At 37.6% G+C, this 72,089-nt stretch overlaps 1 protein-coding gene across 2 annotated transcripts; it reads right to left on the minus strand.

The window, feature by feature from the left end:
* Positions 1 to 583: 583 nt before the first annotated feature.
* ITM2B (integral membrane protein 2B) lies at positions 584 to 37,183 on the minus strand. Of its 2 annotated transcripts, none has more exons than XM_001368796.5 (6): positions 36,704 to 37,183; positions 9,196 to 9,324; positions 4,312 to 4,518; positions 3,525 to 3,635; positions 3,092 to 3,242; positions 584 to 1,346 (listed from the first exon to the last, which is right to left on the minus strand). In XM_001368796.5, exons 1-6 carry the CDS (start codon positions 36,818 to 36,820, stop codon positions 1,261 to 1,263), a joined length of 801 nt encoding a protein of 266 aa, XP_001368833.1. In that variant the 5' UTR covers positions 36,821 to 37,183; the 3' UTR covers positions 584 to 1,260. The 2 variants fall into 2 exon arrangements, with proteins under 2 accessions (XP_001368833.1, XP_007495487.1); XM_007495425.2 differs by having other exon boundaries at positions 4,312 to 4,515; positions 36,704 to 37,159.
* Between the last annotated feature and the right edge of the window lie 34,906 nt (positions 37,184 to 72,089).

Here is a 72,089-nt window from a genome sequence, read left to right on the forward strand (position 1 = left end):
GTGATTTGGGGTTTAGACTTTAAAAGATTGCTCTGTAGTGAAAATGAGTAATATGGAAATAGGTATCAAGTGATAACATTTGCACATCCCAGTGGAATTGCTTGTTGGCTCTGGGAGGAGGGAGGGAAAGAAAATGGAATCATGTAAACATGGAAGATATTTTAAGATAAAAAATTTTTGAAAAGTTACTAAAAAGCTCCCATTTCATAACACTTTTTAAGGTTGTCTGGAAAATATTCTAACTACTCAGTGAAAAATACTGCTTTAACATGTGTAACCTATATCAAATTGCCTACCATCCCAAGGAGGGGAGGATGAGAAGGAGTAAAGGGGGAATTTGGACTCAAAATTTTAAAAAGGGATGTCAAAAATTATTTTTACATGCAATTGGGAAAAGATCATTTTGAAGAAAAAAAATGCTTCAGATATAGAAACATCTTGTATTTGCTGTGGTCAAAGCCACTGTACATCAAAGAATGCAAATTTTGTTTTCAAACTATGCTTATTCCTTTCCGTGGCAGGCTTCTGCCACCGAATGTTGCTAATTATTTTTTAGTGTGGGGGAAGAAAAAACCACAAGTCCTTTAGACAAACAATTTTGTAAGATTTATATTCCTTCCATTGCACATACATGGGTTATATACAAATTAGTAACACAAGTTACTGCTTAAATTCCATACATTTTCTGAATTATTCTTACAGCAGGTGCTTAGTATACTAAAACATCAAGTTGGAAATCATAACCTAGAGTTAAATATGACACTGAAAATACTGCACATTTTAATTGGAGGAAATTTCAAACGCATGTTTAAATGCTGTAACAAACTAGGTAGCAGAGTAAGTAACAATGACAAAAGGCTACTACAGCTCACCTTGGATGTATGCAGTTAGATGTCCCACTCCCCTTCCCTTAAAGGAGCAAAGTAAAAACATAAAAATCCTGACAAATGTCTTAAAGAAATTTTATTTTCCTTAATACTTAAGGCCTGTCACATGAAATGTACTAATATCTATGACTTTATACAATTACTAAGTCAAATATAAAAGAAACCACACTTATGGGGCAGGCGGGGGGAAAGGCAAGAATGATTCTTTGAATTTACTGCTTTTAATTGTATCATGAGATGAAAAGACAATAGAGCCCTGCTTGCTACTTAGATGAAAAAAGATTTTTAAAAAGAATCACTGCACAAAATACAAAGGGTGGGATTATACTGCTGTATTAAAATTCTTCACCAGAATTGTGTTTTTCATTTCTGTTCATGCACAAATGCGTGTCTCCACAGCAAAACTGTTTTCAAAGTGCCGGATCTTGATGCAATTGTCAGCTTCCCGTTTTTGAATACCTAACGTGGGGAAGAAAAAATGATTAAAGCCCTTCTGACCTTATATATCTACATTTAATTTTACAAGCGTTTACCAAGTCCCTGCCATGTGCCATTGCTGTTCTGGGTGATGGGGACACCCAGACAAAAATGAAACCAGCTCTGCCCTCAATGATCTCTCTGCACACATCTTTGGTCAGTGACTAAGCACCACATTTTAGAACAGAGAAGAATGAGAGCGGCTTGGTGAGGAGGACGGTGGTTAGAAAACCATCTACCGTCAAAGACCCGGCGTTCCTGAAACCAAACGCTACTTCCCCTTTTTGCACTTTCGATTTTCACTAGACTGAATAAGTTTCTAAAGATGACATTAAAACGCCAATCTGGAAAGTTTTTCCCCAATAAAATGGAACATTTTGTATTTGTATTTTATTTTTGAAGTTCATCTTTTCTGTTTGGCTGTCAGGTATATTCCTGAACAAGAACTGCTTTTACCCTCTTCCCAGATGAAATGTAGAGTGGCAACATAAGCTGCCTTATATTTATTTAATTATAGATATTTATTGAATGAAAACTCTCTGTAAAAAAATGAATTATAATGGCTATTTGCCATGCGACTATTTTAATACAAGTACCCAAAGAAGCAGATCACTTGTTAACAGCAAAAGAATTTTCCCACCATTTCAACAGATGGACAGTTGGGCAAAGTCTCCCATTTTAGCCTAGTGGATAAGAAGGAGGCTGCATGATGATGCAATTAGAGGAATTTAGAACTTGTTGAATGACTAGAGTGGCCATAATTATGTTGCTGTCACTTGCCTAAAGGCCTTGGGCTGCCCTAGGGCCCTGTCCTTGGCCCTGATTCTGCTTTAACATTTGTATTAAAGAACTGAATGAAACCACAGATGGGTATGCTCATCCAATCTGAAGACGCCTCAAAGCTGGGAATATTACATAGTATGTGTATATATATATATATATATATATATATATATATATATATATATATATGTCAAGAGACAAGACTCCAAAAAATCTTGATTGGCCAGGACAATAAATCCATAAAAGACAGGGAAGTGATTTTTATTTCCCATTTTATAGATGGGTAAAGTGAGGCAGCAGGGGGATTTAATAAACTTGTCCCATGCTACAATGCATTGGTAGAAGATAGGTATCCAAAAATGAACTTTGGGTTAAGGAAACCAAAACACTTCAAGAGTGTTCTCACCATGGGAAATATTGAGAAATAAAATTAGCTCTATATGCAAAGAATTCTCAATTCCAAATGCTTAAGCATCCACTTGAGAAGGTGTTCATATATGGCTTTGTAAGGATGGCAAGAACCTTTGAAATGGAGCCACACCAAAACTGGCTGGAATGGGCAACCAAGGGAGCACAGACTAGGAAGAGGGAAAGAAACACAGGTGGCGCCACTTCATGTAGGCATCTTCTGGCTCAAGGTGGCTAGGTGGCTTAGTGGATTTAAAGGCAAGCCTGGAGAGGGGGGTCCTGAATTCAAATCTGGGCTCAGACACTTCCTAGCTGTATGACCCTGGACAAGTCACTTATACCATTCTTCTGTCTTGGAACTGATACTTAGTAGTATTGATTCTAGGGCAGAAGGTTATGGATTTACACAATAAAATAATTAAATTTAATTTTTAAAAGCCTTTAAGTTTTTAATGCAAATATAATTCAATTACACATGAAGTTCCAACATGTGACTTTTCTACCAATGCCAAAGGCGTCAAAAAAGTATTCATCACCTTTAATGGTTTCTCTGCGCTGCAGTTTGTAAGTTTCCTTGCCATGGCACAGACGATAAATAAAGAAACCCAACTGATCGACGTTTTCAATGCGGTCAGTGATGATCATATGCTCATGAATCAGATAGGATTGAGGCAAATAGGTTCCAGCCTACATTTAAAAAAAAGAATAGAAATCAGCACAACCTCTGGGGAAATATAAACAACGATCAGAATTCTCAGTCTATAGGTTAGCTGACTAAAGAAAACATTAAGTTTCTCAACAAACACATCAGAAATGACAAAACCATGGAACTAGAATAAGCTCTCGGCTGTTAAAGCATTCTTTCCTTTGCAAAATTCAGAACTGTTTAAATGGAAAGATGGTTTCCTGAAGAGAATCTCTTACCTTTCCATTCCCTAAATCCATGGTAGAATTAAGAATGTTCTTTACCTTGATGTTGATGAGCAACTCCAGTAAGTTTTTGGGAGGCATCACAATGGAAGTATTCAGAGGAATCACATAGCATTTATCCAAATTAAGGTCGAGATAGGCTGTAAGTTTCTGCAAGGGAAAAAAAAGGAGTATTTTAGTCCCATCATTTAAATATTTATAATATTAATAGAAATTACATTTTAATATTTTACACTAAGCTGGCTTTAGAAAATGTAAAAGAGGTTCTCACTCATAATAAACCACTCTGCTTAAATTTGGAATTTAGTAGGATAAGAAGAGAGGAAGAAGTATAAAAAGAACAAAATTTATTTTTATGCAACAGCAATCAATACTCTGTATCTACTAGTCAGGTTTCATTCAACAATAGTTGACACTAAGGCCTCTCATTTTCCTTTTTTTAAACACTAGATGAGTGTTTGCCACAAACTCTAAATTTTTCTGTAAATAATACACTGGCCTGGGGAGAAGAACCAAGTAGTAGAAACATGGTAGGCAATAAAGAAGGTATTTTCTGGCTGGCATTTAAGAGGAAATCCAGGCCCCACTAAAAAGGTACAAACACCCTCAGGTTACAAGGTTAATTAATTCATACATAATGAATCAAAACTTTCCCCCTGTATCTTTTGGAGGCAGAATAAATGTAGTTCATTAAGAAAAATACTGAGGCTCTAAGTAATATGGCACTATATTATCAAATAAGTGAACCATTTTAATTAGAGACTGTAGAGGTATAAGTTAATGAAATAAATGATAGGCCTTTTCCAACTCAGAATGGGTGGCTCACCTTGTGAAAGTCATGAACAATGTTGGCGGGATCACTATCAGCAAACTCTGGGACAGGCACGCTGATGAATTCCACATTATCTTCCTCGAGGATCTTAATATTTTCTTCAATTGTCTGGAAGCGAGCAGCTGGAGCATTTGCAGAGGGCTCGTTTAGGATCAAGTCATCTTTGATGTATTTTATGCCACAGTAGTAGACATCATCCTGCTGCAAGGAGTTTAAAATCACTTCAGTGATCCACTGGGAGACTCAGCTTTAAAACCTAAGCATTACTTAAGCTAGCCCTTCTAACTAAATAGTATCTTTGCTTGCAAACTCTTATTTCAAGATGTCAAATAGGACAGATTAATTATAGATCTCCAGCACGTTTTCTTTAATATCAGATTTTTAAGTAGACATCCAGTTTAGAATTGTTTCTGAGAAAGACAAAAGTAGGAGTAGGGTTTGGGTTCTGTTTTTTTTCCTCCTCAAACTTGATGGAAAAAGAATTAAAAAAGCAATTATTCATCTGATGAAAGGTAAATTTAAAGGGAACACACATAAAAGCATTGCACTGCCTGAATAATTCATAATGCATTTTTGTAAAGATGTGTTCCAAAACGATGGATACTTTCTGGAAAGGAAAAAAGACTTTCTCAAGTATTTAGTATTTGTATGGGCTCAAAGCCTGCTGTTTCTTCTCTTGGCCTACTACCAAAAGATATTTTTTTGATGCTATCTGTGAAATGATGTATGTGTGTGGAATACTTTTTATATGGCTTGTTCTTACTAAATTACTTTGAATCTAAAATGAAAGAATAAAGAAGGTTCTTCATAAAGTAAAAATGTTTTTCACATGTCTGATGCTATAACTGTTTGGAAATTAAGTAAATCTTTATTTTTATTTTCTATTTAATTAAAAAATTTTTTTGAAAAACTAAGTGAATACTGAACATTCTATTAAGCTGCTCTGTATTTAATGTATTTTTATTGGAGATGGAGAAAAGAAATGGGACAGAAGAAAATGACCAGAGACCCTGCTGCTTAAGAAGCTCACAATCTATTACACTGAGAGAATTCAGAAGCAGCAGCTGGTTAAAGGTGCTGAGCCCATAGTGAAGACTTGTGTTCAAATTTTGCCTCACACCTATGAGCCAAAGTAAATCATTTAACCCATTTGCCTCAATTTCCTCATCTGTAAAATGGGGATAATTATGGTACCTACTTCCCAGAGTGGTTGTGATTATCAAATGAGGTAATAATTGTAAAATGCTATATGAATATTATGTTTTTTTAAAAAAAACTTTCAAATCCTATTTTTAAAGTATTGAAGTTAGGAAGCAGTACTTTTTTTTTTCCTTGGAAATAAAAGGATATTCTACTTAAAGTTTCTGAAAACAAATTACTTAAATTTTAGTAAAAAAGAGTCATACAGCTTACCATCCACCCAGTTATTTGAGGTGAATTCTGAGTTCTCCTAGGTGAAACCTTGAGAATCCCTAATAGCAAATGCTCATTTTATGCCTGAGGAGAGCAAGGCCAGGGAGGTTCTGATTTGATCAAATGAACAATTACTTTATGAAAGAAGTGGGGATAGATTACAGGTCTCCTGACTCACCATCCATCAGCTTTTGTATTTCACTGAGATACATCTCCATAGTTACTGGTGCTCCAGGGCTGTTTGCAATCTTAGGGCTCCTCTTCATTAAAGGATATTTTATACATAGAGTCATTATTAAACTATTAGAACCCAGGCAACCGGAGCAAGAATTTCCCAGGACTGGGAAAGCAGGGCTCTTCTTTGTGGAACCATAAAGGTTTCAGAAAGAAAGTCTGGTAAGGTTCATTTAAGATATCATGCCTGAATTGATGGGTCTATTACTGATGAATGATGATTTTTTTTCATAAACTATTTTCTCTGAAGTTATGAAGATTAAAAGAGCCTGAAAACCATTAAGAGTCAGCCTAAGGCAAGGGTTCTTCATCTGAAATCTGTGAAATTGCTTTAAAAATATTTTGAAAATATAAAATATTTTCATATTTTTATAATTGTTTTGTTTCCTTGGAAATCCTATTTCCTTGGTATATACAGTTATTTTCCTTGGTAACCCTATAATTTTATTTAACCTTTACATTCCATCTTAAAATCAGTATTGATTCTAAGGCAGAAGAGTTGTAAGGGCTAAACAACAAAAGTTAAGTGACTCGGCCAGTGTTCCACAAGCAGGAAGTGTCTGAGGCCATATTTGAACCCAGGACCTCCCATCTCTCGGCCTGTTTCTCAATCCACTGAGCCACCCAGCTGCCCCTCAATCCTATTTTATTTAAAGGTATAATTCTGACAAAGGGTCATAAACTGTAGCAGTCCACCCCTAGCTATGGGCAAGGGGAACGGTTGGTATGTGCAGATTGCCTTAAAAGAGAGCATGCTCAGTCTTGAGCATGCTCAGTCTTGCTCATGGCTGGGAAGGCCTCTGACCCTTGACCCCAGCTTCCCCCAGGTTAGGTGGGAAAACAGGTTTCTTTGTTCTCGCCTGGTTAAGAGAAACCACACCTATGCCTTGTCATTAACCAATGGGGATCATCCCTATGTACTGTGTAGCAAAGTGTATAAGTAGCCCAGCAAGCTCCGCCTCTCTCTCTCTTTCTCTTTCAGGCTAGCTGATGGCTGTCCTTGCAGGAGCTTGGCCTCTGGCCAAGCTCCATCTTTAATCTTTCTCTATTCACCTCTCTGACCTGTGTGGTATTAAATGTGGATCTCTGGACTGGTAAAAGCCTTCGGAAGGGTCCTTTGATCAGAGCTTAGCTGTGGCTCATTGATAATTAATAAAGACTCATTCTGGCCACCTCATATCTCTAATTTGACTCCATCATCCCCCTCGTGGTATCTAAAATTTCTATCCTGTCTCTATCTTCCTACCTTGAGGCTTCTCTCCCCTCTGAGAGAGCTTCATAAACTTTACTAGATTTCCAAAGGAGTCTTTGGATCAAAAAAATCTTAAAGCTCTGGCCTAGGGAAGAGTAGGGTAAACACACAAATAAAACCTGCCTTTCTGCAGGCATCCACCTTGTGGTGTTACATACTGACAATCTAAGAGCCCTAGAATCAGACAAACTCCCGAGTTGAAAACTGGAGACGAACACAGGTAAAATCACACTTGGCCCTGGATGGAGCTCAGAGAACATCTGAGCCCTTCATTTCAAGGCTGAAGACCCAAGGAAGAGCCAACGTCATTCAAGTGTGAAGGAACAGATTTGAATCTCGGTCCTCGGCCTCCAAATCCACCATTCCTTCCCCTCATCACTGTATCAGTAAATAAGGCCTAACCTCCCTCATTCCCATTCCCTAGCTGACAAACAGAGTGCACTTTAGGAAACCTAGACCTATCCAGTAGCTGAATTACACACACACACCCATTTTCTTTAAATTGCATGTATTTCTCTGTTCAAAGTAAATCTACTTTGGTCATAGGGGCATAGCTTTAAGGCTGGAAGGAATCTCAGAGACCATCTAGTCCAACTTTCTCATTTCACAGATGGGAAAACTAAGACCGAGGGAGGTTAAGGGATGGTCCAAGGTCATAAATATCAGTCAGGATTTGAACCCATTTCCTCTAATGAAGAGTCAATGTTTTATATGCGAGTTACTCATACTTCCTGTTAAGAGAATCATAGTGTGTTCTATTTGTTTTAAATAAATGCCTATAGAAATACTCATTATAAACATGTTAATATTTTATGATGCAGTTTCACTTAAGGATAATATAACAAACATGAGTTCATTTTTCTTTATAACACAATATTAGGAAATCGCTTTCCTACTTTAGCACTAATTAGTTTACTAAATAAATAAATAAAATATCTTATGTGACCGTTCAGCCAAAAAAGAGTCAATGTTTAATCCATTGTATTTTAAAATATATGTCTCTGGGGGCAGTTGGGTAGCTCAATTGATTGAGAGCCAGGCATAGAGATGGGAAGCCCTGCATTCAAACCTGGCCTTACACACTTCCTGGTTGTGTGAGCCTGGGCAAGTCACTTAACCCCCATTGTCTAGCCCTTATGATTCTTCTGCCTTAGAAACAATACATAGTGTTGTTGATTCTAAGGTGAAAGGTAAGGGTTATAAAAAAAATGTCTCTGAGTTTAATAATGTAAAAATATGAATTCTATTATAATTTTACTCACCCTTACTCAAAATTTATTTTTTTCCTCAAAAATTCCCTAAATGAGAAAGAATCTAGCTCTAAAGAACTGCTATCAAGAGAAGTACAAAATGGATAGAAAATTTGAAAATTATAGAAATTATTACAATTCTGATCTTAAATTGTCATTGCCATTGAAAACTGTTTACAATAAACTTTTAAAAACTACTTTATTCCAGGAACACTACTAGCACAGTAAATGCTTTAGAGAAATAATAAACCAATCCTGGAGGAGAAAAAAGTACAGGATGCCAAGATACTCTGAACCTAAGAAAATCTGACTGCTGAGAGGAAGCCTACTCTGGGAGCCTACCCAACATCTCCCAAGTCACAGGCTGTCAATACTACAAAGACTTGGACTGATTTGTTCAGCTGGCAGTTGAAAAAGCTTCTCCCACTCCCCATAAACTACCAAATACTGTAGAAATAGGAAGGATATTCTAATTGGAAAAAAAAAAATATTCCAAGAATTTCTGCTCTCCAGTCAGTGCATTTCAAAAATACACAGTATAGTTTTTGCTTTCAGGGTCTGCTTTGTGAATTTAGTCAGATTGTTGTTGGGGGATCAAAGAGAGTCTTAAAATAGCCACCAGGAGTATGGTGAAAGGCCACACAGCCACAGGGGAGAATGATACCCCAGGGAATCAATAATCACTTTCCCCAAAAGAGAGAGCACCCCAGGGATTCTATCCCTACTTACCTGAAATGCAAAGTATTTGTACAGGTATGCCCCTCCGAGGATTACTCCAGCGAGCATGAATGCAAGCCCAAAGCACATGCACCAACACCAGGCTCTTCTCTGGCGAACTGGTATCACTTCATCTGTGTCCTGATCATGAAACAAGGGCAAGGGGACATTGTTACATCTCTACGTAGAAACACAATCTTAGTACTGGAAGGAAGATCCCTTAAGACACTTGGACCAACCTCCCATTTTAATGAGAGAAGTGAACCTGAGAACCAAATGACGTGTTGTCTATAAGACTAGCTGTAACCATGAGTTATACGACGGGAGCTGCTGTTATTATTGGCCAAACACATCTTGGCTCCAGAAATGCGTCTCCTGACCCTTGTTAATCTATCCCCCCTGCCCCCCATTCTATAATGCTGCCTCCTTCATGAGACATGTATTTATGGAAAGAAAGTAGCACCTGCCCTGTGCCTGGCTTATTGCAGCTGATCTGCAGAAGCAATACATTTCCCTAGATGACTTTTAATAATATGTACACTGTCTTTTAATACTTATAAGGTCAAAAAAACCTAAAAGGCCAATAGGGAAAAGGCTTTGATAGTTCTTTTGCCAAGTATTGAAATTAAGGGTAAATCTATCATTGCCTTCTCAATGAGTAGAGGAGGATGAGGAGGGAGGGAGATAATTTGAAACTTGAAATTTTAAAAAATGACCATTAAAACTGTTTTTATAGGTAATTGGGAAATATTTGGCAAAATAAAAATATAATCAAGAGGGAAAAGGGCAAACATCTCAAAATGAAAATATGAGGAACTGAAAATTATTGATTCAACTGATGCATCATACCCCATTGCTAGAAATACAGCTTCTTTTTTGTTAATTTACATAAGGACAAGAGAAAGAACAGGATTCACAAGGAGGGAATGTAACAATTTCAGTGTCAAAAACATGTTAAACTCACTTGGCTAGAATTGGTTGTGCAATATCACCACACCACTCAAAAAATCCTAAGAACATTAAGTTGGCTTTGATGATGCATTTATATTTGTCTGTGGATTGAAAAAACAACAAGACAAAGACAAGGGAAAAGGGGAAATCAGGTAGAAGAAAGGTTCAATAAATGGAGAATGGGAGGAAATAAATTTACTGTATCTCCAGATCAAAGCCAGAGAATCATTTCACCCTAATTACTAAGCTCAAAAATATTATGAGAATGAACTTCCCTGGTGCTTATGAAAATTCATGTAAGCCAGTTGGCTTATAGAATTGTGAAATTATATTTCCATTAAGCAAATTAGTAACCCAGCATAATGATTTAGAAATGGGGTCGATGAAATGATATGGGAGGTGGTCTCCCTCCCAACTACTTTCCAGTCACTCTTGATCAATACCCAATTACAACAGCTCGCATTTCATCAATCAATTAATAAGTAAACATACATTAAATGCTTGTCAGGCACTGCACTGCACTCCATGCTGGGGTCACAAAAACAAGAGCCTACCCTCAAAGAGTAAACAGTTTAGTTGGAAGAGAAAACATATGTCTATATGGGTATATGTAAAACAGATACAAAGCGGTTTAGGGGTAGAGGGAAGGCACTAGAAGCTGGAGGGATCAAAGACTTCATGAAGGAGGTGGTTCTTGAGCTAAAGAATGAAGAAGTTGTAGATTCTGAGAAATTCAAGCAAGGACAGACTGCATACCAGGGCACAGAAGTACAAAACAACACAAGAAGGAGAGGACAGAGACGGGGTTTTCACAACAGCAAGAATGATGGTAGTGATTAGAGGTAGAAGGAGGTATAAATGTAAGAGATGTTGTTAAGATCAAATGAGATTTGGCAACCAACTGGTTAAGTGAAATGAGGGAGGGTAAGGAGTTCATGTTTATTCTGTTGGTGAATCTAGGTAATTTATTTTATTCTTATTTTTTTTTAAACCCTTACTTTCCGTCTTGGAGTCAATACTGTGTATTGGCTCCAAGGCAGAAGAGTGGTAAGGGCTAGGCAATGGGGGTCAAGTGACTTGCCCAGGGTCACACAGCTGGGAAGTGTCTGAGGCCAGATTTGAACCTAGGACCCCCGTCTCTAGGCCTGGCTCTCAATCCACTGAGCCACCCAGCTGCCCCCGAATCTAGGTAATTTAAAAGAAATAAGTGCTAGCTGTGCGACCCTGGGTAAGTCACTTAATCCCCACTACCTAGCCCTTACCCTCCTCTGCCTTGGAACCAATACAGAAAGAGTATTGATTCTAAGATGGAAGGCAGGGAGAGTGGAAGGGAGGGAAGGAAGGAGGCAAGGAGAAAGGAAGGAAGGAAGGAGAGAGAGAGAGAGGCAGAGCTAGAGCCAGGCAGAGACAGAGACAGAAAAAGGAGGGGAGGAAGGGAGGAAGGAAGAAGTGCCCTTGAAACAGGGAATTTGGGGGGGAAAGGATGGATTTGGGGGGAATTACACAATTTTGTTTTAGATACATTCAGTTTGAGACAGCTAATCTACAGGACATCTGGTTTAAAAGGTCCAACAGAAAAATGGTGATGTGGAACTGGAACAAAAAGATTAGGATATATAGTTTTGTGAGTCATTGGTATGATCATTAAACCAAGAGCTAATGAGGCAATAAAGGAGAGAGTATAATAATAATAATAATAATAATAATAATAATTAACAGTTAACATTTTATAGTATTTTAATGTTTGGGAAACACTTTGCATGCCATTTCACTTTCTCTTAGAATTAATGTGTAAAGCAGATGACAGTATTACCTCCATTTTACAGTTAGGAACACTGAGGCCAAGGGTAATTAAGTGATCCAAGATCACATAGCTTAATGAGCATTAGAAGGGAAGGAGAGAGGCAGAGGGAGAAGGAGATGGGGGGGAAGAGGGAGAGAGAGGGAGGGAGAGAGAGAGGGAGAGAGAGAGAGGGAGAGAGAGAGAGAGGGAGAAGGAGAGAGAGAGGGAGGGAGAGAGAGAGAGAGAGAGAGAGAGAGAGAGAGGGAGGGAGAGAGAGAGAGAGAGGGAGAGAGACAGACAGACAGAGAGAGAGAGAGAGAGAGAAAGAGAGAGAGAGAGAGAGAGAGAGAGAGAGAGAGAGAGAGAGAGAGAGAGAGAGAGAGAGAGAGAGAGAGGACAGAAAGATGGAAAAAATGAGAATCAGAGAAACTGTCCCTTCACCTAGAGGCACTTGCAATGTGATTGAGAACATAACAGTTACATACATAAAACAACTGAATACAACCTATTATATACAATACTAATATGAGATTTCTTGGCGCTAAATAAAAGAATTCTATAGGAGTTCATAAGCTAGAGGTATTAGTGTAGACTAGAGGACTTTCAGCTGGGCCTTGATGGATAGGTAGGAATCAGGTTCTTGGAGCAGAAAAAACACTTAGGAAGGGAGGAAGAGTGACCAGAAGCCTTTGAGAGCTAAGGATGGGCAGGGGTAGGTCAGGTTCTGAAGAACCTGGAATTCCACCAAGAAGAATGTGTACTCATTCAAACAATAAGCATTCAGTAAGAGACTACTATGTGCTATGCACCATGCTAGATGATGGAGATATACAAGGCATAAATGACAGTCCATGTCCACAAAGAGTTTTTGGCCTAATGGAGGGCATGGTAGGAAAGGGGGGGTGGCAGTTATATAAATAATGACAGCTTCAAGGCAGAAGAATACAGAGGCAAAGGAGAAAAATGTCAGTGGGATATAAAAACGGTATAAAAAAAAGAATTAACCATGTCAGAAAAAAAAGAATTCCTATATCTAAGGGAAAATATAAGGCTTCCATAGAGCCATTAGGATTTACTTAAAACTTAATTACATCTATTTTTCTGAGGAAGTATACGAGAGGGAAAAGACCATTTTAGGACATTTAACTTTTATAGAATGGCTCATACCACAAGGAAGGCAGAAGGCATGAATACTAGACATTGTCAAAGCTGAGCAACCTTAATGATCCAGGGCAACAGCTATTAAAAAAAAAAATCTATCCATCTCACCTTTAAACTGACCAAAACATATAATTGCCTAGATTTTGACTAGATTTTTCATGCCTCTAATATAGCAATTTTTATTTTTCTCAGTAATGCCAATATCACTCTTTAGCCAAATAATGCCAATCATACATTTTAAAATACATTTTTGGAAGACAATTTACTTTATAGGTTAGTAGCTTATTTATGAAGATCACTCATCTAGCCGCCTTTATAATCTGCAAGAATCAAGGACCAAATTCTGTTTTTTAAAAAAGAAGGAAGGAGAAGGAAATTGCATTTATACAGTACTTACTATGTACTAGCACTGTGTTGTGTTTTTTACAAATATAATCTCATTTAATCCTCCCAACAACCCTATAAAATAGATGCTTTTCCCATTTTACAACCGAAGAAACTGAGGCAAATAGTTATTAAGTGATTTACCATGGGTCATGGGGCTAGTATGTCATGTCAGATTTGAACTCAGATCTTCTAGACTCCAGGTCTGAGACCCTGCTGTATAAGAGCCTCTAACAATCTAAATAAATGTCACAAATGTTACCCACTAAAGTTCTTACTTTATTCAAAGGGGGCCATCTCCAATGCTATTTCCCCACATCACTTTGACAATTTTATGTTTAATGATCTCCTTTCCCAGGGTGTTTGTGCCAAATTAAAAACAAGATGTGCTGCCATGGTAAGGAATTTTAAAAAGCAAATGCAAATCAAAATACATACAAGTTTAGGATCATTTAAAGATAGGGCAAAAAGGCCTGCCCACCCACTTCTATAATTTCTAAAGGCACCTCTAAAATTATAGCTCAGTAATTGGTAATCATAATGATGACCTTTAATTATGAAGAAAACACTAAATTAGGTTCAGTATTTTACTAAAATACACCATCCATTTTTGAAAAATTTCCCCCCATAACTAGAGGTTAAACATAATAGCAAGGCAGCCAGGACAATTAGAGTGTTAGCCTCGAGATTGATAAGACTTGGGTTCAAATCCTTCCTTTGATATACACTAAATGTACGACCATGGGCAAAATCAAGTATTTTCTCTTAAAGCAAATCCTGAAGACTCTTAAGTTATAGAGATGAGATGCTAATTTGGAAGGAGGCTCCATTTTCTAGTTTCCTAAATCCATACATATAATCTAAGCAGAGGTTTCTGCCTTCTCCCCACTAATTACACCCCCCCCAAAAGGGGCTTGGTACAAAAAGCTGGTAAGCTTCAGTTATCTGGGAGAGCTATTACAAAATAAGATTTATTAAGAACAAAAGTCATCTACACATCACCATCCCTTACATTTACAGGTAACTTTTGCAAATATATAAGGTAGGTCCAGCAGGTGCAGATCTGCTCTGGGGGAGGAAGTTTCCTGACTAGGGAGTTCCCTACCAGATCACAAATCAGGTCCAGGTTTACAATATATGCTTGTAATAAAAACTGACACATCTTAGATAAATAAAATAGCTGCTAGGTGCTTTCCAACTGTTTTGATAATCTTCCTTTGCAAGTCATTCAGATGTCATTAATAGGGTCACAGAAATAGAAGAACTTAGAGAATGTGCTATCTTTACAAGAGAAAGGAGTGCTAGGAATAGACTCCACAGTTTTTAAAAATTCAGAGGAAAGAGAACCAGCTCAGAGTCCCAGAACACCTAAGTTCAGTACTGGTCTCAGACACTAGTAAGCTGTGTGACCCAGAGTAAGTCACTTCAACTCTATTTGCCTCAGATTCTTTATCAGTAGCATGGGGATAACCATAGCATCTACCTCTCAAGCTGTTGTAAGGATCAAATGAGATGGTAACTGTAAAGTACTTAACATAGTATCTGGTTCATAGTAAGCACTGTTAGGTAGTATTGCCATTAAACACTTATTAAAGCACCTTCTATGTGCCAGGCATTGTGCTAAGAGCTAGGCAAATTCTCTTGCATACAATGCCATCATCTGACAAGATACCATTCTTAGCCAAGGAAAACATAAGTGAAATAAAGGATAAATTCAATTACAGCATTTCTGTTAGTTCATATTTAGGTCACCTCAACCATTTCCCTAAAGGTCTTCAGGAATGTGTCATCAATTATAAATCTAACCCAGGTTAAAAAGGAAAAAAAAAACTAGCCTTTTCATATTTTTTTTCCTCTGTTCTCAAACTAACAGGTAACTTCATATCTCCAGACATTTCTATTTAGGTCTCCTTTATAGGTTGAATTTTTAGAGGAAATTTTTTACCTAAATTCTCAGGAAACCTACTTTATAATATTATGGCAGATTAAACCAACATTTCAGGATGCAGAACATCTGAGGTCAAATATATTTCTAGGGTTGAAAAGAAAAGAGCAGGTTTCTCTTATTAAACCAACCAGAATGAGACTATTTGACTGGGGGGGGGGGCGGAATGAAGATAATAATGTGGTCAGACTATAGAGTATAATTAATATTTAATTAAAATTGTTTAGTAATTAATAATGGCTGGCAAGTACATAGTAGTTTAAGATTTGTGAAACACTTCCCAAATATCATCTCATTTGAGTCTCAAAACAACCCATGGAAGGAGGTACTCTTTATTTGTATCATTTTACAGATAGGAATACTGAGGCAGACAGTAATTAAGTGACTTGCCCAAGCTCACTTAGCTAGGAAAGGTCTGAAACTGTGTTTGTATTTAAGATGTTCTTGACCAAAGTGTAGCACTCTATCCACTATAACTAAATCACAATGTAAGGCCCTGAACTAATAATGTGCTTTTAATATAATTTTTTTTTATTTTTTTGCATGGTTACATGATTCATGTTCTCTTCTTCCCCAACCCTGGAGCTAACAAACAATTCCACTGGGTTACACATGTATTATTATCCAGAACCTATTTCCATATTATTCATTTTTGTAAACCCCAAACCCCAAATCATATACCCATATTAACAAGTAATAAATAATGTTTTCTTCTGCATTTCTTCTCTATATGTGGATAGCATTCTTTCTCATAAGTCCCTTGGCATTGTCCTGGATCATTGCAATATAATGGACCTTTTAAAGAGAGTCAAATTCCTTAAAAAGATCTGGAAATTTAAAAATATAGTCAAGTGAGAACCAAAACATCCTCCCGAGTATACTTTAGGCTCACCACAGTAGACTTCTTTGAATCCCTGATCTTCTTCTAACCATGGCTGGTCAAAGTCAATCTTATCTCTTCTCATCTTTGTTCAATAGGATCGTTTTTCCAGGGCCAGATCTTGCCTCTGTCTTTGCTCTTTTGGTTTCTTTTGCCTGAAATAATTTCCTATTTCTCCATGTTCACAATTAAAACTGAACTTTCTCACCCTCCTTCTGTGGCATCCCCTTTGCACATATTTAAACTCTACTATTGCCATCACGCCTCTATTCTGGGTCACGTGACACCATGGAGAAGACACTGGCCAAGTTTCAGGAAACCTACTTTATGCTATTATGATATATTGCACCAATATCTCAGGATACAGAACACTAGCAGGTAATGGCTGTCTGACCTCAAACTTTATGGTTCTACCTAAGCCGCAAAGTTTTAGGGCAGGGTTGGCAATGAACTGTCATCTGATGACCACTAATAATAACTGGTATTTGTTGCATTTGTACTTTCACAAAGAAAGACCAAGCAAAAGTCCTTGCCTTCAAGGATTCTTGGGAACAAGTAAATAAGTAGGTACCTAGAAGAAACAGACAGAGCACACTGAACCAGATCTCCGAGGGGGAAAGGCGCTGGGAGATGCAGAGGGCTTCCTGCAGAAGGTGGGCTTTAAGCTGAATCTTGAAAGGAGGTAGGAAAACTAAGATGTAAGGATAGAGTATTCTAGACATTGGGTACGTGGGGGAAGGTTGGGGACAACAGCCATATAAAGGCATCTTCAGGGAACGATAAGATAAGCCAGTCAGCATTTGCTGGACCTTAACAGTGTGTGTTTAGGGGACTAAAGAGGTGTGAAGGAGGCCAGTAGAAAATGTTAACTGGAAAAGACACTGAACTATTAGTCAGAAAAATCACTCTTTAATTAAGGAAAGGACTTTAGCACTAAAATTTAGACCTCCTCGAAGAGTTGCAGGCTATTAACCCATGCAGAGTCCCCCGACTCTGGCAGATCCGGTCACTAAAGTCCTGGGAGTGCCATAGCACTAGATGACAGCTCCCAGGAATAAAAGAATTTGGGGGATCAGGGGCAGGGAAAGATGGCAGATTGACTTTACCATAGCTACAAGGAAATAGGAGTGTTCAAACTATACAGACAGGATACAATTAAGCTTGGGAAAGCAATCAGAGCCAGAGGCGAGGGTCTAAGGGAAGGGGTGGCTTATAGTGGATGCTAGGTCCCTGCCCAAGTGTGGATCTTCTAGGGAATGGGGGAGACAACTTAAGACAAAAAGAGTACTTAGCATCTGCTTAGCCCCACTTGATTGTCATTTATCTTAGGGTCCATTATTCAGTCTGACACTGCAAGTCTGAGATTCCCTTCAGGGTGGATTCTCAGAGGAACAAGGACAAGCTTTGGGGTCTCTAATTTACAAGCTAGTCCTGAACTTGGGGTTCATCAGATTTTACTAAGCTACAAGTTTGGATTTTCTAGATTCCGCATCAACAAAAACAATTTAAAATTATAAAACTAAGTACTTTGTATTCGTTCCTGAAAGAAACAGGGAGCTACTAGAATTTAATGAATAATGGGGGGAAGATTTACTATGGGGCACATAGATAGCAATACACCTGAAATTAGAACCTAGACTACCTTGCACACAATAAAAAAAAGAATGCTTTCTGAACTAAACATCCTAATTTCCAAAGCATATCAGTTTTCTAGGACAGCTAGGTGGCACTCTATCAAGTGCTGATCCTGGAGTCAGACTTACCTTCCTGGGTTCAAATCTGACCTCAAATACTTGCTAGATATGTGACCCTGTGACTTAACCCTGTCTGCCTCTGTTTACTTATCTGTAAAATGAGCTGGAGAAGAAGATGGCAAACCACTCCAATATTTCTGCCAAGAAAAGCCCAAATGGGGCTATGAAGAGTAGAACAGGATTGAACAAACATTTTCCTAAAGACTTCCTATCTTATACTGTATCCATCTCAAAGACTGCAATGTGTCTTACTGTAGATAAAAAAACAATACAATCTTTCTGGGCTTTGTTTTCCTCAGTTTGTAAAATAGAAGAGTAGAGCCAGAGGATTTCTGATTTCCTTATTTCCAAAAAATATTTTAAGGTAAAATTTAATAATCAACAAAAACAAGACTAAACGAATGAAGAATGAAATTACACATAAGCCCCTCACTGTTCTGTGCCTACATTTTAACAAAGTAGAATCAAAAAAGTACTGAGTCATTCCCCTGGTTAAGCTTTAGGAAAAAAATAATTTTAGTCCATATGTATATACTTCTACTCCACTTTCATTACTTCATAAAGGTTTTTTTTTTTTTTATTTAAACCCTTACCTTCTGTCTTGGAGTCAATACTGTGTATTGGCTCCAAGGCAGAAGAGTGGTAAGGGCTAGGCAATGGGGGTCAAGTGACTTGCCCAGGGTCACACAGCTGGGAAGTGTCTGAGGCCAGATTTGAACCTAGGACCTCCCGTCTCTAGGGCTAGCTCTCAATCCACTGAGCTACCCAGCTGCCCCCTTCATAAAGGTTTTTGCATAATTCCTGGTATTCTTCATATTTCTCACTTTTTATAGCAACTTAATATTCTAACTTATGTTACAAATAAAGTAACTATGAATACTTTGTACAAATATTCTTCCCCCTTTCCTGATACATTCAGGTTAAAGCCCTAGCAATAAAATTGATGTGTAAAACGATTTTTCCTCTTTGTACCTATCATATCAGGGTCACCTAAACACTCATATAGTTATCTTCCGGTTGAACAGTTCTCTAGCGGGCGGACAGTCAATGTAGATTAGTGAAATCACTATTCATGAATTGAGTTCATGTTTGGTTAAGTGGTTTTCCACTCTCTCAAATTGTACACTCCTACTGTTGAGAGAGTGAGTGAGAGTGAGGGGAAGGGGGGAGGGAGAGAGAGAGAGTGTGAGAGAGACAGACAGACAGACAGACAGAGAGAGACTTCAGATTAACTAGCTCAACACCTCCTCGACACATACTTTTTTCATCCTGGCATCAGCATGGCGTCATGCTTCAAGGTCAGGGTACCTGGGCTCTAGTTGCAGTTAACTATGGAGTTAAGATAAATCACTTAAGCGCTCAGTGTCTCATCTTCCTTATCTGTGAAAAAGGTGAGGAGCTAGGGAAGGACACTGGGCTAGGTAATCTGAAGTTCCTTCCAGATCTGAAAGTTCTAATTCTATGGAAGCCATCTATCCAGTTCAGCTGAAAGGAATACCAATGGTATTTGACTGAGACACCAACTCTGTTTACTTGACTTCTTTTAAAGTCAAGGTGAAATGAATGAAATTAAAAACATAGTACTTGTATTATTCATTTAAAAACTTTAAAAATTTAAAATTTTTTAATTTTAAAAAATTTTAAAAATTAAAAAAAATTGTCTTAGAAATCAATACTAAGTATTAGTTCCAAGACACAAGAGCAGAAAGGGCTACGCAATGGGGGTTAAGTGACTTGCCTAAGTGTCTGAGGACAAATTTGAACCCAGGACCTCCCATGTTTAGGCCTGGCTCTCAATCCACTGAGCCACCTAGCTGCCCCTGGGACTTGTGTTACTAATAGCATACATGCTAGTGTTGAATTTGGTTGAATGTAAAATTTTGGCACACAGACCACATGGAAGATACAACCTCATCATTCTGCAAGACCCAATCAGCCTTGGTACTCACACTTCATCACTGTCTTCTCTGTTGCTATGATTGGAGGACAGAGCCATAAACTCCAAAACCTCCTTTTTAAGGACAGGGCTCAGAATAGATATTTCATTTTCCCCTGTTGTACTACTTTGAGATTTCTCAAACTTCTCTACTATTCTTATTCCTGCCTTCTCCACCGTTTCAGGTTACTTTTGTTTTCTATCTTCACCTGTGAAATTGTAAATTCCTTGAGGGCAGGGGCTATCTTTCTTTTTTTCTCCTTGTATCCCCACAGCATATTATTATATTAACACAGCATGTGGGAAATAGGTGTTTAATAAATGTTCATTCCCTATTGATGACATACAGTCAAAAGAATGCAAAGAGATGTGAAAATATCTTAATATTCTTGAGCTTATATATGGATTTAAAATGTCTTTATTTGATCTTTCTGGGGAAGATTGCTACAATCTCAATTACAATGACAAAATAAATGTGGGGGATAGTTAATAGCAAGGCAGCTATATAGTGTGGTAGATGGAAATTCAGGCCTGAAGTCAGGAAGTCTTGAGTTCAAATCCAACCTAAAACACTTACTAGGCTGGGTGACTGGGCAACTCATTTAATCCTGTTTGCCTTAGTTTTCCCGTCTGTCAAATGAGCTGGAGAAGAAAATGGCAAATCATTCTAGTATCTTTGCCAAGAAAACCCCAAATGGGTTCACAGAAGGACATAACTGAAACAAAATAACTAATAGCCAATAATCCCACTTTTCCTTTCTCCTATAAAATAAAGCCCATATTCAGAGACCCTTGACTTTCTGTCCTTACTAGCTTTCAGACAACACTGACCTTTAATAGTTACATCAGGGCTTGTTATCACAACATTGTGAATATTAGAAAATGTTAACTTAATTCCAAATTTATTTAATTTATTTAATAAGATAATCAATCAGAAATAATTAATCACCATTTAAGGGGGGAAAAAAGGTTTTAGGGACCATAGCAATGATTATTAGTTAAGGGAATTCCCAAGTTAGGAAACTCCTTGTACCAATGCACCTTCTTTGTAATTTATAATCTCCCCAAAATATAGTCTGGGAATGATCCCTTGAGGTCAAAACTATTTTCTAATACTAAAAGATTTTCATTTCTACCAATAAATATAACTCACATCCACAAATTAGGGATTCTTAACAATTTTTAATAGTGTAAAGGATTTCTAAGACCATTAAGTTTGTGCACTGCTGTCCTATAGTACTTGTTCAGGGACAAACTGCTAGTATATGCCAAAGATGAAACTCAAATGCTGATCGATCCTCCGGGCTTCAGTGCCAACTCTATTCATTATACCAAATTACCTTTATAGAAAAAAAGCAAACAAGGTTAAAATGTTACCTGAAGGTTTATATTCTCAAGGTAAAGAGATCTACAATAAAAATTATCTTTTAAATTACCTTTCCAAAGAAAAACAGTAGAATAAAAGAAAACTCAACTTTATTATAAAAATATCATACAGAAAAACCAGTGATTTTAAAACATTTTAAAACTAAATCAAGAAAGTCTATGAATCCCAACACATTATTATGCATCATTCAAATTAGCACAAGTGTTTAGGTTTCTAGTTCTGGACAGTGTTTCTAGCATAGGAAATTAGGTCAGGACTCAAAGAAATTAGGCTATAAATCTTTTTCTGATACTGCACGTTCCTAAGGCTAACAGCCATGGCCACTTTTGTCACTACTACTATTTTTTTTATGAGAGTATATAAGGGGTATACTACCTTGGAGGTAGTGGAATTTAAATTTATTTCTGTCTGTATTTGAAGATTTAAAGGTGATAGCTATATTGAAGACCTACTCTTAGTTTTTGATGGCAAATTTCCAAATGCTGGGAGATAAGCACTGAAAGAATTTCCCAATTGGCAGTTATAAAGACCTTATGTTACATTATACCAGTACATCGCTTTTCTCTTCTTGGAGATCTTAGTAACAGGAAGGCTAGATTTTCTAAGAAATTAGTTTCAACATTAAAAGCTTTTCTCCGCCTTCACTCTCAGCAATGTACATTGCATTTCCTATTGTTACCAAATCTTAAGTTTATAAGAAATTTCTCCAAGGCAAGTCTCCAAAACATATCCTTTTCAAGAATGGTACAAAAGAAATGACAATCTTGGAAGACCATCTCCCAAATATTTTTACATTGTTGGCAAAAAGATAAACATTAGTACTGTTTGAGAGTACCCAAGCCAGTCACCTTTTAATTTCCCACCCAGTTTCACTCTCCTTTGGATTCTATTATGCCAAAAGGAACTTTGGTAATCACACCTCCTCAAGTTACTTTCTTTACCTCAGGGTCCTCTGAAAAAGATGGTGGAAAATTTCTCCCAAACCTCCTAAATGGCAGAGACTATCTTTTATTTGTATCCTGAGGGCTTAGCACAGTGCCTGGCACATAGTTAAAACTTAATAAATGCTTACTCACTATTTTGGATGAAAATCAAACCAGTCTATACTGTTAATCAAATATCACAAGCCTAATAATGACTTTCAGAGACAGACAGTCTGACAGAATAATTTAGTTTACAATTATGTTCCTTGATATTAACATTACTGGATACCTATGAATTTAGGTTATTTAAAGAAATTAATGAAAAAATATCATCTCTCCTTATATAACAAAGAAAATTATTATATAGTATCTGTAATTCCTTATGTAAGTCATTAAGCCATAGGAACAATCTTATGAAAATTGTATTTGAGAAGGAGGCCAAGTTAAAAGGTAACTGATTCTTACCTAAGTATGCATTTTATAAAGCAGCCATTAACCAAGAACAGGCACTCATTTAATTAAAGCTTTTCAACAAACTCTCCATATGTGAAAAGCTGAAACAGATGAATCCCACCTAGAACCACCTGCTTCGCTTCTGAATTAAGGATTTTACATGTTTGTATAGAAATAGTACTGCCATTACAAATGCCATCTATTCACATCAGACTTGCAAGAGCTTTGCATGTAGTTAAGAATCATGAAATTTCATTTCTTCAAAAATATTATAAAGTTTAAGTCAAGACCATTCCTGGAGCTTCTGGGATATAATATAGTCTTCTACAAATCATAGGTATTTTAGATTCCTTGAAGTTTGTTTATATTTCCTTAGCTTATCTTTTGGGAAGAAAATAAGTAATTTGCTCATGGTAGAGGGCAAGTGATCAGTAGGCAATGGAGAGAACTGCCTCAGTTTTGTGACAGCACCCTTAACTTTGGGATACTGCTTTACTACATATTAACTCGGAAGCATTAAAGTTATTTGTCCTCAAAAAAATTAACTTAAAAAGAAAATCTGGATTAAGTGATGAAGGCCAAAAAAAAGGAGGGGAGGGGAGGAGATAAGGGTACCGAAGACAGAAATTGCATTCAATTAGGCACCTGCCAGACAAGGCACAAGCTGGGTTTGAGGGTACAAAAAACCAAACAAACCTAAATCAAATAAAAATGATGCTTGCCCTCAAGTGGCAGCCATTCCTTTAAAAAGAAATCTAGAGGCAATTATGTGTATTGATTCTAAAATGGGAGGTAAGATTTCTAAATAAATAAAAGGCCCAAATGGATATAGCTTAAAATGCCATTATAACAAACAGGCCAACACTGGAATCAGGAAGACCTGAATTCAATTCTTCTTCAGATACTTACTACTTATGTGACCTTGGACCAGTCATTTAATCTTTTTTTTTTTTTAACCCCTACCTTCTGTCTTAGAATCAATACAAGTGGAGAGGGTAGGTCACAGAAAGTAAGGAAGGTAAAGAAATGGGTATTGGGGGAAGTATCAGATGTAGTAAGTGGAAGTCCCCTAGTAGGAGGGCAAGATTAGGGGAGAATAGATTGTGCTCTAGGCACTATTCTTTTGAAAATGGAAGGAGAATGTATCAGGGAAGTCAGCAGACAACAGGTACCAGAATCATGTTGTTCAATTATTTTAGTCATGTCTAACTTTCCATGACTCCATTTGGTGTGTTTTTTGGGCAGAGATACTGGAGCAGTGTGCCATTTCCTTCTCCACCTCCCTTTACAGATAAAGAAACTGAGGTGTAACCAGAGGTCAAGTGACTTGCCCAGGGCCACACAGCTAATAAGAGTCTGAAACCAGATTAGGGCTCTTTCAGATTCTAGCACTCTAGCCAATACAAATGTATTAAATGAATCTGAGAGAAGTTCCTGAGTTATGACATGGGGAGCAAGAAATAATCTTAACTTCTCCCTGACAATCCCAGAGAGTCTGGCAAAATGAGTTAAAGTACAACCAATGATAGAAAGGGAGGGGAAGCTGTGTTAACAAGAAAGAGACAAGATTCAAAAGCTTCAAAACGTAATCTGGTTAGTTAGCTATGGAGCAGGAATTCCTGTGAATGTGGGGATAGGGTTGGGTAGCTTCAGAGCAGAGGTTCGCTTGGATTAAATAATGAGTGGTCAGAGGATGGAGAAAAGCAGCAGGACATTCAGAATCACTAGAATGGAGTGGGTAGTTGGGTGGAAAAGTGTTAATTATTGAGTCAGGAGTTGGGGGAAATTCTTATTTGATCATATGATAATAACCTTACCAGTAGTATAGGCATTATGATGATCATATCACAAGTAGGGAACTTCCTGAAGCTTAAGGTTGCTCAGCTAGAAAGTAAAAGAAGTGGTTGATATTCAAATCTAGGCCATCTAGGATATAAAGGAAATTAGAGGCAGAATGGACCTCAGAGATCCAAGCCCCAGAGTGCACAGCATTCATTTCTCAAAGTCAGTCAGTCACTAGACTGACCAGTGGCCATAAAACTGTTAAAATCAGATATAATTTATTTCTAGGCTTTGGAATCCAGAATCAAAACAGGACAGCTGCTGTCTAGTGAAAATAGATGCTTTGAACTGAAGAAAATAAAGACTACATTCTTGACCCATAGTCAAAGGTCAATAAACAAACAAACCAAAAAAAAAAAAAACCACACCCTTATTCTACCCTCCTCTTTCCTAACTTCTGGGTTCTTTTGGTATTTTTTGTTACAAAAGATAGGAAGACTTGGAGAATTTAGGTGGGAAGGCTTGGAGAAACTGCTACTGGAATGGAAAGCAAAACCTTGGCTCATCTGTTTCATGGACGGGGCCCAAAGAAAACACTTGTACAGAATTATTCATTGTATAAAATTTGTTATAAACAGATCAACAAAGAACTGTTTCGATGGGCCATCTGCTGGGATAAAGGAGCAATGCTTCTCCTTTTACACAATGGATCTGTTTCTAAGAAGTCAAACTAATTCTTTGGTGAATTCTCTTGCAAAGAACTCCTTAATTTATTCTTTTTGGGGGATAAATCTGAAATTACACACATAAACTTAGATAAAGTTTGATCAGAAAGGGAATGGTAAATAGTATACTAGGGCTTACCTATGTTATATTAGTATTCAGATTATATGACAAGATAAGTAAAAAAGTATTCATTAAGTTTCTACTTATATACCAGGCAGCTATGCCAAGTGCTAGATATATACAAACACAATTTTGCATATAATTATAAAATACATATTCTATATAATTTGAATCATTATGTATGAATTATATATGAATAAATGTGTATTGTCAACATGGAATCTAGAAGTCCCCAGTTTCTTTAGTTGGGAGGTAGACACCCCAGGTTTTGACCTACTCACTGAAGAGTTTTCCCACTGAGGGAAAGTCCTACTTCACAGGTCTCAGGCTAACAATAGACATCCCGGTAGTTTGGTGGAAATAGTTAATCCCATCAGATGTTAAGTATCCCTTTTGTTCCAATGGTTTCTCCCCCTAGGCTAAAGCCCTTTACCAAGGTGGCCCAGACTGGGCCTTTCCCTTTTGTGACCATTGTAAAGCATCAGCCCCCCACTGTTATTCCTGTCAGGAACCCCTCACTTTCCTTCCTTCCTTTCTTGATTTCTTCAATCAATTATCCCTCTCATCCTAAACCCCCAGGTTTCATCTAGGAAGGTATTTAAGCTCCCCAACTTTAATGGCTCTTTGGAATTGTCATTTTCCTACGTTTGGCATTCCCAGAGGTCAGTGATGAGAGTGACCAGAGTTCACCTGTGTGGTGGTGCAGCTCTGTGTCGAGGCCTACTAGCTCTGAACCCTGTTTGCCCTTGATTAAAGAGTGATTTTGACAATTTAATAGTTCTGTTTTTTTCCCAATCAACAGTATGTATATATGTATATGTGTATAGATATATATATAGCCCCAAACAAACAAAAACACCCTATTTTGTAATAAGAGGTTCACTGTTTCTTTTTGAGTCCAATATAACTGCCCACCAAATATGAATGAAGACAAAGAAGGATGAATGTTAACTATTCAACTGGCCTTGGTATTCAATGAAAAAAAGAAGCACGTCCATTTTTTGGCATGGAGTTTCCATTTTCTAATGGAAAGAATGCTGGAATGGAGATGTGAGTTTTCTTCTAAAGTGTGTTATTCTGGGCAATTCAGTTTTCCACTCTCAGCCTTCAGATTTTGTTATTGGTTAAAAAAAAAAATCTGAGTCAGACCATCTGAATTTGAAGCAATCCAAAGAATTCCATAGTGAGAGGAGGGGAGCATGTGCAACAAATACCCATCTACTTTGCTGACACTGTAGGTCATATATAATGTGTACATTCAGGCAATGAAACCACAGATTTGTAGAAATTAATTCCATGACCACAAAGTTGGTTTATTAATCTAGAACCAATCACACCAAATGCACCCCATTAAGTATCACCACATCATCAGTCTGAGAGTCCAATGGACCATAAGGAAAAAAACTAAAATTAAAGGAATTTTCTGAGTAAGAGGACAAAGTAAAAAAGGTAAGGAGTAACAGTGATCACTAAATCAAAAGATAAGATTTGGTATTAACACACAGGGAGTCAAGAGATTGATTATTTCAATGAATCAGTGTTTCCTTTTTTTGATTTAATAAACTGTAGAAATTGTGTGAACTGGTATTTAAGAGTTGAGTTAAGAGTAAATTTCTATTCCATCACACAAAAATGTGTGATAGTTTTATTCTGGAAATTCATCATTACATCTGTTTGGATTTATTTTAAATAAAATAAGTCTTCATGATCAAAGAGCTCAGATACTTGCTATTCATGGGATTTTTGATTAAAACTTTATTTCTTTAGGCCTCGATTTTCTGGTCTGTAAAAATAAGTAGTTAAAAATCTAATCCTAATTTCACAGACTTCTCGTGACAAACTCTAGAGGTCCTAATCTCGCCTAAAGCCTGGCAAGATCTGTATTACCAACTAGAATTGTATCACTGTGTATGAAGGGTTTTCCTGGCACACATGAACTCCTCAGTACTGGAGTCCTGTCAAATATCACTAGTACCATTCCAGTTACTTAAAAAGGAGCTGAATTAAAACCAAAAGAAGAGCTAGGGAGGGACTATATTCATATAATCCACAAAAGAGCATTGATGAATGTGGTAAACCTTTGTGGACAGATTCCAAAAGACCTAAGGTTTTCTTTAATACTAAATAAAATCTAGGAGGATCCCACTCTGTTCAAAGTTTCTGAACTCTAGAGAAAGGACCACCTATAGACCACCCTTAGGAAAAAAACTCATATGTACAAAAATATTTAGAGGAGTTGTGTGTGTGTGTGTGTGTGTGTGTGTGTGTGTGTGTGTGTGAGATGGCAAAGGATTAGGAGCTGAAGGAATGCCTATTAATTGGAGAATGGTTATAGAAGTTACATGATTCTGATGGAATAACATTGTGATATAAGAAATGATGAAGAAAGTGGTCTCGGAAAAACCTAAGGGGATTTATAGGAAGTGATGCAAAGTAAACAGAATCAGAAAAACACCGTATGCAGCAACAATACTGTAACAATGATCAGTGGTGAAACTTAGCTACTATGATCCAAGACATTTGGATCCAAGACAATTCTGATGAATAATGCTACTTAACGCCAGAGAGAGAAATGTGGGACTCCGTGCAAATTGAAGTATCTTTTTAATTTTATTTTTCTTGCTATTTGGAGGCTTTTTTTGTAACATGGCTAATAAGGAAATAGGTTTTGTATGACTTCACATGTATAATTGATATATTGTTTGCTTTGAAGAGGCAAGAAGGTAGAGTATCAAAATTTTTGTTAATGAATGTTAAAAATAATTTTAAAATAAAGGCCAAAAAGAAGACAAGATGATCCTTTGGCCTGAGCCTGTTGTGTCCATAGTTGAAGCTCACTGGGCTGTTAGCCCAATACCTTGGCAGGCTTTAAAATGTTACAGATCCCAGTAGTGGAATTGGGTTGACTCAAGGAATGTTAGGGCTGGAAGCAAATTTGGAGATTAAAGGCCAAATGGCAATATAGAGTGCAAGAGTCAAGAGAATTCTGGAATCAAATCCTGCCAACACTTAGGTATGTAAACCATGAACAAGTCACTGAATCTTAGGGTTTCCTCAGCTGTAAGACAAGAAATGGAACTACCTGTAATTTTATTGATACCTTTAGACTTTTATCTAGTTGTGAGGTTCAAATGAAGTAACACATGTACATTACAAGTGTAAACTTCAACTTTTACCTGGTCTCATTCTCTCATTTTATGAAGATAAGATGAGGAAACTGAGGGCCAGAGACAGTGCAATGAAAAAGCTAAGTAGCAGAATGGGGGTGGGAGTGGGGGGTGGAAGATTTAGAGCTAGGGCAGTCCTGGAACCAAGCCTTTCTGACTTTCCATTAAGGAAATGATAAAAGCTTAAAGACAAGCCAGTAGAAATGAAATACTGCAAAGAGAAGGTAGCTGCTGAAGATGAAGATAAGAAATGTAGAGCTAAAGAAGGACAATTAATATACATTTTTTCTGGACTAAGTTGCTTTTTTTTTTAAACCCTATGTGCCTACCATTTTGTATTTCAACTGACTTCTTGATTTTTTAGTCTTTTTAGTACAAGGAGATGGAATAACATCAAAAAAAGAGAATATGAAAACTAAAGGTTTCAGTAGTTTATCCTTATGTCAGACAAACTTTTTTTTAAAGGAAATCTTCAAAGCCTTATGCTGTACTTTAAAACAATAAGATCTAATTATGTTCACAAATAGTTGTCATTGTAACAATACATCTGCTTATATACACACTGAAGTACAAATTCCTTCACAAGTCATAATTTTAGGTAGAAATAAATTCCCAAGATCGTTCACATGAAAAGTGAAGTATTTATAAATCTGTGGTATAAATTATAGTTCAATAACCATTTTTCCACCATCAAAAAAATCAGTCTCATCTAGAAATAGCTTTCTGCTTAAGTTTTATGTTGCAAAACCATCTTGCTGCCAACCAATTACCAGGATTGTTGAATAGAAAGTACTCGGTAAAAAACAAAACTATACCTCTACTATGAGAGCAAGAACAGAACTTCTCATTAAAAAAAAAATACATTGTTCAATTTAGGAACATTTAAGCATATGCAAAACCATCATTAGTTGGTTCTTAATGCTTTTTTAAAAAACTACTCAATTTAATACAAATGGTGATGAGATATATTGGTTTTCTTTTAGAATTAAAAGAATTTTTAACAGATTATACTTATTTTCCAAGGTTTTTATTCACTCAATTGTTGGCAACATTCAGAAAATGTCTAGTAAGATGAGAGATAACACAAGAACTACCACAACATACTTCATTTTAAAAGACTTTCATTTCAAAAACAAGTATCTACTGAAGGACACAAATACTAGTAAAATTAGTTTTCAAATAGCAATTGTCCACAAAGTCCTAAGGGACAAACAGGATACACTTATCTCCTCTGGTCACCTCCTTTTTGTAAAAGCATTTTATTGGTACAAAAAAATTGGAATAAAAACAAAACAAAAACCAGACAATTTCCTATAAATCTTCCCAAGTTTCTTGAGTGAAAAAGTTAAATGTTTCTAAGTCTTGCAATCACATTTGTTTCTGAATAATATCTCTTTCCTCCCACCCACAGAGCAATCTATTCTTTGTGGCAAAAAAACAACGAAGAAAAAAGTATATCAAGACTAACTAGCACATAGATTGCACAGTATCTGCAATATTCCCTTCACAAAGAAGGAAATTAGCTGTACAAAAATACTTTCATTTGGATACTCCGGATGGGCAAATCAAGTCCACTGAACAAGAAAGCAGCTGAAGCCTATCCGGTTCTTTGCAGAACCTGCTACAAGTTTTTTGTTTTTAAAATTAGATTCTCAGTTAAGTATTAGAGGTTGAATTGATCAGTTTTTGTTATTATTTTTTCTTAATTACCTAGTCCAAACCTCTCTTTTTTAAAAAATTTATTTAATTAGATGATTTAGAATAATTTTCCATGGTTACAACTCATGTTCCTTCCCTCTCCTCCTCCCAAACTTCTCCCACATATGATGCACAATTCCACTGGGTTTAACATGTGCCATCGATCAAGACCCATTTCCTTATTATTAGTATTTGCACTAGGGTGATCTTTTAGAATCCACTTTCCCAGTCATAGCCCCACCGATCCATGGGATCATGTGGTTGTTTTTCTTCTGTGTTTCTTTTCCCACAGTTCTTCCTCTGGCTGTGGACAGTGTTCTTTCTCATATGTCCCTTCCAAATAGTTCTGGATCACTGCATTGCCACTAATGGAGAAGTCCATTACGTTCTCTTGTACCACAATGTATCAGTCTCTGTGTACAATGTTCTCCTGGTTCTGCTCCTCTCACTCTGCATCACTTCCTGGAGGTTGTTCCAGTCTCCGTGGAACTCCTCCACTTTATTATTCCTTTTAGCACAATAGTATTCCATCGCCAACATATACCACAATTTGTTCAGCCATTCCCCAATTGATGGGCATCCCCTCGTTTTCCAATTTTTGGCCACCACAAAGAGCGCAGCTATGAATATTCTTGTACAAGTCTTTTTCCTTATTATCTCTTTAGGGTATAAGGCCAGCATTGCTATAGCTGTGAATTCATCAGTCTTAGGATGGGATGACTTCTTTCTGGCCCCTTCTCTACATGTTGATAATATCGTGAATCACATATGATAGCAACATAGTATGGTAGACTACATGTTAATCTTGGGTAAAAAGGGCTTGGGTTCATCCTGCCCTCTACGATTGCTATCTGTATAACAGTTTTCTGGAAAATAGAGGTATTGGAATAAGTGACTTTAATGGTCCCTTCCAGCTTGAGGTCTATACTATCACTTCTTTAAAAACATAATGATTAAGTTAGCCCTGGAGTTAAGGTGATAAAATGTATCATCCTCCTTCACTAAAGAAGTGGTGAACTCAAGAGAGGACAGTCAGACCGGAGAGCTTGCTTGGTTTTGTTAAAGTGCTTTTTTCCTTCTTTAAAAACAAAAACAAAAAAACCCAACTTTCTTAGAAGTGAAGGCTTGCTAGCTAAACAATGAAAAAAGGATATATATTCAGAAGCAAATAGTAAAAAAAAAAAAGACATCAGTAAAAATAAAATTTAAAAAAAGTTTCATTTTAATAAATACTGTAACTAAAAAGGAACGCTATGTGTACTCAATTCAGTTTAATATGCATTTTTAAAACACCTACTCTGCATAAAGTCTGGCAAAGTTATCCCCTAGACTCCAGAGATATTAAATGGAAAAAAAATGTAAATAACCATAAAGGAGCTGACAGCCTATTGGGAGTAATAACAAATATAAGATATAGTACCTTCATCTATAAAATGAAGAATTGAGAGCCAGACCTAGAGACGGGAGATCCTAGGTTCAAATCTGGCCTCAGACATTGTGTGTTTGCTGTGTGACCTTTGGCAAATCACTTGACTCCCATTGCCTAGCCCATACCACTCTTTTGCCTTACAAGAGGGAAGGTAAGGGTTAAAAAAAAAATGAAGAAGCTGGGCAATATGATCTCTGAGATCCCCATTAGCTCTAAATCTATGATCCTAAATACAAAATAATAGGGTGGGGAGAGCAGGAGGATTAGAATATTAATTGAGATAGTGAGAAGAAAAGTGCTTGTGGAGATGGCACATGAGCTGAGCTTTAAAGAGATAGGAGGGTTCCAAGAGGCACAGGTACCATCAAATAATGAAACTGTCCCAGAAAAATCAATAATAAATGTCTATGTGCCTCAATTTTATATTAAGTGACCCTTTAAATTAAATAACCCTACTTAATAAAACTTAAGATGGTTTCTATGCCAAAAACCCCACCAAGTTTGAAATTTTCCTTGGACACTAATTTAATATTAAATAATCCTTTAAATTTAACAACCTCAGTTCAAAACCTCTAAGATGGTTCCTATATTAAAAAACAAAACAAAAACCCACCAAGTCTGGAGCCCTAGTCATCATAGATAGTACAAGTGAATAATCATTAACTCAGAGAAGCTCAATTAAGGGTACAAACTCTAGCTGTGAAATGGCCTCTGAGAATACTTTTGCCCATGTAAACTGGCCCTACAGTGGCAAAGTGGAATTTTCCCTCAATGCTGTAACCACTGATCAGAAACACTGTCAACAACAATTTATTTGTTGGGTGTCTGGTCAAGAGAAAAGGTATGCATCAAGGCAATATTGAAAAGGACACAACTTAGAGAAGACCAAAGCAAGAAGTTGCCCTCTTTCAATTCAATCTGGACCATTTCCAAGCCCCTGAAGTCTCTACCAAATGCCTCCAATTGTTAATAATAATAGAATAGCTGACATAGAAGGCTATAAGGTTTGCAAAGTTTTACAAATATTTCATTTGATCCTCATAACCACACTCCAAGGGGTAGGTGCTATTGTTGTCCCCATTTTATAGATGAGGAAACTGAGGCAGGCAGAAGTTAAGTGTCTTGCCCATGATCATACAGTCACATTTGAATTAAAGACTTCCTGACTCGAGGTCAAGCTATCTAGCACTCTATCCATTGGGTCATCTACTTGTCTTATGGGGAGGGTGGAGGAGAAACCCAAACCCCAAACTGATAGTATAATTCATAAGATAAACTTGAATACTGGGAGAATAGGATTTCTCAAGTCCTCCAGGCATGAAGAGATAGAAAAATTTGCCAAATGCTGAAATGATGTAACAACTGAGAAATAGTTATTCTTCACTTAAGTTTTAAAGTTAGAAGCAACCTCAAGGGATGTTCAGCCCCCTCATATTACAGAAGGAAATTGAAGATGGTAAAGGTGAAAAGATTTTGCCCAGTGTCACATAGGTGCCCATCTTCTCTTTCTCTAGTATATCTCTCTTTAGAGCTAAACTTAACAATGAAGGAGATAAATCAAAGTATGACAAGTGAGGAAGTATTTGATACTTTTATTTAAAATTTTTTTAAAATAGGGAGGGATGTCTGCCAAATATAATTATATAACATAGTGCTAGATAGAGATGACTTTTTCTTTGTATTTACAAATACATGACACACCTATTTTCCAGAGGTAAGAGGAAAGCTGCCTGCAACCTAACATACAGGAAAAGTTTCAATTTGGGAGGATATGTATTCTTTCTATTTGAAAGGCTCATAATACCCTTTGTTTTCTAATTTCTATAATTACCTCTCCCCTTTTCCTTCTAATGGACTGGCCAACAGAGAGAATATAAGACAAAGATGTAAAGACAATTATTCACAATAATCCATGGAAGCAGCAAATCAGTAAATAAGGGACAAGATGATTTAATAACAGGAAATGGAGAACAGTCAAAGGGATTAAACATAAATTAACCATAAGTCTCCAAACCTGCTGGAGATAGCAGGTGGGACTAAAAGGTAGTGGGGAAAAAAAAAAAACCAGCAGGAGGTGGGAGGCAAAGCAGAATAGAAGATGAGAAAGTATTTACCAAAGTAACAGGAGTGGTCACTCTAATGCATTATATGGTACTATGGTCACTTGTTCCTAAGGGGTTTGGGCCCCAAATGATCCAATCTAATCTTCTCAAGAGGGTTAAGGGAAGGAGCAAACATACAAGAGAGCGATTATGTGTTTTTATCTTGAGAAACCAGCTGCAGAAACATACCAAATGGCTTGAAAGCAGTCATTATCACGGAACCAGAAAAAAATCTTCAAGGAAATAATGATTTTTCAGTTATTGTCCAAGCTTTTAAGGTTCAGAAATTCTTTCACAAAAATACACCCTGAAATAAGGTTTTAATTTACATATAAATGACTGATTAGAAAGATCCTACTCTTAAAGCAGAGCAATATTTTGTCACAAACTAAAGAAAAGGCTCCTTTCAGTAAGGAACTGCAAAAGGAGTTAGTCATCTGTATCTGCCAATTCACTGATTACTGCCTTAGTTACCAAAGCAGGACTTTGGCCTTTACTGCTCAGTCCTGGTAGTTTTGTTTGATATGTTGCTTTTAGAAAATAGAAAAGGTTTAGAAGGCCACGGAGTTATATGTTGTTCCTTTTAATCATTGCCTACAATGTCAAATCTGAAGGTGAATTTAGGAGAATTTCAGAAGTTTTCCTAGCAAGCTCACCAGAAATTAGGAGAAAATTATTACAGGCTGATTTTATGACTTTTTAGTCAACAAAAATCTGATTTTAGTCCAAAGATTTTCAGATTCCCCCAGAAGATTCAGGTCCAGAGGGGGAAAAAATGACGTCACCCAATTTCTTTCTCTGGATTTCTTTCTTTTTTTTCTTTTTTTAAAGGGGAGGAGTTGGTTACAGACATAGTCTTGAGATGATGGTTGTTTTCTACTTTCAGATATTAGTTTTTTTGCTATACTGTACCATGATGTCTAATATTTAGAACTTCGGGGGGCTAATGAATATTAGATAAAAACAAATGTTCAGATAATCTACTACTGGAATTACAATATATTTGATCTATCCTAAGTACAGTTATTTTAGGACTGCATAGGATTCAGGGAAAGCAACATTGACTGAGCTACCTCTTAATCCAGTTAGGGAATAGGCTCACTGTTTACATTTCAAAACAAGACAATCCATATCAAAATTAACATTTGAGGCTTCTTTAAAAAATCTCTTAGATTTCCACAAATATACAACAAAAAAGTACAGGCAAGTTGAAATGAATATTATGTCTCAAAGTTGTGATGGCATTATTTGGTAAGCAAAGAATCTTATTAGATAGGATTTTAGAATTCCATCTACTCTAAGTCAATGCAAGAATCCCCTCTGCAACATTTTGAGCAAGGGGTAATCAAGTTATTCCAATACTTCAAAGTAACTGACCAAGACCTGTTAACCTCATTTCAATTTTAATTGTTAGAAATGGACAAAGCCTCAAAAAACAACCAGCAGCCTTCATAAATGGCACACAATAATTAGGCTTCTTTTATAAGTTAAAACAATGTTTGAACTTTTTTTTTTTTAATAACTAGGAGGTATATAATTGGAAAGGAAAAGTATTCCTCGGAAAATTTATTTTAAAAGTTTAGCAGAAATAACTTAAAACAAGGTCTGCTAAGTTGCAAAAATATACTCTTCGCAGAAGTTAAAATAACACTAGAGAAATGCAATAACCTTCTGCTAGAGTTTCTTTTGTTAAGCTGCAAAAATATAAGAAACTCCAGCAAAAGGTTATTGCATTTCTCCTAGTGTTACTTTAACTTCTGAGACAAGTACCACAAAACAAATGCTTCGTAAATATCCTCAGTGGGTAAAATAATTACTCAAAGGAAAGAGAGGATCCAGATAACCGCTCTTTGATATTTATTTTAAAGCAGATTATGATAAACATGATTGTCTATTTTTAAAAACTGGAGAAGGGTTGCAAAAATTTTAGTTTCACCTAGTGTTGAGAGCTATTCACTGACTTCTAAATTTTATTGGAAAAAACAACACCTATGGCCAGTTTCCACCAACAGCCTCACAACAATTGCTGACCTTTGGCAGGAATGATATTGTTTTAATTATAAAATTAACAACTCATTCCAGTCAACTAGCCCGCCCGCCTTCCCCACCATTAAGTTCAGCTGCCAATAAGGATGGGCCGGGGGAGGGGTAGGGGTGGGGACCGGGACTGGGTCAGAAAGGAGGTTAAGGAAGAAAATGCTTTTAATAAGAGGCTTACAGCTTGCTGGACTCAATCCAAGTACTGTTCGGCTCCAAAACGAAAGTAGAAAAAGAAACCCGAGGTTTAGGCTAGTTCTGATGTCAGCCATTTTAGGATTTATTTATAAAGGGGAAGGAAGGGATAAACTCGGCTGGGGGGGGGGGGGAGGCTGGAGGGGGAGGTGTTGTTTTTGTTTTGCACGTTCTGAGGCGAAGTCCCACCGTGCACCCCGCCGCTGCAGCGGGGCGGCCCGGGCCCTACACCTCGCCCCAGTACCAAAGACAGCGAACGAAGAGGGCACCGAGCTTAATCTCCCTAGCCCCCAGTTCCTCCCCAGGCTGCCTGTGCAAAGTAAAGAGCTTGCCACCCCCACCCCACTCCCCGCATACGCACTTCCTTACAAAGGAGCCGGCCTGGGCTGAAGGAGAAAGGGGGCAATCGGAGGAGGAGAAAGGAGGGTGTGTGTGTGTGGAGTGGGAGGAGTGTGTGGGGGGTAGTGTTAGGTTTCCCAGGAAAGTATCTCATGGTGGCTCCCCTTCTTCCCCGCCTCACCCCCACTTCATCCAGGGATCCCAGTCGGACAGTGAACCTTGCAACTTGATCTAGATCGCCTCCCCCCCAATTCCCAGTGGTTCTACCTGGGATCCCTTCGGGGCGCCCCACAACCACCACCTCACTCCCAGCACCGACCCTTCCCCCACCTCCCCACCCCCTCCCCAGCCCTGCCCCGTGCCCGGACCTTGCAATCTACACTGACGGCGTCCGGAGGGATGATGAGCGCCTCCTCGCCGCTCTTGGGCTCCTCCTTCTTGGCCTCCTTCTGGGCCAGAGCCGAGTTAAATGCCACCTTCACCATGGCGCGGCCTCTCGCTGCCCTCGCGGGGTTGGGGGTGGCACTCGCTGCGGGCCGCCTGAAAGCGGCAGCTGCCTTCTCCTTCTTTTCCTCCTCCTCCGCCCGGATTCCGAGCTGGCGAGAGGTCTCTGCTCAAGCGCGGCCGGACAGCAAGGTCCGTCTGCTGCGGGCTCAGCTTGAGCTTGCACTGCCCCTGCTGCTGCTGCTGCTGCTGCTGCTGCTGCTGCTGCTCCTGCGGATAGGGTTCCTGCTCTCAGGCTCTCTCGATCCCGTTGTGCAGGCGCTGGACGCTCACGCACCCAGGGGGAAGGGCGGGGAAGGGGGCGGAGCGACCCGCCTTCGGGGGCGGGGGGAATGACGGGGGAGGGGCAAAGAGCAAAGAGACCTGCACTGCCCCAGGGCTGGAGAACCCGCCCAGGGAGCTGCACCCCCGGCGAACAACTGGAACCGCCTCCCCTTCATTTTTTTTATTTTAAGCATAATTAGTCCAACTTTTAAGCAAAATAGTCCAACTTTTCTGTTGTTTCCTAAAACCGATAGGACTTAATCCCTTGCAGTTCCACCCCACCTTCTCCCATTGAATTCGTTTACAAATATGAAAATTTAGATTTATTCTGATCTGTGCCTCAGTTTCCTCATCTGTTCAGGTGGATTGTCAGGGGGTGGAGGAAGTCTGAACTTCTGCACTCAGCTTGGTGAGATAAATACCCCTTATCCCAAAGATCTGCTTTCTTTTCTGTCTGTCTGTCCCACCCTCAGGCGGTTACCTGAGTCAGACTCACTATTCTCTAACCCTTCCTTTCCCATACCTCTATCTCCCTCCCTCCTTACCCTTTTCCTCCTCTTCTTTCTCTTCCTCCTCCCTTCTCCTCAGTGAGTCTTCCTGTTGGGTTGTGACCTGCCTCCAGAGCAGTTCTTTCTGCTGCTAAGCAGTTCCACGTTTGAACCCAAATCATTCCATTATGGATGAATAAAACCCATACATAAAACTTTTTGTCTGTAACCTAACACCTAAGAGATACAGTAAGGTTTAATTCAACAGCCATATATTAAGCACCTACTCCCAATGGGCAAACTACCATGGTATTTCTGTAAAATGGGCTCAGAAATTATAACATGTAGAAAGTCAAAAGAGATAGGTAGCATAGTTGATCCTAGTTCTCTGACTTCAACTTCACCATTCTTTTCACTACACATACTTAGCTTATTTTATGAAAAAGTTTCCAATCTAATCCACCCTTATCACTGCTGTCAGTGATTTGTCCTTTAGGACAAGTCTATGTCATTCCTCTACTCAATGAGATACATTGCCTTCCTGTTGCTTCTAGGATAAAATGTAAGCTATCTAGGCTTCTAAAGTCCTTGGCAATCTAGCCCCAACCTACCTTTTCAGTCTTATTGTACTCATTCGTCTTTCTATGCTTTACATTGTGGACAAACTAGCCTTGCTGTTCCTAACACACTATGCTCCATTTCCCATCTCCTTGCTTTTGAAGGGGCTGGCTAACTCCTATTCCTGGAACTCCTATTCCCTATTCCTTCCCATCATTTCTTCTAATCTCTTACTACCTTCTATATGAAGCTTTTCTAGATCTCTCCAGCTGTTATTATATTCTCCCTACACCCCAATTTCTTTTTCCTATAGTCTGCATGTAAAAAAAAATCTATAAAATCATATATACAAATCTAAATGTGCACACACTGTCTCCCATATAGAACATTAGCCCCGTGAGGGCAGGGACTATTTCCTTCTTGACTTTGTATATCTAGTACCAAGCATAGCACATAGAAGGAGCTTAAAAAATGCTTGTTGGTTGATGGATTGATTGAAGTAAATATACTCATTTTCTAGAAAGATAACCTTAGTTAAGAGGGGAGAAAGATTGTTTTCATTAACCTAGAAATGGTGGAAGATTCCATAACTGCACCACCTTTGGAAAATAGAACAGATTCCTTGATACTGATCTGGTGATTCTGTGTATAATACAATAGAATTTCTTGAGTTGAATATCTCATTTACTAGCTATGTGACCTGTGCTTATATGGGCCTCAGGGGCTTGGAGATATGAGCTTTGCTTTATCTTGCCCAGAATCAGTTCTCTACCATTGCCTATTTCATCTCTTCTGGCCACCATCTGATCCATATCATGCTTCTCCTTCTCCCATTTCCATCTTCCCTTTAAATTAATCTTCCACCATTAGAATATAAGTTCCTTGAGGGCAAGGACTGATTTGCTTGCTTATATTTTTATTCCCAGCCATTTACACAGTGCCCCGCACATAGCTAGTACTTAAAAACATACTTTCTAATGTTCTGTTTGTCTGTCCCTCATTATGTATAAAACAAAGTTTAGACTCTATAGTCTCTAAGATCTAAATTCCTATAATTTTAACCATTATCAACCTATGACTTTTGTAGCTTGAGAATTCAGTTCTGATCTGGTAGAAAGCTGACATATGACATATCCCAGACCATCCCAGAGTGATTTTTTAGAACCCTGGGCCTTTGTTAAACTGGAGGACTCCTGAGAGGTCAAGTCTGTTGTCCTTTAAATTTTAGAATGTCTATTTTAGGGTGACTTTAAGGTAACTGGAGGTGCCAAGCCAAAAAAAGCTTCTTAGTTATACCCAGGTATTTGAACTGGTTTATTAAGATGAGGGTATTGTGGAATTAGGTTTATTTCCCAGCACCACCCAGAACTAGGGTTAATTCAAGTCCAAACCTGAGTGTGCCTCTAGGGCCATTTTAGAATTTAATAGCAAAGTCAAAATGGTACAGAATTCTCAGTCTGTAACCTTAAACAAGCAACAAGCAAGTAGACAAAAGATCATGGGGTTTAGAGCTAGAGAGACTATGGGAATTCCTTATTTTCCAGATGGAGAAATTGATCCAGAAAGAGGTTAAAAGTAATATAGGTAGTTAGTATCTGAACTGGAATTAAGATGCAGGTTTTATGTTTCCAAAACTAGAGCTCTTTCGAATAGACCCATTTTGGTGAAGGTATGGCACTCCTGCCCCAGTAGCATGGAGGGGGATGCTCCCTTTCCCCTCTCCACCTCCCCTGAGGACATATTTTGCATGCCCCACCTCTCTGTCCAACCACCCAATTAGAACACTTCCTCCCTCCGATATCTAGGGTAATTGGGGGGAGGAGAGGCAGCTTGAAGTTGGTGTTTGGGTCCCCAATCAGCTAACACTGCACTAAACTATATGGTCTCCCTGGGTCTCAGTTTTTTTCTTTCTCACTAAGACAAGAAATGTGGATTAGATAAACTTTATGATCTCTTCCAGCTCCAATATTCTCTAATTCTGAAACCTTCAATTCCATTCTATATCTGGTTGCCTATTGTCTCTGACCTCAAAGCATACAAAGCATTCAAAGGAGAAAGGGACTTCAAAGATCACACTGTCCAGTCTCTTACCCAAAACATGAATCTAAACCTCTGACTTAAGATCCTGAAGCTGGGACAGATTTCTTGGAAATCTAAACCTAAATCTTGGAAATCTAAAATGTTTCTAAAGGCTGAGGAGTCTTATTTTTTTAATTTAATTTTTTATTTTTTCAGTTATATGTAGGAACACTTTTTGATGGGTCTTTTTTGATATTTTAAAACTCAGATTTTTCTCCCTCCCCTTCCCTTCCCCCACCCATACTTTCATGTAATACATATTTCCATATTGCTCATCATGCTAAAAGACACCTATCACTCATACAATAGAAATGCTGAGGAATCTTATAAGGAAGACATGGGTTTTTATAGAATTCAATTCAATGCAAGAAATATTAACAGTCCTTAAGAGGTTCCAGGAAACTGCAAATTATGTTGTACCACTCAATCTTCTGGACTCCAGGCCAAGCAGTCTATCCACTCTTCCCCTGGATGGTAGCCCTGCCCCCACCAGCTTAGCTCATGACCCCTGGGCTGTGCTTAAACAGGACCTTCACCTTCATGGACACTTCAAGAAAGAGAGTCAGTCAGGTGACTGACTGCTTCAGTCAGGTGGTTCTAAAGACACAACCATGTCTATGCAGCCAATAGAAAGACACCGCTGCTTGGGGCGTGCAAGATATTTTTCCCAGAAGCATATCCCTGTCTTCTCCTCTCCTCCATCTTAGGTGACCTGTTGTTGTACAAAGCCCCATTACATATATAAATATATATATGTGTGTGTGTATGTATATATGTGTGCTTGTAGGTGCACACATTTAATTGAGGGAACTTGCTTTTTGTTTTTCTTTTTCAATGCAGGAAAGAAGAGATTTCTGTTAATGAAATAAAACTTTAAAAAAAGCCCAAGGAATATGATTACTCTCTCATTAAGTCAATATAAGACTGCTACAAAGAAGGTGCTTTGTAAATCCTTCAAATACTCTATGACCGTGAGCTAGAACAATAGCTTTAGATTTGCAAAAGGCAGTTTAAAAATATGACATCAATTCCTATTTTTCTTCCCGTCCTATACTAGACCAACATAGGCCTAGTCCAGAATGTGACTGTTTGGTCACTTTGTCCACTGTAATAATTTATGCCACCCCCATTTAGTTGTATCTTTTAGCATTGGTTAGGACAGAAATGTTTGGATCCACCATGTTCTACTTTAATGTGCCAATTGCAGAGACACAGCTTACTTCTCATTTCTAGAGCATCCAATCCTAGCTCTCCCAAGGCTTGCATATATTGAATGTATAGAAATTATAGTTTGAGATAAGGAAGGGACCCTAGAGGCCAGGTAGTCCAGATCTCTGCTTTTACATAAGAAGAAAGAGGTTCCAAGAAGCAAAATAATTTGCCTCAAGTCACACAGATTATAATGGGCAGAGCCAGGATGGAAGCTCAGTTCCTCTGATTGGAAATCTTGTGCTCTTTCCATTGTACCATATTGCCCCTACCAAATATATTGACTTTTACAGTAAATCAATTCCATCATTGATACAAGGAAAGCATTTTATAAACCTTTCAAGCGCTATGTGAACATGAGCCTTTATTATGCACAATAGCTTCTGATTTGCCAAAAGCAGTTAAAATACATTCACATGGATTTCTGTTTAAAAAAAAAATGCATCTACCTCCTTAGTTTTTCTTCACTGTTCCCTGGATAGCTGAAAGGTCCTGCAGGCTGCTGAAGCAAGCTATGAATGATACTGTGGGGAGGGCAGTCCAATCTGTGCTCTGAGCTTTCATCTTGAAGACACTGGACACAAGGAGCCTGGTGGACATTCTAACATCCACAGTATCTCAGCTGCCTTGGTCTCACTGTTGTGGGCTGAGGTTAGGGGAATTTCTTTGTGCATTACCAGGGCAACAACCCTTGGCATGTCCCAACCAGACTCCCAGTTCCTGACCAGGCCAAGGAATCTGGTAAGATATCAGGAAAGCCCCTTTTGACAGATGCTTACCGGTCCCAAATGTCATCCTGGCAGGATATGGGGAATAAGGTACCTCATGAGGGAAAGAGTACACAGAGAAGGGACAGTTTGCAGCCCAATATGAGGAATCCAACCTTGATTTACACATTGATTGCAAACTTCTCCTAAGAGACTTTAACCAATTGGAGAATGGCCAGGATGGTAAAGATACTCAAAATCACAGCATACAAAATCACACAACATACACCATCACAGGGATTAATGAAAGAGGCTGTGGAAAAGAAACTATGTCTGGCCCAAGCATAACTTGGGGGCAGCAGGTGAATGATAAAATTTCACTGAGTTGAATTTTTAAAAGTGAATTGTCTCTTTTGCCAGTGTATCTGATCTCATTTTATTTTCATATGTATGTTCCTCCTTATTAGATTGTAAGTTCCTTGAGATCAAAGTCTATGCTAGATCTATCTTTATATCCCAGAATCTCATATAAATATTTCTTAAATAATATTTCTTAAATATTTCTCAAATAGAATTAAGTTTATGGTAGCCATATTAATGATCTTAAAATATTTGACAAAGAACTTTCAGGTAGAAGAGGGAATAAATTTATTCTCAAGTACATATATCTCCAGAAGGTAGAATTAAGACCACTGAATAGCAGTACAAAAAGAGGCATATTTTATTTCAATATTGGGAAGAACTTCCCAAAAATTCAAGCTGTCCAAAATATAGATGAGATTTAGGGGTTAGGTAGTGATTTTCCCATCTTTAAAAGTGTTTTTTTATGGTGGGGATTCTTGTATTAGATAGAGGTTGGACTAGCTGATCTCTAGAGTTCTTTCCAGCTATCATATATGTTCTCTGATATGCCTCAGTGTCTCCATCTGTATTACAGATGGAGATATACACAGCTATCCGTTCAATAATAGCTAGCATTTATATTGTACTTTAAGGTTTTCAAAACACTTTTCAAATATTATCTCATATATTCCTTCCAGCAAGCCTGGAAGGTAGGTGCTATTCTGATCTCCATTTTATAAATGAGAATGTAAAAATGTTAAAATATTAAAGGTGGACTAAATTTATGAGAAATGTGGTTGCCAAAATTAATTACTCAAGTCAGAATGACTTTTATGGTAGTTTATTTACAAAATAGAAAGAGTGTAAGTAAGAGAAATGAGAGAGAGATAGAGAGATTAATTTAAATCCTACAAAACTAAAACAAGACAGAGGTCAAGTGACTTGCCCTGCATCATACCACCTCTTAAGTGTCTGAAGCTGGATTTGAACTCCGATATTCCTTATACTAGGTCTAATAGTCTATCTGCTGTGCCACTTAATTGCTTCTAGCATATTTTTAACTTGAAAAACCCTTACCTTCCTTCTTAGAATCACTACTTTGTATTGGTCCAAGACAGAAGAGTGGTAAGGGGTAGGCAATGGGGATTAAGTGACTTGCCCAGGGCCATGCAGCTAGGAAAGCCAAATTTGAACCTAGGGGCTCCCATTCCTAGGCCTGGCTTTTAATCCACTGAACAACCTAGTTATCCCCACTCCTATTACATTTACTGATAAAACTATGTTAGGTTTTATTATACTAATTATTCTATATACATATAGAAATTTATGTATAAAAGGTTATTATTATTAGAGAAATATTACATATAATTCCTGCCTTCAAAGAATCTGTGGTCTTGGTTGGAAAGGTACCACACCTAAAGAATGTACATCATAATTCCAAAAAGATGTCATAAGGCAGTGAGTGAAGTAGTACCTAAATTAATGGTGCAAAGAAACATTGCTCTAGGATTTTGGGGTGGAAGAAACTTTAGGCTCATAGATCTTGAAATAAAAGGCTAATTTGGAGATCTAGTCCAACCTCTTCATTTTACCCAAAGGAAGTAAGCAGCAGGATTTGACCCTAAGCCCTCTGAAGAGCTACTATTTTTTATATTCTACCAAAGTACCATAGGTTGGTGTGGTCTTTTCAGAGAAGAGGGGCTCAGATTTCTAGCTTGGTCTTAGAAGCATGTTTGTGTTTTGGATAGGCAGATAGGAATAGGGAGGACATTCCCTCCCCATGACAGAATTGCATGAACAAAGGCTGGAATGAGCATGGCATGTATAGGAGATAGGGAAAAGACAACCTGACTGGAGTAAGGTCTCTCAGAAAGCAGTAGGAAAACAAAGAAGGATGGCATCCTAATACAAAGAGTCTTGAACATCATGAAAAGTTTGGATTTCATCTTGTAGGTAACGAGCAGCTGCTGTAAGTTTCTGAGCAGGTAACATGATCAAAATAATGCTTAAAAAAGATTAATCTGAGAACTCTGTATGAGATGGATTGAAAGAGGCAAATAAAAGCATCTAAGAGAAATCTAAATGTTCTTCCTGGTTCTCACTGTACTAGGCAGAATGGTTAGAAGGCTATTATAGTAGTCTGCTTATTCTTCAAAGGAATGAGATACAGGTAAATAAGATAAGTATTTATTCTCACACACACACATTTTAGGATGAAAGGTGCCATCAAAACATATTACTAATAGCCTAGAAAAAGCAATTTTTTAAACTCATGTGATAATGTTGTTATATGAAAAGAATGGTACCAAAAAGGCATACAAAAATTGACAGAACATGATAAAAATGACTTTTCTCTCCTTTATGAAACTTCTACCCAGTATTTCAGTCAAGAGAAAGCTGGAGACTGAAGGCAAGCAGATTCAACATTGGACCAGGGACATAAGCAACCTGAATTCTAGTCTCAGCTCTGTTATTCATTCACTGTGTGACCTTGAACAAATCACTGAACCTCTTCAGGTCTCAGCTTTCTCCTCTGTCAAAAATGAAGACCGGAACAGATTATAAAATGTAGCAACCTAAGACTGGATGAGTAGAGGAGTTAGGACCACTGTCCTCTAAACATGAATTCCTAGAATTGGTGCTTTTCCAGGACTGTGTTTAGTTTCACCTATTATTTTATAGTCATACTTTGTATATCTGTTTTTAAGTCTTGTTCACTGATTTTCCCCCTAATTTCCTACTTCTAGGGTCAGCCTGCCTGCTTTAGGCTAAACTTGCCTCTCTTTTGTTCTGTTTCCATGGTGATTGGTAGAAGCAATGTCTCTAACACTAATAATAGCTTTCCCTCTTCTGTTTTTCCCTTGGGATTCTAGGTGACAGGTAAGGCAAGTGCTCACACAGAGGTCAGAAGAAGTGATACAAAGTCTCTCTGAAGAACCATGATATCAATTATAAGGCACGAGAGGCATTGGCACAGGGCTGTCCAGCACCCACATCAGAGAAGGCACTGTGTTTTATGAGCAAAGCAGAATTGTAGCAGCTCAAAAGAAATGTGAGATGGACAAATTCAGAAACATCTCCATCCCAAATATTCATTGAAGACTGTGTCCCACCTGTGGGAGAGCCTTCCTAGCTTATCCTGGTATGATCAGTCAAAGTCTGACACTGTGCATTGATCCCCACATTGTGAGAGCATTTGAACAAAAAACAATTAGGTCACAAGGCTTTTTAATGTTACTCTTACCCTAAGAATGTCTTCATTCTTCATGTACTACCTATCATTGAAAGAGAGCAAAAGAAGATATATATATATATATATATATATATATATATATTTATAAGCCCAAAGAAGATATATATATATAAAATAAGCCACTATAGATAATTTTATCTCTTCGACCTTCAGCCTCCTCACTTCTAAACTGAGGGCATTTGTGTTATAATGACAAATATTTTCAGCATCATGGAAGCTTGGATTTGCAATTAGGATGGACTTAACAAGGTGGAAAAGTGGACATAAAAAATTAGTTTGACAGGAAGTCTGGGATCATACTGTTAAAGAAAAAATATTAAAACTTCTTGTGTTTTAGGTACATTTGCCAGAAACACATTTATTAACATCATTCTAAATCTAAATATTTCTAGCTTATCAAGAGAAATGTTCAAGTTGACACTGTCCTCTTTCCTCTTGCCTCATGTGTCCTTGGATATCTCTCTCTTCAAGGCAATGTGAGGAAACATTTGTAAGAATCTTGAACAAAGAAAAGGTCACAATGTGTTAGAATATAGTTTTAATTAATCTACTAAAACTCAATTTGTCCCCTCAAGGAATAAAAGGGACTAGTGCCTATGTTCCTTTCTTAAAAGAAAAGATAATTATTTTTAACTATACAATAGATTTTTTTTATTTAAACATGGTTAAAAACATTAATTCATATTCCTGGGGCTTTAGCTTTTTTGTTCTCAACCATTTTTATATTAAAAACATTTTACATTAAAATTACATTCCTAAAGGGGAAAGTATAGAAAGGACTTCAAAATAGAGGAATATTTGTTTCTTAACATTTTTAGTGTAACTAGAAGGGAGGCTTTTAAAATGCTTCTACAATATCAAAGCCAAAACTCTACATAAGTACAAGAAGAGGAATTTCTATAATGCTGAAAATTCTCATCCCCACCTTCCTCCTTTTCCACCTCTATCTGTCTCCATGACCCACTCCTCCTCCTTCATTCTTTTAGGCTCTGTCATTGGTTCTCTGTTTTTCAGTCTTTAGATGCTTCCTTCTAAAACCCATCGATTCTCTTGATTTCAATTATCTGATGACTGCCAAATGTAGACTTTTCCTCTCCAGTCCATAAGGTATGCGATTCTTCCTCTCCTATTCATTGACAGACTTAGATACTTCCATAGAGTTCTAGGTATGAATACTTCCTCAATGGTGCAGATTATAAAGCTATCCATGCATCATCCTATTGTAGTTCTTGTTCATGTAACCCCAGAAATCCTCCAAAGAGAGAGTCCTCCATTCAATATGCTGAGCCTTCATTATATGGTGTTTTATTGAAGTTCTTTTCTCTTTATTTTTTTTTATCACTGTCACTTCCTAATGACTTTCCTCCAACAGGAGTCTTCTTCTTCTAGACCTCTTGACATTGCACGAATATGAAATTAATTGTCCCTCAATTTTGTTATATCACCAACCCTTAACCCTGTTCCCTTCTAGTTAGTACCTTTCTTTTGAGATTACCTTCCAACGACTCTGTCTATATCTTGTATGAACATAATTGTTTGCATATTGTTTCCCCCATTAGAATATGAGCACCTTGGTAGTAAGAATTGTTTTTGTTCTGAGTTGGGTTTTCTTGTATCCCTAAAACTTAGTACAGTGCCTGACATATAGGGGGTGCTTAATAAATGCTTGTTAATGGTCTGATTGACTGTTCCTTACATACAACACTCCATCTCTAGTCTCTATGCCTTTGCACTGACTGTCCTACATGTCTGAAATGAACTCCCTCCTTTCCTCTGCCTCATATTGTCCCTCTCTTCCTTTAAGGAGAATCTCAAGCATCATCTTCTGCAGGAAGACTTTTCTGATCTTTTCTCTCAACCACTAGTACCCTATCTTCCAAATTATTTTATATTTCACTTCTTATATGTTTGCTGTGCAATATATATATGTAGCATACATACATGTCTTCTTCACCAAAGGTGTCAGACTCCAGGATGAAGCTGACAAAAATTCTCAGTGGGGCCTGAACAAAATTAAATATAAATTGGGAAACATTTAAAAAATAAGTAAAAATACAATACAACATAGCTAATACTAACTTGTGATTTTATAAATCAACTTGAAGCCTCCAGAGATCCATTTCTATTTGAGATTGGCACCACTGCTCTGGACCTATTACAATGTGTGCTCACTGCAAGGAGAGATTGTTTCATTCTTTGTATTTGTAACCCCAGAGAGCCTTATACATAAAATGGGTGAAAAACTCCCTACCCCCTTATATGAGGATTAGATTTTAATGTTAGCAGTAGTCTTGAGATAATCATAATTGTAATTCTAAGATAGCATAATCTGATCTATTTTTAACATGATATTTTTAACTTGGAATATAAATTTTAATATTCTTTGGGGTAAATAGGAAGGTCTCTCACAATGCTGGAGATCTTTTGGTCTTGACCACAGTCTGGCTTTATTGTGGGACTTGGCTCTCTCATAATAAACTATTTTTCTTTTTTGCTTGGAGACTCAGTTTCTCTAAATTGCAGTCCTGTGGTTTAAAATTATGCAACAATAGTAAACCCTTACTTGCTAATTAATTGATGTTTTTCCCTCACTGCCAAAAACTCTTTGATCTAAACTTTTGTGACTGATGTTCAGAGTTTTCTATAATCTGACACCATCCTAATTGTTCACACATTCATTTAAGAAGTGTTTATTAAATGTGTTAAGTAAAATAATAATTTTAAATAAAATAAAGCATTTAAGTTAAAAATAAAATAATGTTTAATAAATAAATTGAATAAATTAAAACACTGTGTGCTAAATACTGGAAATAAAAAGACAAAAAATAAAACAGCTCCTTCCCTCTATAAATTTCCATTCAGTTGAGGAAAAGCCACATCTACACAGATAAGTAAATACATAGCTATCTGTTGGGGGAGGGGAGCGAGGAGCCACTAGCAACTAGAGGGATCACAATAAAGTTCCTTGAGGAGACGGTACTTGAGCAGTGTCTTAAAGGAAGATAGAGATTTTTAAGACATGGCAATGAGGATGGAGTGAATTATAGGAACTGGGTTGTTGTCCTTCATACTTGAAGAGGACCAATGACTTTACTGGTAATGTCTTTTGACTGGAACATAAATTGGATTTAAGGGAGCCAGAGTTTCACACAGTTGTCAGACTTACTCTTTCTTCCAGTCATCAGAATCTAGTGACAAGACAGAAGCCAAAATGACTCCTGATGGTTTGGGATGCAATGGATGACCTTGGCTTCTTCAATATCTAGCCAAGCTCTAAGAGGTCCATAGTGACCATTTCTACCATCTTCATGGCTCTTGGAACAAATTGTTCTCATCTGCCCCCTTGGCTGGGGGAAGTCTTCATATGCTTGGGGGAGATGCCCGCTTAACTCACTGATTGGTTTGAGGCCTCAGTTTGGTTTAGCCACCTGCTCAGACTGTTTACTGGAATGTGACTACTGTGCACACACTACAGCTTCTTAGAGTCATAGGTGAGAATTGGGTGAAAGATTGTCACCAAAGGAGAAAAGCAGCCCTAAAAAGGGTTCAGCAAACCCTCACACCAGAAGTATGAGCCAGAGGAATTTGTATTTTATCTTAGCTACAATTTGGAGCCTTTGTGTCTTCTTGAGTAGGGGAGTGACCTGGTCTTAGACTTTATATACTTATCTATCTATCTATCTATCTATCTATCTATCTATCTATCTATCTATCTATCTATCTATCCATCCATCCATCCATCCATCCATCTATCCATCTATCTATCTATCCATCTATCTATCTATCTATCTATCTATCTATCTATCTATCTATCTATCTATCTATCTATCTATCCATCTATCTATCCATCTATCTATCTATCTATCTATCTATCTATCTATCTATCTATCTATCTATCTATCTATCCATCTATCTATCTATCTATCCATCTATCTATCTATCTATCTATCTATCTATCTATCTATCTACACTTTAGAAATGTCAGTTTGGTAGCTATATGGAAGATGGATTAAAGGGGAGAGGGACTTGAGGGAAAGAATCCAGAGGAGTAGTAATTAGGGTTTGAAATAAGTTGGTTATGGCTTTGGAGGAGGGAGAAGGACAAATGTGAGAAATGTTATGAAAGTAGAATCAATAAGACTTGCCAGATGATTAGATATGAGTAATTATGGACAGGGAAGAAAGAATTTAGGATTACTCTAACATGGTAAGCTTTGGTGACTTGTAAGACAGTGGAACCTTCAACAATAATAGAGAAGTTGGGAAACTGGTAGGATTCAGGAGGGAAAAGATGCTGAGTTTTGTTAGACATGTTTTTAAGGTACCTAAGAGACATATCTATAGAATTTTATCTCTTGTGTAAACCCCTACCCCATTCTTCAATTTCTACCTTCTTCCTATTCAGGCTAATCTTTTGACTGTGAACATGCTTGACTCATTCCTCCCTCCTTACCTTCACTCTTCACTTTTAAAGATAGTATACAATATTGTTCATTTTCTTTAGTAAGGACGAGATCTAAGGAAATGGGCTGACACTGAAGCCAGAATAAGAGCTAAATTAAAGCAAAGGGAGTATTTCCATTTAGTATTGGTTGGTAGCTATCCGACTGAGTCATTGAAGGAAATTGTATCTCCTTCTTTAGCCTTATTCATAATTCAAACCTTTGTCTACCTAGACTGGAGGAAGTAAATCTTGACTGAAGCCAGAGTCTTATGATTCAGAGAACTTTTCCCTTTTCCAATCTATAGTAGTTCCATGATTCATGATGTACTTTTCTAAGACTCCTCCTTTTGCTTTGAACTTCTTTAACCTTTTTCTATAGTTGGGTCAGAAACAATTGTCTTATGTTGTATAATAGGTGAATAGACTCTTTTTTTTTAAAAACCCTTTGTTTATATTGGCTCCAAGGCAGAAGAGTGATAAGGGCTAGGCAATGGGGGTTAAGTGACTTGCCCAGGGTCACACAGCTGGGAAGTGTCTGAGGCCACATTTGAACCTAGGACCTCCTGTCTCTAGGCCTGGCTTTCAATCCACTGAGCCACCCAACTGCCTCCAGGTGAATAGACTCTTGAAACTTGGGATTTCAGTAAGTCATGAAACTGTGCCACTTTGATGAAATAAGGGGAAAGAGATGCCAAAGCCCCAATTTAGAAACTGCTGCTTATAATAAGATGGTCACTTTTGTAAACAGTTCTGATAGCAATTGTGTTTTTATGTCCTGGATATATTTTAATATATTTTGCTTCTAAATATCTATTTTTGACCTCCTACTTTGAAAGAATAAATTTTTATAGAATTTGTTTTATTTTTACTTTTACTAATTACATTTAGTAGCCAATTTCCACACGAGTTTACCTAAATTATCTGATTGAGCTTATCTCCCTCCCTTTCTTCCTTTCCCCCTCCCAGTGCTGGGAGGTGATTCAATCTGGGTTATACATGTATTATTATGTAAAACATATTTCCATATTGTTCATTTTTGTGAGTAATCTTATAAAACCAAAACCCCATAACATAAATCCAAATAAACAATGGAAAAATCATATGCTTTATAGAACTTTTATAAGAAAAACATGGGAGACAGGAGTCATGGTTGAGTTTTGCCACCTCTCTCTCTCTCTCTCTCTCTCTATATATATATATATATATATATATATATATATCTTGTTCATTTCTTCCTTAATGAATCAACAACCATCAGGTATTTATTATGTACCTACTATATGCCAGGTACTGTTGTAGGTGCTAGAGACCAAAAAAAGTAACTATTTGCTGTCACAGAGTTTGCATTGTGTCAGGGGAGATAACATATATATAACAGTATATACAAAACAAGTAAATATAAAATAGGTACAAGAAAAGACAAAGACAATAGATATTCCCATAAGGAATCAAAGTAGAGGGAGAGATAAGGCTGGAGAAATTCTGTTAGAATGTAAGCTTCCTGCAAACTTCATTGCATTATATTACCAGCACCTAGCACATTTTGAACACTTGGTATCTTAGCTTTTTGATTGGATCAGTAAGAAGATGGCATTTAAGATGAGCTTTGAAGAACACGGGAATATGAGAGACTGAGATGAGACGAGAGTGCATTCAAGGCACAGGTGAACAGAATGTCCTCTGTGAATACAAAAAGACTAGTTTGGGTAGATGGAAGAGCATGCAAAGGGGAGTGATGGACATATACTCATTGTCAACATTTCAGGATATATGAAAATTAAAACTGAAGTCAATCTAGGACAAAAAAAACCTTAGTCACAAAGTCACAAAATTAGAAGATTTCCACCTGAACTTCAACACTTTTGGCAAAGAATTAGAAATTGAGGGTATGCCCATCAACTGGGGAATGGCTGAACAAATTGTGCTATATATTGGTGATAGAATACTATTGTGCTATAAGAAACAATGAGCATGATGATGGAAAGCTAGAAAGACCTACGTGAACTGATACAAAGCAGAACAAGCAGAACTGGGAGGACATTGTACATGGTAACAGCAAATTGTGGAATAATCAACTGTGAAAGACAGTTTTTTTTCTCATTATACAGTGATCCAGACAAATCTGAAGGACAAAGAGTGCTATCCACCTCCAGAGAAGGAACTGTTGGAGTAAATGCAGATCAAAGCATACTATCTTTCATATTAGTTTACTTATGGTTTTATTTTGGGGTTTTGATTTTATATGAGTATTCTCTTACACCGACCAATATGGAAGTATGTTTTGCATGATAATACAGATCAAATTGCTTACCATCTCTGAGAGGGAGAAGAGAAGGGAGGGAGGGAAACAATTTGGATCTTATAATTTCAGAAAACTTGAAATTGAAAATATTGAGAATTGTTTGTAACTGAGAAAAAATATCTTTGAATTTTTAGAATTATAGCATTATCACCATCAGAGTTTGTTCTGTATTCCAAGTTCCAGCTAATCAGGCATAATTAGGAGTGGAAAAGAAATTGAAAGGTCTTCTAATGGCTATTTCATCCCCTGCCTCTGAACTCCAGTTTAATGGGAACATCTTGCTAGTTTAGACAAAGCTATTTAAAAAAAAAAAAGGCCAAGCCCACAACAAAAATTGCTTTGCTTACAATCATTACAAATGTCAAATTTCAAAGGAAAGCTAGTAACCTTTTGGTCATTTGGCTTTGTGCCAAGGCCAAAGACAGTAGGAGGTAGTTGAGTGCTTCTAACTTGGGGAACTGTAAGTACCTCTTGGTCTGGCAGCAGCTGTAAAGGGCAATGTTTGCAAAGTTAAGGGCTGCATACAGACTTCATGGGCTCTGGAACATGGAACAACTATCACAGCATCCACAGCAGAGGAAACTAGGGGGAATCTAGGAGACTTTTGTGTGCCAATTTAGCATTACAGTATCTGCCCAGTCCTAACTATGACCTTCATTTCCAGTCATAAGTAGATCTATTGACCTCATGACTTAGGGACTGATATTTTGCAATAGGGAAAAGTTTTCTGGTTGTATAAAGGTGCTGGATCAGAACCCAGGATGCCCACAAAAAGATTGAATTGCCCATCTCATGTCCTTTTCCTCTGTGGCCATCAGGAAAGAAGACCACTTAGGACCAGTTCTGAGATTTGGGTGGAACAGGGGCAGCACCCCTATTCTCCCCTTGACCACAGCACATGAATATATGACTTATTTATTCAATTTGTATTTGCTTACCCAGTTTATAAAGGATAGCTTATAGGTGATTTGATGACCGAGCATCAGTCTTCAGATGGGAATTCACCACAAATGACTGTGGGATTATTGAAAGGCAAAGAAAGATTACAGGGTAACTACTGGAATTTTCTCATTTTTCAGCACCTGAGCAGAATAAGAAAGAGGGTACTGTGATCAGTGGAGTGGCTTAATTCACAGAAGCAGATGAAAATGCTTGACACAGCAATAGATTGGCTCTTCCAACAGAAATTCCATAGCCTCTGAGGAACCAGTAAGTAGAATGAGTCATCCAACCCTGAAACCATGCCCCTCAGTGAACTTCCTGAGGACTCCACAAAGGGAATAAAAAGACTTCCAGGGTCAGGTGTTGACCCATGTGTTCTTTACATGTGTGCCTCACTACATTTGTTTTTAAGTTTGGGCCCATCATCCTTAGGAATCTTATGTATCCAAGGAGAGAGTGTTATCCTGGTTTGGGGACAATGTTTTTCATCAACTGTGCTTTCTATATTTGCTCAATAAATTCATTTCCTAAAAGTTAATAAGAGCTATTGTTTGGTTGGCTGATGGGGAATCTATCACTGAGGGTTTAGGAGCAATAATATTAGAAACCTCAGCCCCTTGGAGTTCCCAAAGAACTCTGAAGACAGAGTAGTCATCTACCTGTTGGGGACCCGATTAGACAAATGCACAAGGCAGAAGTGGCCTCAGAAGAGGTGCTATGATATGCATTAAGTTCAGTTATTTCTTCAAGGCTGTTGATACCTTTTAGATTTTAGTGCCTTGGTAAAGAGGTAGCCCCAGTTGTCTTGCCCTAGTTACAATTTGGCCTCTTAGAATAGCTGCCAACTAAAAGATAGACTAGGTCAAAGGAAACATGAAATCTCAGTTTCTTGACAGGATTTTGGTATTATAGTGGTTTGATAACAAAGACGATAGTGGTAATCCCAATGTTTCTAGGGTGTATTTTGGAAAATTTAGGGTATGAACTTTTAGCCCAGATAGCATCTAAGGGGAATGCTTCTGTATAATTTTTCATCTAATTTTTCTCTGGTCAATTTTAAAAAGGAAAAAATGAGACTCATCTATTCAACGAAACTACAGGGAACAAAGACAAGTTTGTTTGTTTTTTTAAGAAAGCATTTTTAAAAAAATTCCTAAAAGGGTATTTCAGGGAATTAAGTAAGTTGCACAATGGGAAATACCTCTGAAGGCCAAAAGAAAACTATACATGTTAGATATACTATAACCAGAAGTTACTCCTTGGGAAATTCTTGGGGCTTACTGATCATGGGGTATAATGGGTCTATAAATTCCATTCTAGAGAAAGTACACAATCAAGGCCAGAAACAGCAGCTAAACTGTTGAAGAAAAACTGCCATTTGCTTTAAGGGACTTCACTAGAGGAGAAAGACTTAGAAAACAAAGTCTGGTAAGATGCCAAAAAGTTTACTGAGGATGTGGTTGGCCTGTGGCTTAATACACACACACACATGTGAGCACACACACACACTCATACATACACATACACAGAAAATGGAAAGGAACAACCACCACCAGTCCCTTCCCCTTTTTGCCTAAGTGCTCTGGGCTGATTGTTTAATCCATAAGATGTCTGAAAGGACAAAGACAATAGATATTCCCAGAAGGAATCAAATTGTCTGGAACTGCAAAAGAACCACTAATCAAGAGGGAAGAATCAAGATTGGTAGTAGTCCAAGAAACAGCCAGTCAGGACATACTTTCACAAAGAGGTAAGCTCTTAGACAAAGTGTGTACAGGAGACTAAACTGATTTAATGATAGAGGAATTATGTAAACCACTGAAGACAAAGATTGGTAAAGAACAGTGTTGTGCGCTTGGCCATTAATGAGGCCATTTTGTCTAGCTCCTTTTGCTTCGGTTCACTATGTCACCGAAAGAGTTTATTTCTTCAAATGCATCGTTTAATCATATTTCTCTATTATTTGGAATGGTCACTATCTCTCTTACCTTTCATCCTTTTGTTTCATTCCAAAGGTTCCCTCATAGATGGTAAGATGGTACAGATATTATATAAAGAATAACCCAACCACTCCTCTGTTGCACTGAGATTAGGTTAATTTTAAAATTAGAGTGCCTATGACTGACTTAAATGGGTATAGCCATGCAGTTGCTAAGAAGAGGCCAACATTGTGAAAAACCCTTGAAGGTGTTTAATCAAAGCCATCCAATTAGGTTTTTTTAAAGTCCCTATTTGTGGGGACTAATAGCTAATTTAGCTAATATGTCCACCAACAGAGGTGATGAAAGGAAGCATAGGGAAGTGTGATAGTACAGAATGATATAGGGCCTCTTGAAGTAAATAAAACATGAGTTCAAGCTTTACAAAAGCAGTACCAATTATAATGGGGGTGGGAAAGGTCTATGGTTAATGATGGGTGGTCTCTGCAGAGAGAGTACACAGAAAAAGAAATAAAAGGAAATTGGAAAAGAGAGAAAAAGGAGACAGTTGTCAGGAAGAACAAGTAGTTCTGTAAGTCAGGAGCTTGAGCTAATAAAACCTGAGTTTTGTGGATTATACCCAACAAGAAAAATGAACAGCAATATTTCTGTCCATATTAGACATAGATTTCTAATAAATGTATCCTTTAGTATTCCTAAGGAAATCCTCTCCTTCAAAAATGTAGGAAATGATGTGCTAGTGATATTTTCAAATCTGATGTACCTATAGGGAGGGGGGACAGGGAGAATGGGAGAGGACATTAAAGAAATATAGGCTATTTTCCCAGGGCTGGTGGTAGAGTGAGAGCTGGGCAACAGAAAGTAAGTACCGCCCTTCTCACAGCTAAAAGGTACCTTAGAGATCATGTTTTCCAACCCCCTCATTTTATAGATGAGGAAGCTGAGCCCTAGAGAAACTAGGGTCACCCAACTTGTGACAGAGCCAAGATTAGAATGTAGATCTCCAGGCTCCCAGTGGGAATAATCCAAGGCTCTTTCCACTAACATTATATTGTCTTTCTTGCTGTATCAAAGATAGTCCAGAGACCCTAGCATGTTCAAATTTTAAATTCAACAAATATTTATTAAGCACTTTGCTTTGTTCAAAGCAATGAGCTAGGCAATGAAAGATATACAAAGTTAAATAAGATAAAATGCCTGCCCTTTAGAGGCTGACTGGTGAGAGGAATGAGTTATAGGCAGATAATTATTCCAAGAGACAGTGGATTTTGCTCCTGGGCACCAAGATCCTCTTTGATGGCCCTCTACATTTGATAGTCCACTTTTAGACCTTTATTATTCTGTCTTCCTGCCATCAATCAACCCCTTACTTTACAATACATTCTGACTAGTATAAAATATCCCATCATTTATAATACAAAATAGAAAATGATTACTATAGAAAAGAGGGACAAAGTGTGGAGAGAATATTTCTAATTGGATTTATTAGGAAAGGCTTAATTAAAGAGGTGGAATGTAAATTGTCTAAAGGGTTAGTAAAATTTCAGCAGGCAGAAATGGACGAGGACATTTTGTACACAGGAAAACAGTTTGGGCAAAAGTCAGGGCATTGAGAAAACTTCATCTAAGTATCCAACAAAAAATGAGAACAATAATGGAAAGTGAATTGCTATAAGGATATTCCATTTTTAGAAACCTGGTCCTTAAGGTAAAGATGTGGTTAGTGAAGTCACAGCAAGACTGAGCTTCAAAATTTGGTTTGCTTCATCAAATCTGTCCTGAAATCCTCCTGTGAGCCCAGTACTGCACCAGGTGCTGGGGGAAATATCAAAACAGCTTATGACATAGTCTTTGCCTTCAAATAGTTTACTCTGCAGCTAAGGAGTCAAAGGTCACATGTGAAGCGAATGGAAAATACAGAAAAGCTGTGGGACAAAATGTGAGCTACACAAAATAGTTATGGCTAATTCTGATCTTCTTTTGGGGAAAACAATGGAATAAAGTTGTCTTTCAATAGAAAGCCAACACTGAAAAAATGTTGCTTATAGTGAGATCTGGTTGTTCCAAGCAACCTCAGGGAGGTATCAAAAAAAAAGGCAAAGGAAACCAGAAATATCATTTCAGCTTTTTATCCCATTCTTTTAGCTATTTTGAAAGGTAAAAGTGTTTTGTTTGTTTCTCCCTTTCCCTCCCCTACCAGATTTAAAGATAAGGGAAAAGGCAATATAGTTGGGGAAAGAAGAGACATGAGAGATAGACAAAGTAGCTAAATAGAGACACTGGAAATACAAGCAGCTTTTCTGATTTTTTTTTCCCCAAAAAACCAAATGAAAAAAGAACAGTGATGGGTTAAAAGACAACAAAGCCTTCCACCTTTCTCAGTGCCTGCAAGGCCCCAGCCTCCTTGCTTCTAAATACAAAGACACTCTGTGAAGTGAGAATATCCGAGTGGATAAATGACAAGTCTTACCTGTATAACTGCATTCCATTTTTGTACTTCATACAATTAGCATTTTATGGGCAGGCAGTTCACTTGATCTCTTTGATATGAACTTCAGTATTTCTATATTCTGCTCAATTTTGCAGAATTAAGTCTTTTCTTGAATGAGATATCTTGGAAGATACTTAGCTAATTTAGGTTATCATTAGGTTACCCCTAAGGGGTCTTTCAGTGATACCCTACATGTTCTTTTTCTTCCAGTATGGGACCATCTCTGGGGACAATGAAGTCCCTATATAGAACAAGACTAGTAGTGGTAGTATCCTGTTGGGCTCTGTAGTGAAAATATAGGCATCTGGGGAAAATCTCCCACTTCCCTAAAATTTTCTTATAGTGACTTGAAGTTTTAGCTAATATGTCCACCAACAGAGGTGATGAAAGGAAGCATAGGGAAGTGTGATAGTACAGAATGATATAGGGCCTCTTGAAGTAAATAAAACATGAGTTCAAGACCTGACTCCGATACATATCGGTTATATTATCCTAGGCAGGTCATATAGCATCTCAGTGATTCCTTCCCTTCCTACCCACCTTCACAGATGGAGCCAAAGGCAAAAAGGAAATTATTATCCCTCCCAAGAGAAAAGCCACATCAAAAGCCTTAAAGGCCAAAAAAGCAATATTGAAGGCTATATATAGCTAAAAAAAAAAAAAAGAAGAAAATCTGAATGTCTCCCACCTCTAGCATCCCAAGACATGTTGGTTTTTTCAGATAGCCTAAGTACACTCAGAAAAGTACCCTAAAGAGGAACAAATTTGATCACTGTGACATTATCAAATTTTTAAAAGTATTTTTCAAGCGGTATGAAAACAAAAGCAACCAAACAACCTAACTCAATTGCCCTAAGCAATACTAAGACTAAATTTTAAATGGGAATTGCTGCTTTGCATTTATGGAGGGGGTTTCTTCACAGAGAATTTCTTCTCCTGATGAAATAATATGTCCAGAAATAATTAACAATATAGGTAATTCTTGCGTGAGTTCTATCTTGGCATAATTTCCATAATGTGAAGTGGGGCAGCAGAAAACTAAAGGATTTGTCCTGGTATTGGAAAGGCCTATGTGAAATTACAAAGAAAAGAAATTAATAGAACCAAGAGAATATTAGATAGAGCAACAGAAATATTGTCTTCAACTCAAGAGAAAGAACTGATATAGAAACAAGCAAGACATAGTAAAGACATAGCAATACATAGTAAAATGATGCCTTCTCCAGTGCAGAGAAGGAAGAGAGGGAGATACCTGGGAATTTTAATGTAACAAATAAATAAATTTTTTTAATTGATCAATCAACACAAAAATATTTGTGAAATGCCTACTAAATGCCAGGCACTATACTAATTCTTAAGAATAAGGCAAAAAATAATCCCTACCCTTACAAAAGGGAATTCTTTTTTGTTCTCTCAGAGTTTACACTTGTGAAAGAGAATTCTTTATTCCCTTTGTCTATTTTGAGTTAATACTTTGGTTAACAATAACTTAAGTACCCCTACTTAGAACCTCACTAGATTGTGAAGACAGGATTAACTCTCCTTTGTCTACTTTTGAATTAAATCAACAAAGGTTTGAATACCATACATAGCACTAGGTGGAGGAGCTCTCCACCTTTCACTTTAATCAGCCAGGAAATGAGAATTCACACTTTAGTTAGCCAGGAATCCGTAAAATCTCTTGATGAATATTCACCTCTTCAGAAGGTGAGAAGTGGTTCTCATAAACACTTCCCCTCCCCAGGCAATGCTGGGCAATTTGGAAGCTGTGATTGGCCTTTGTGAAAAGGGGAAGGAACAAGAAACCACTATAAAAGGTCCTGAATTTCTGGGGTTAAAAATGTCATTTCCAAGAAGGAAGTTGGCTTGAAGAAGGAGTTGAACTTCCAGAAGGAAATTAGCTTCAAGAAGAAGGTTGGCTCAAGGAAGAAAGTCGGTCTCAGGAGTCACCTTCAGTTTGAGTCATCATCCTGACCTGCTTCTTGGAGGGAACTTGGGGTAAGTGGACAGCTGGCTTTCCCTTCCTGCCTTCTGGAGAGAGTTTAATTCAATAATCAGAGCCAAGAAAGGAGAGCATACCAAGTGTGCTGAACAGTCACAGAAAATGGCTGGAGCCAAGAGATGGAGGATCTTGTTCATGGTACGGCCAGGAGGCATATGACTGGATCAAAGAGTACCTGTCAAAGAGTAAGGAATAAGAAGCCTGGGAAGGTCATGAAGGACTTTGAATGCCAAACAGAGTATTTTAGTGTTGATCCTGGATACAATAAGGTACCACAGGAGTTTGTTGGGTGGAGTGTGACATAATCAGACCTGTTAAAGCTAGAGGAAGCCATAGATTCTCCCACCTCTCCCAAGAACTTGAGATTTGGTTTCTATACATATCAAAACAACCACCATAACCCATGTAATTGCCATTGACTGGAGCTATCTAATAAATATTTATTGAGCATCTTTTCTGCTGACAGTAGTTGGTAAGCCAGTGAGGAAACAGAAGAAATGGAAAAAATAGTCCTTTTGCTGAAGGTCTGAATTTCATATGTGTAACTATCAACAAAAACAATCTAAATTAGGATAGAATCAAGCATTTGCTAACAGATATAAGTGGTGGAGAGTGTGGAGAAAGCAGAGATTATTTCAAACCCATGCTGGTCCTAGATGAATGGGTAAAGTTTGCTTGGTCTGAAGAAGATGGGAGAAATTGAGGAACAAGTAGCAAAACTTGAGTCATTCAGGAATGACCACTATAGCCCTCTAGTTTTGGTGGAGGCTCAGGGAATTCCCTTTCCTTCCACAACTGGGCTATGACTTAGTAGACAAGTCCCAGGGAATTACTGGAGGTGCATAGACTTTAAATAATTTCCCCAGGCTCACCCAGATAGTATGGCAGTCAGGTCTTGGACTCAAGACTTCCTGATTGAGGAAGAGTCAGGGGAAAGATATGAATCCAGTCCAGACTGACCCCCAGCCTACCATTCGACCAACCCACAATGTCAGGCAAAAATCACCTGCTGTGTGGCCAGGAATTAGGAGGACCTGGGTTCTAAACTGCCCTTAGATAATTCCTAGCTGTGTGACCTTGAGAAACTCACTTAACACCAACTGTCTATCTCTTACCACTCTTCTGCCTTGGAAATGATAACAATTCTAAGACAGAAGGTAAGATTTAAAAAAAAAAATCACCTGCTGCTCATGAAAGAGGATCTAGATATTTAAAGTTACCTCTCAGCCATCTTGAAGTTTTGGGTTTTTTGTCTTTATATCTCCATTAACTAGCATAGTGCTGGACTATAGTAAGCACCTGATAAATGCTTTTTGATGAGTAATTGAGAAAGAAGAACCTGAGATTGAGCTTGGTCTGTCTGTCAGAGGGCCCAATATGGCACTGGTATTTAACTGTCCATTCATTCTTATATTTATGCTTGTATTTTCCTTTTTGTATCATTATAGCCAAGATATGGAGTAGTTCAGATTCTGTTTTCTTTTTTCATATTATTTAATATTTTTCCACATTCTTGTATATTCCTCATATTTTGAAATATTAATTGAGTGATGCTGCTATAAATAAAGCTGATATTTAGATAGTATATTAAAATTTACAAAGTACTTTACAAATATTAGCTCATTTGGTCCTCATAACAACTTTGTGAGGTAGATACTTTTATCAGCCCCATTTTGCAGGTGAGGCCACTGAGGCAAATGGAGATTAAATGACTTGCCCAGGGTCACACAGCTAATGTGTAAAGTAGGATTTAAACTCAGGTCTTTCTGACTCTAGGTCCAGCACTCTACCACCCAGCTATCCTAAATATCTTTTTACATATGATGCTTTTGGTATTTTAAAAATTATTTTATAATGTCTATATGCTATTTCCCAATAAAGGAATTAGTGCTAATGGGATATAATTATTTTTTTTTAACTCTTCTAGTACTCTACAAAAAAGCTGCTACCAATCTACAATCTTACCAGCAATACAACTACTTGTATAATACAAGTATTGGGTTTTGCCACTTGTAATTATTTCCTACCAATTTGAAATATATTAAGTGGTAAATCAGAGTTGTTTGAATTTGCATTAAAATTATTTTCAAGGTTGATCATTTTTCCACATGGTTTTTTTGGCAACTTCTATTTGCTTTATTGTAAATTGTTCCTATCTGGTAAACATATGTATTCATTATAGACTAAATGTTGCCTTGAATATTTTTATCAGTTACTTAAAAATCATAGATGTTATATTGTAGCTTTGATATTTGCCACAAATATTTACCCTCAATGTTACATTTTTACATTTTTATTAAAGATTATTAGAGCAGAGCTATGGCAAAGAAGGGGAGGAGGCTAATTGTTTTTCTTTTTAACAAAGAAGGATTTAGTGCAGGGGTGTATATGAGATATGAATAGAATGAAAGAAATGAACAAGTATCAATAAAAATATCGGAAAGAGCATTAAGGACAGGAATGAAGGAAGGATATCATGTCACTCTAAAAATATGAGAAACAGCAGTAAGAAAAGAGAAAGAAATTCATGGTGTAACGACGAACTAGGTAGAAATAAAACTATCCCTATTTGCTGAAGACATGATTTATTTTTTAAAAATCATAGGTAGTCAATGAAGATACAACCTGAAACAATTAATAGCTTCATCAAAGTTTTAGGCTACAAGTAAAACCACAAAAACCTGTAACAAAAGCAAAAGGTTCAATAATCAAATGGGATATTACATTCTAAATATATACAAAATGCATAAATATTTAGGGGTCAATACAGGCAAGACATAAGATATTTAAATTATACAATTCTACAAACATTTATCTACGTGTTAGCATGTAGGTTCTTTTTTCCAACAACTGAGATGACCCTACTGATAGAAATCACCCATATCTATGTTGATAACACTATGTACACTCTATGTAGGTCAATGCAGAATGTTCCTGCTCTCTATGTGTTAGAAGTGAGATCCTCATTCCTTTTGCATTCTTGCTAGTTGCTCTTGTAGACAACTCCCCTGGAAAACTGCCAAGACTGTGATACAGAGAAGAAAGGGAGGAAGAACAAGTTGAGGCTTAGAACTAGGTAATAAACATGAAGAAAAACACTGAGTCTTCTGAAAGTAGAAGCAGCTGGTCTCTCTGCAAAGAGAAAATGGTCTGTTCCCCAAAAGAATAATGGACACAGATCCATAGATGTTAGGAGGGGGTCAAGGTCAGAGCAAAAAGTACTCTGTTGGGAGATACTTAAGAAAGTGTTTCTTCACCTGACACTAAGAATAGACAGACCAGTCATCTTTCTGGGACCTGTATCCAGACCTTTCCAATACTTGTCCAACCTGATCATTTCTGTCCACTTTAGCGATTCACATAGGCAAAGATTATACCTCCAGAAGGAGGTTAGGAGACCTCCTTAAGGGAAGGAATTGTTAAAGGAAGAGGCTAAAGACTTCATGGGCACAGGTGGTTTTCACATCTCTGCTGCCAACAGAGACTGTCAACAGATAAAGGCAGATTTATGAAGAGAATAATTGGTTAAGAAGACATACCTGAAGTACAGCTTAAAATAAAGAAATAATGAACTCTTGGCCAAGGATGGAAAATGTCTAGCAAGAGCTAACAAAAATACATTTTCCTGGAATCGTGAAAAAACAAAACACATTCAAAAGGGTTTTTAACTGAGAAGGAAGTAGGGAGGTAAAAGTCTGCCTATTTATATCTATCAAATTTCATGCCATGGAAAGTAGCTGAAATGTTAATTAGTCAAATCAACTAGTATTTATTAATGCCTACTAAGTACCAACTCTAAGTACTGGGGATACCAAGAAGGGCAAAAAATAAAATTAAATCCTACTCTCAAGAAACTAAAAGTCTAATAGGGGAGATGGCATGCAAACAGCTATGTACATACAAGATATATAGAAGATTAATTTGTGGTAGGCTCAGAGGGAGGGAACAAAAGATTAAGAGGAACTAAAAAAGGCTTCATGCAGAAGATGAGAATTTAGCTGAGACTTGAAGGATGCCAGGGAAACTAGGAAGTAGAGAGGAGGGAAAATGTTCCAAGCATGGAGGATAGACATTGAAAACATTTGGAGTCCAGAGATGGTCTATGCAAGAAACAGCAAGGAGGCCAGTGTCACCTGGATCACAGAAGATATGCAGAGAAATGATATAAGAAGACTAGCAAGACAGGAAAGGGCCAAGTTATGAAGGACTTCGAAAGTCAAACAGGATTTTTTAGATAATTCTGGGGGTGATAGGGAATCACTGGAGTTTGGTGTGATGTGATCAGATCTGTGTTTTTGGAATATCAGTTTGAGAGATGAATGGAAAATGGTCTGAAGTGGGGAAACTTTTGGTAAGGACACTAATCAGCAGTCCACTGCAGTGGACCAGTCATGAAGTGATGAGGGTCTGGATCTTGGCAAGGTCAGAGGAGAGAAGGGGACATATATGACATAAGCAATCAAAGTAAAGACAGGACTTGATAACTTGTCAGATTTGAGAAGTAAAAGAGGGGAGAGTTGAGAATAATATCTGGGTTATGAACCTGAGTGACATGAAAGATGATGGAACTCTTCACAGTAATAGGGAAATTAGGAAGAGGGGAGAGTTTAGAGGGGAAAGATATTAAGTTCCATGTTGGACACATTGAGTTTAAGATGTCTATGGGACATCCAGTTTGAGATGTCTAAAAGGCAATAGGAGATGTGATCCTAGAGGTAAGGAGAGAGGTCAGGCTAGACAAGTGGATCTGAGAATAATCAGCTCAGAGATCACCAAGTTATGGAGGGAGAAGAGAAGGGGACTCAGGACAGAGTCTTGGAATATCCCTACTATTAGCAAGAATGACATGAAGATAAAGATCCAGCAAAGGAGATGGAAAAGGAGTTGTTAGACAGGTAGGAAGAAAACCAGGAGAAAGTAGGGGTCAAAAAGGATGATGATTGAGAAAAGAATATTAGATTTGACAATTAAATAAGATCATTAGTGACTTAGTGACCCAAGGAGAAAAGGAAGCTCTTTGTGAAAGACCTCAATGTTTTTCAGGGAAACTCGAGGCAAAGTTCTTAGCTGGCAAAGGAGGGGGAAGAACTACTATGGTGTCCTCATAGTACCAAAGCTAACCTTTTATTCCTGTCTACTTGATTAATTATCCAGCTCAACACAGCAGTTCTTCCAGGAAGAAAATACAGAGAGTTTCTTTATTGGAGCTTTCTTTATGCAGTCTTCAATCTGGCTGAGCAGTCAACCAAAAAGCATCTATTCACCATCTTCTAAGTAGAGAAGGTATAGTTAACAAATAACTACAAAATTCTGTAAAATGGAGAGTTGGTCCCTTTCATTTCACATCCTCTTAAAATACCAAAAGCAAACTTCCCCAACATGCAAGTAGGTCTCCCCTGCAATTCCCAGGACTGGGTTCTTATTCCCTGTGATATCAGTCCCAGTATTCTTCCAGTGATGCTCTGTGGTTGTGAGTCATGCAGTACCATTGTCCTAAAAGAATTAAAGTTAAAAGTTACCCAAAGGTCAGAGGAAAAGAAAGCTAGTTTAGTATGATACAGCACTTTATCAACAACAAAAAAATGAAGAAGTTTTGTGATAAATATTATCACAGATATGTCTTATCAGAGAAGGAAGTAAACCAGTCATGTTGTAAGAGCAAGAGACGATGACAGACAGCCCATAAGTTCCACTGCTACTCACCCAGTGTCAAAATATATACAGGAAGACTAGCATTATGTTGATGGATACCCTGAAGCAAATTTATGGCAGGATGTGGAGAAATGTCATGCAGGATAAGAAGGCACAAATGGACTGTGATCTGCACTGGCATAGAGGAAAATTGAAAGGATCCATGAAAGTATGAAATGAATCAACCAAGAAGACTGACTTTTATATTCAAAGGAATCAAAAATGACTGATAGCCCAAGATAAGTAGCAAGATAGTAAGAGAATACTTTTCTTCTCTCAGTGAGATCAAATCACAAGGCCTAGAGGAGCTCTATCTTAGTATAAAGAAAGAATTGGAAGAAGATAGTAGAGAATGGGAGAGGCACTATAGGACTGAAGAAGGGGAGTTGAGTGGAATCCTCCAGCTCAAGTCAATGAGCATAATTTCCATTTCTAGAAAAATTATAGGATGCATTATTAAAGATATGTTTAGTGAATATCTCAAAAATGAATTCTTAATTACAGAGAACCAATATGGCTACTGAAAAACAGGATGTGCCATGCCAACCTTATTTTCTCTTTTGGTAGTTAACTAAGCTGAAAGATCAAAGGTTTGCTATGGGCATGGTTTACCAAGAGGTGAAGGAAACACATAACAAGCTTTCTCCTACTAGTTTTACAGAGATAGTGGAAAAATGAGGGCTAGGCATAATCAAATTAGGTGCATTTGAAATTAGTTGAATGAATGGAACTAAAAGAGTTGCCATTAGTGATTTGATGTTAACTTGGAAGGGGGTTTCTAATAGAGTGCTATGAGGATCTGTTTGTGGTGCAGTGCTAGTAACATTTTAATCAATGATTTGGATAAAGGCATCAGTGGAACACATATTTTTGGATAATACAAAATTAGGAGGGGTGGGTAACACTTTGAACAACAGATTCAGGATACATCCCTATATATATATATATACATATATATATATGTATATATAAATATATATTTGATGAGCCAAAAGTATATATAACATTAATATATATAAATTTAAAGTTAAAATATCCACTTCAAAAGTACAAAATGAAAAAAGTTGGGTTAGATATCAGTTTTCACTTGAAAAATATTTGTGTTTTTGTTGGGTTACAAGCACAATATGAATAGAGTACAATATGATAGCCAGAAAAGGCAATATGGGTAAGCCTGCATTAAGGAAAACATAAGATCCACATCTTGAGTGCTGTTTTCAGCTCTGGGAACCCCACTTTAAGAAGGACATTGATAAGCTAGTGAGTATCTAGAGGGAGGTGGCCAAGATGGAAAATGGCCTTGATATCATGTCATAGGAGAATCAGTTGAAGACTCTGGGAATGTTTATTTTAGTGAAGAAAAGACAGGGGCATCACAACAACTATTTCAAGTACTTGAAAGGCTTTCATATGAAAGAAGAATTAAAGTTATTCTTTGACCCACAAGCACAGAACAAGTAACAGTAAGTAATAGTTGTAGAAAGAGGGGCAGCAAGACAGGAAGGCTCAATGGATAGATAACCAGGCCTGGAAACAAGAGGTCCTGGATTCAACTCTGGTCTCAGATACTTCTTAACTGTGTGATCCCAGGCAAGTCATTTAACCTCATTTGCCTAGCCCTTATTTGCTCTTTTGCCTTGAAACTGATATTCAGCATTAATTCAAAGACAGAAGGTAAAGGTTTTAAAAAACAACTGTAAAAATAGGTGTTTATGCTCAACATGAGGAAGAACCACAATTAGAGTTACACAAAAATGGAATGGGCTGCTTTCAGAGGTAGTGGTTTCCCTCTCAACAGTGATCTTAAAGCAAACACTGATTTATGCATGCTGTCAACAGGATTTTTCTTGAGGTAGAGGTTCCATGAGATAGCCTCTGAGCTAACTCTGAGGTTCCTTTTAAATCTGAGATTCTATTATTCCACGAAATAAAAAATTATAAAGATATTGCAACTAAATTGGAAGGATGGCTCCCCAGTTCTACTCAGAAATGCAAATGCAGGAGTTGGCAGGGTCGGCTTTCTCATATTCTCAAAGACAAAAAGAAAAATTATTTCATGGAACATTTAGTCACCTTCCTTTGCAGAGCTCAAAAGCAAGACAAGAGAAAAAACCAGGAAGACAATTGTAGCTGCACATTAATACCCATTTCAGAGGACAAGGAAAAGAGGTTCTAGTCATTACCTGGCAAGATTGTCCAAACTAACACAATATTCCATGGTCCTCGGGGTCTTTAATGTGAAGATGGACAAAGAGGAGGAATTGTGAAAACTTGGAAAATGATTAGGATCTGCAAATGGAAGAGATGGAAAGTTTATAGACTAGTAAGAAGGTTCATTACCATATGCCAAAAATGCCTTCTTCAAAAAAAGGAGGCATTGGATGTGATGATGATCCAACTTTTTACAAAAATGACCATTAAGGCTAGGTAGTACTGTAGATTAAGAGCTAGGCCAGGAGTTGGGAAGACCTAGGTTCAAATCTGACCTCAGACACTTTCTAACTGTGTCACTTAACTCCAATTATCTAGCTTTTGCTGCTCTTCTGCCTTAGAACTGATACCAAGACAGAAGGCAAAGGTTTTTTGTTTGGTTGGTTTTTAAAAAAAAAATTGTAATGGCTATCAAGGCAATGTGGTACAGTGAAATAGAATGCTGAGTGTGGAGTTGGAAGACCTAGGTTCAAGTTCTTATTCTAGCACTTAATAAAAAGAAGACTTCGCATTAATCTAGCTGTAAGGTTTAAGATTTAAAGGTTTAAGGTTTGCAAAGCATTTTACATATACTATCTTATTTGATTTTCACAGCACTGTTGGTCAATAGTTGCTATTATTTCCATTTTATAGAGGATAAAAACTAAAGTTGGTAGGCAAAATGATTTGCTCAGGTTCACATAGCTAATAAGTGTCTGCGGCAGGATTTTAGTAGTAGTAATTAATAATAATAATAGCTAGAGCTTATATAGTACTTTAAGACTTACAAAATACTTAACATATAATTATTTAATCTGAACTCCAAGTCCAGCACAGTATCACTTATTAGCTGTGCCACCTTACGTAAGTCCAATTAGAATTAGAAGCCCTGTAACCTAGCCCTCTCCTAATTTTCTACTCTTTTTTCACCTTATACCCTGACACATATTCTTTAATTCAGTGACAATGGCTTCCTGTGTGGTCTAAGAAAAAAACAAACACTTCCTTTAGGCTCTGGGCATTCTCTCTACCTGTTCTTGATGCCTGGAATGCCCTTCCTACTCCACGATGACTACTGACCTCCCTGGCTTTTTTTAAGTCCCAACTAAAACCTCGCATTCTGCAGGAAGTTTTCCCCAACTCCTATCTTAATTCCAGCTCTTCCCTCTCTTAATTATCTCCATTTATTTTGTAAATAACTTGTTAATGCACTTTTTTTTTTGCTTGTCTCTCCCATTAAATGATAAGCCTGTCTTTTGTCTTTTTGTATCTTTCACACTTAGCACAGTACCTGACACAATGGGCACTTGCTAAATTCTGATTGAATTATCACTTTATCTCTCTAACCTCAGTTTCTTCATGAATAAAATGAAAGCATTGAACTAAATAACGTTGGAGGTTCTGAATGTATAATATTATATCTTAGTGGACAGAAAATGCCAACTTACTAACCAAATATTCATTTCAGAACCAGCTTCCTACAAGCAGTCAGATCATTAACATGAAGGAGCAAATATCAGAATCAATCAAAGAAATATAAAAGGGAAAAGAAAGTATTCATTTTATTTGACTATAGTGGTTCCAACCAGATGAATAATAATCTGCCAACTCTGGAAAGTGAGAAACAGACAAAAGAAAAGAAATGGATTTGATCTTCGTGGGGAGGGAGTGCTGGAAGCAGCTCGAGCTGACCCCTAAGAACCAACTGTTAAATATTGAATGTGATCTGGGGTAGCTAGGTGGCTTAATGAATAGAGAGCTAGGCCTGGATATGGGAGGTCCTGGATTCAAATCTGGTATTAGACTTCCTAGCTATGTGACCCTGGATAAATCACTTAATCCCAATTGCTTGATCTTTACCATTCTTCAGTCTTGGAATTCGTACTCAGTATTGATTCTAAGACCTAAAGTAAGGATTTTTAAAAAGTTGCTTTTTTTATGTTAGAATTTATACATCGGAAATTAGAAAATGCTACAAATTGAGACTTAATTCATTGTTTCGTTGATTGTCTTGACTTAAGATAATGTTGGAGAAAATAATAACAGTGTGATCTTTAAAGTCTTTTGGGCATTCTTTCCCCCTTAAAGAGCCTGTTATTAAACATTTTCCAGCACACCCCTAATTCTAACATATGTACCCCAAAGCCCAGGGAATTTGAGACTTACTAGGATTGGATGTGCTCTTAGGAGCAGGATTGAACCCCCCTCCCCAAGGGGGCATCATTTTTTTTGATCCCTCTATGGTTCTCTCCCTACCCCAGAGAAATTGTAAGAAAAATAACTAACACAAAACTTAGGTGTGACTCCCATCTTCAAGGGTCTCTCCCTAACTGTGGGTAGCAATGCCCCACCCCTTGTAAAGATGTCTAGTGTTCAATATGAGTAATAGGAATGAGATGGTCTTCATTTTCATCCATAGGAAAAAACAAAAGATCCAAAGAACAAATATAAGAAAGATACTGTGTTCAATTATCTCATTATAGTCCTTCTACTTCCCCAGGAAGATAAAGACCCTTGTGAGATTATTAAAGAGAGATTTTATATTCAAATCTGAATTGACTGGTCAACTCTTAAGTTCAGTCAATAAGGATTCATTAAGTTCCTACTATGTGCCAGGCAGTATGTTATGAGCTCAGGAGAGAAAGAAAGGCAAAAGGACAGCCCCAGTCCTGAGTAGCCTGTAGTTTAAAACGACTGTGTACAAGCAAGCTATTGCAGTATGAATGGGATATAATTAACCAAGGGAAAGCACTAGAACTAAGAGGACCTGGGAAAGGCTTCCTGTAGAAGATGGGATTTTGGTAAGGACTTGAAGAAAATCAGGGGGACCAGGAGGTGGGAGATGAAGGGGAAAAGCATTCCATGCAAAAAGGAGAGTCAGTAAGAATGCCCAGAGTGAGGAGGAGTGCCTTGTTTGAGGTCCAGCCCTCCTGGCTAGCAAAAGCATGACTTTCTTCAGTCCTACCAGGAGGGATCCTGGTAGTAGTTATCTACTTCTCTAAGAAATGGATTGCTAAAGAAATCTCCTGCTGGATGAATGATGCCCAAATTCCAAATCAGGAACTCTACATTCCGTGAGGCAACCACCAAGCCTAGAAAGGGAAGAAAACATAAAAGCAGAAGTCAGCAGCTAGGGATGGGGAGTCCAGTCAGGCATGCCTAAACAAACATAAGTCACTCTCAGTCATGTGCTTGACTGAAGCTGCAATTGCTATGGGATAGGTGTGAGGGGAAGGAGGAGGGAAAGGAGAATGAAGGTTCCTCTCCTTTTGCTGGCAGTCTGAGGGAGAGAAAGAAACTATGTATAAAGGGAGAGGGGACCCCAAAAGAAAGGCAGAGCTATTTTCACAGCTGATAGCCTGTAAAGGGTCTATCCTCCTGACTCTTTAGTCATCAGTCATCTTCCAGAAAGCAATGGAAACCAATCAAGAGTTCCTGTGTCATTACAGAAAAGTGCATTATTCTCAGCAAAGAGATGGAATACATGCCAAGCTGTATGGATGGTTCTCTAGTCTAGCAAATTAGGGGTTCCCCTGATTTCCACTCCCCTAAACTACACATTATTTCTCACACTTCATGTAAGATCTGCCCAAGTCAGATCATCCTGAAAACATTTTTAGCTGAAATGAAAAGCAGGACAATAAACTGAAAAGAAATGGAACAGGGGCAGCTAGGAGGGTCAGTGTATATAGAGAGCTGGGACTGGAGACAGAAGGTCATGGGTTCAAATCTGTCCTCAGACACTTCCTAGCCATGTAACCCTGGGCAAGTCACTTAACCCTAATAGCCTAGCCCTTACCATTCTTCTGTCTTAGAACTGATACTTCTAAGATAGAAGGTAAGAGTTTTTAAGAAAAGAAATGCAATAGATTTGCAAGTGTTTCTATGTGACCTTTTCATATACATGACCCAGGTGGAACATGTTTGGTCTTCCATTTGCTTAACAGATAAAATGAAAATATAGCATTCCCCTACCAATACTTTCAGTCCGATGTTAGGCAGATAGTCTTTGGATAACAGCCAAACAGAGTGATGGTATTTCTAGCCTCCTCTTGCATTTTCTAAAGTCAATTTCCAAAATGGGGGCCCCATAATCTCAATGGGCCATATCATGGCTCCAAGAGGGCTATGGCATGATTCTATGGAATAACCAATTCGTTCCATCCTATCCTTCTATGACAGTCACATAGTACTGTATGTCTGGCACATGGGCACTTAATAAAGCAGTTACATGAAATTATAATTAATCGAATATAAAAATTATTTACTGATGGTTTGGTAGATGGTTGAAGAAAGTTCTTCTTGTGACCCAAACATTTGTGTACCATTTTGTATGATTCTAACATAT

The sequence above is a fragment of the Monodelphis domestica genome, chromosome 4 (assembly GCF_027887165.1).
Source record: "Monodelphis domestica isolate mMonDom1 chromosome 4, mMonDom1.pri, whole genome shotgun sequence".
Lineage (NCBI taxonomy): Eukaryota > Metazoa > Chordata > Mammalia > Didelphimorphia > Didelphidae > Monodelphis > Monodelphis domestica.

Bases quoted from the DNA above. Each gene is read 5' to 3' on its own strand.
- ITM2B (XM_001368796.5), bottom strand. From the start codon at position 36,820: ATGGTGAAGGTGGCATTTAACTCGGCTCTGGCCCAGAAGGAGGCCAAG. The intron at 9,325-36,703 runs GTCCGGGCACGG...TTTCATGATCAG, and splicing joins CCGTCAGTGTAGATTGCAAG to GACACAGATGAAGTGATACC. The intron at 4,519-9,195 runs GTAAGTAGGGAT...AACTCCTTGCAG, and splicing joins ACAAATACTTTGCATTTCAG to CAGGATGATGTCTACTACTG.